This window comes from Zingiber officinale, chromosome 1A (assembly GCF_018446385.1).
Source record: "Zingiber officinale cultivar Zhangliang chromosome 1A, Zo_v1.1, whole genome shotgun sequence".
NCBI lineage: Eukaryota > Viridiplantae > Streptophyta > Magnoliopsida > Zingiberales > Zingiberaceae > Zingiber > Zingiber officinale.
This window is the reverse complement of record NC_055987.1, coordinates 173,324,687-173,387,757: the sequence shown is the minus strand read 5'-3', so window position 1 is coordinate 173,387,757 and position 63,071 is coordinate 173,324,687. Positions and strand designations below refer to the sequence as shown.

At 40.3% G+C, this 63,071-nt stretch overlaps 1 protein-coding gene and 3 long non-coding RNA genes across 4 annotated transcripts; 2 read left to right on the top strand and 2 right to left on the bottom strand.

Moving 5' to 3' along the window:
* Positions 1 to 6,831: 6,831 nt before the first annotated feature.
* On the top strand, positions 6,832 to 8,691 carry LOC122012493. Its single transcript, XR_006120235.1, has 3 exons — positions 6,832 to 7,256; positions 8,060 to 8,138; positions 8,585 to 8,691. It is a non-coding gene; the product is annotated as an uncharacterized LOC122012493 (long non-coding RNA).
* Positions 8,692 to 22,050: 13,359 nt separating this feature from the next.
* LOC122038437 (receptor kinase-like protein Xa21) lies at positions 22,051 to 25,573 on the bottom strand. Its single transcript, XM_042598187.1, has 2 exons — positions 22,596 to 25,573; positions 22,051 to 22,513 (listed from the first exon to the last, which is right to left on the bottom strand). The coding sequence occupies exons 1-2, from the start codon at positions 25,534 to 25,536 to the stop codon at positions 22,152 to 22,154; spliced, it is 3,303 nt and encodes a 1,100-aa protein (XP_042454121.1). The 5' UTR covers positions 25,537 to 25,573; the 3' UTR covers positions 22,051 to 22,151.
* Positions 25,574 to 55,016: 29,443 nt separating this feature from the next.
* On the top strand, positions 55,017 to 55,916 carry LOC122012490. The gene is made up of 3 exons (XR_006120232.1): positions 55,017 to 55,181; positions 55,330 to 55,466; positions 55,645 to 55,916. It is a non-coding gene; the product is annotated as an uncharacterized LOC122012490 (long non-coding RNA).
* Positions 55,917 to 59,416: 3,500 nt separating this feature from the next.
* LOC122012488 lies at positions 59,417 to 60,296 on the bottom strand. Its single transcript, XR_006120231.1, has 4 exons — positions 60,258 to 60,296; positions 59,832 to 59,936; positions 59,615 to 59,746; positions 59,417 to 59,492 (listed from the first exon to the last, which is right to left on the bottom strand). It is a non-coding gene; the product is annotated as an uncharacterized LOC122012488 (long non-coding RNA).
* Between the last annotated feature and the right edge of the window lie 2,775 nt (positions 60,297 to 63,071).

The following is a 63,071-nucleotide window of genomic DNA, read 5'->3' as shown; positions in this document are numbered from 1 at the left end:
TTAACCGAAACAAATAAGAAAATACAATTAATGCAAATTGTTAATTTCATTATTAAGCATATCAAAGATAATAAGTCAAAAGTACTCACTTCTGAAAATAGAAAGGTCCAATCTGACTCCGAGATACTCGTCTCGCGTCAAAGTCCTGTGTTAAATCGCACAATTTAGCTAATTTAATTATAAACAAATAGCTAAACTAATTTCTAATCCACTGACCAGTTAGAGTTAGCTTCATTAACCCCAACTACACTGTTATACAACTTCTAAACCTAAATCAATAATTATTGCTAACACAACTAGCAAATAATCTAACACAAAGATCAAAACCATAAACCTTACCTAAATTCACAGCTTGTGGTTTTTCTTGATTCCCGGTCGCAAAGTGTGTTGCTGTTGACAATTAAGTAGGCTGCTAAATGGGATAGCTGCCGGAACTCATAATCATCCACAAACCTAAACTCCTTGCTGGTTACTTCACTGACCACATATCAAGAATAATAAAAAAATCCAAAATCAACCCAATTCCAATCAAAGCTAGGGTACAGAGCCTAAAATTTGTGATGGATCGAACCTGTGGCCGGCGACAATGCTAGGGCACAGCGTCAGCGAAGCAAACTCGGCGGCGGCACAATCCAAATCTAGGGCACACAAGATGGAGGTCGGCGGCACTGCTGTGAGGAGAGCTCGGCTGACTGTGAACCCAAAATAGGGCACGGAAGGTGAGACTAGGGCTCGACGGCGGCCGACGCTAGGGCAGCGAGGGCTCGGATCGACTGTGCTCGCGCGTCGCCGGCGCTTGGACAGGGAGGAAGAAAATGAAGGAGATGAAGAAGAAGTGGGTGGGCGGCGAGGAAGAAACCGCCGGGCCGGCGGTTAGGGCAAGGATCCGGAGGAAGGCTTGGTGTTGGCGCGAGTTCGGCAGGGAGAAAGAAGTTTAGGCACGGAAAGAAAAAGAAAATAAATGAAAAGAAAAGGAATATGATATAAATATTTCCTCGCTTAAATGGGTCGTCTAAACAGGCTTTTCCCGGGCCCCGCTTTCTTCCCCGTTAACTCGTTCGTACGAGTTCCGAAAAATTTTCGAATTTTTTTTAAAAATTTCAGAAAATTCTCTTATTAATATTCGTATATTTTCGGTATTTTACATTCTCCCTCACTAATAAAAATTTGGTCTTCAAATTTCGTTATCTACCATCAGCAAATACTAACAACAGGTAAAGCGTATAAATGCTGAACAGTAAACTAAATCACATACCTCGAGTGAAAAGGTGGGGATATCGAGCTCGGATAGTATCCTCGAGCTTCCAAGTAGCCTCCTCGTCCGAATAATGCTACCATCCGACTTTAACCATCCGGATAGTCTTGTTCTGCAATTGACGCTCCTTTCGGTCGAGAATCTGTACCGGAACCTCCTCATAAGTAATGTCCGGATGAACTGGAACGGGAATATCAGCCAGCACATGTGTCGGGTCGGGTACGTATCTCCTCAGCATCGATACGTGGAATACATCGTGAACGCCTGACAGGGACGGTGGTAGTGCCAGTCGGTAAGCTACCGCTTCGATCCTCTCCAAGATCTCGAAAGGGCCAATGTACCGCGGAGCTAGCTTACCTCTGAGGTCAAATCTCTTCACCCCTTTCGTGGGTGAAACTCGCAGAAATACATGGTCGCCAACAGAGAACTCTAGTGGTCTGCGTCTCCGATCAGCATAACTCTTCTGGCGATCCTGCGCCTCTGACATCCTCCGTCTGATAGTACGGACCAACTCTATGCCGTCGACACGTCTGAGCAGAAAGGGCGTGAAGTTCACGTGGTCAGAGGCTTGCGAGACCAGCTTCCAGGAGCTGAAGCGGAGATTAGTATCAGCACCAGTTTTGGTTTTACCTTCTGGTGATGACGGATTCGTACTTTATACAGACGCATCTCTTCAGGGCTTGGGCGCTGTTTTGATACAGCACGGTATGGTAGTTTCCTATGCTTCTCGTCAGTTGAAGGAGCATGAGCAGAACTACCCAGTACATGATTTAGAGCTAACCGCTATTATCTTTGCTTTGAAGATTTGGCGACATCATCTTTATGGTATTACTTTTGAGATTCTTACTGATCATAAGTGTCTCAAATATATTTTCACACAGAAGGAACTCAATCTCCGATAGAGGAGATGGATGGAGTTCCTGAAGGACAATGATTGTACTATTAGCTACCATCCGGGTAAAGCTAATGTGGTTGCTAATGCACTTAGCAGGAAGTCCAGAGGGACTTTAGCTTGCCACCGAATTTTAGTCACGGAATTGATTCAGGGATTCTCCGAGTTGGGCCTTGAGGAGCAGGGACGGACAGAGCAGAGTATTCTTGTTACCATGGTTGTTTAGTCGTCGATCAGGATGAGGATTCGAGAGGCCCAGGCCGGAGATCAGCATTTACAGTTCATTAGCAGCCAGATAGCTTCCGAACAGCAGACCGAGTTTACACGAGATGACAAGGGTATCGTTTATTTTCGAGGCAGATTGTGTGTGCCTCAGTCTCTCCCAGTCATGGAGGAGTTACTTCAGGAGGCTCATCGTTCTAGATTTGCTATCCACCCAGGTGGGACCCGTATGTATCATGATCTGAGGCGTTCCTATTGGTGGAACGGTATGAAGAAAGACATCGCGGAGTTGTAGCTAGATGTCTTGTCTGTCAACAGGTGAAGGCTGAGCACCAGAGACCTGCTGGTTTACTGCAGAGGTTCCCTATTCCAGAGTGGAAGTGGGAGCATATTACTATGGATTTCGCAGTGGGATTGCCTAGGACTCAGCGAGGCCATGATGCGATTTGGGTAATCGTTGACTGATTAACCAAATCCACACATTTTATAGTGATTCGGAAGACAGATTCTTTGGATCGATTAGCAGAGCTATACTGTCGTGAGATTATTAGATTACATGGTGTTCCTTTGAGCATCATATCGGATAGAGACCCACGGTTCACGTCCCGATTCTGGCAGAGTCTGCAGCAGGCCTTGGGCACACAGCGTCGTTTCAGTACGACATTTCATCTGCAGATAGATGGGCAGTCAGAGCGGACTATTCAGACTTTGGAGGACTTACTGAGGTCTTGCGTTATGGATTTCAGAGGCAGTTGGGAGGACCACTTGTCATTAGTGGAGTTCGCCGACAACAACAGCTATCATTCGACTATCCAGATGGCACCGTTTGAGGCGTTATATGGTAGACCTTGTCGGACACCTATCCTTTGGGAGGAGGTTGGGGAGGCCCAGCTGTTAGGACCTCAGAGAGCTCAGCAGGAGGTAGAGTTGGTTCATACTATTAGACGGAGGATGTCTGAGGCTCAGGACCGTCAGAAGAGTTATGCTGATCAGAGACGGAGACCCCTGGAGTTCTCCATTGGTGATCATGTATTTCTGAGAGTTTCACCCACGAAAGGGGTGAAGAGATTTGGTCTTCGAGGTAAGTTAGCTCCACGATATATTGGGACATTCCAGATCTTGGAGAGGATTGGAGCAGTAGCTTATCGTCTGGCGCTACCACCATCTCTAGCTAGCATTCACAATGTATTCCATGTATCTATGCTGAGGAGATACGTATCTGATCCGACACATGTTCTGTCAGATATATCAATTCCTATTAAGCCTGATGTTACTTACGAGGAGGTTCCGGTACGGATTCTGGACCATAGGGAGCGTCAGCTGCGGAACAAGACTGTTCAACTGGTCAAAGTCGGATGACATTATCATTCTGACGAGGAGACTACTTGGGAGCTGGAGGATACGATCCGAGCTCGATACCCTCATATTTTTACTTGAGGTACGGATTCTGGACCATAGGGAGTGTCAGCTGCGGAACAAGACTGTTCAACTGGTCAAAGTCGGATGACATTATCATTCTGACGAGGAGGCTACTTGGGATCTGGAGGATACGATCCGAGCTCGATACCCTCATCTTTTTACTTGAGGTATGTGGGTTAGAGTTTCTTCAGCATTTATACTGTTTGGTTATATTCTAGTGTTTGCTGTTGGTTATAGCGAAATTTGGGGTCCAAATTTTAATTAGTATAGGAGGATGTGAGATCTCGGAAAATTTAATTAATAGGGTTATTTGGAAAATAGCCTTATAAAATTTTTCAGAATTTTTAGAAATTTTCTGGAAATTTTTCGATGCTTGTACGATGGGTTTTGAGGGGACGAATTAACGGGTTCGGATTAAGTCTGTTTGGGATACCCGTTTAAGTGAGAAAATGTTTCTAATTATAAATCTCTTTTTCCTTTTTCTTTTCTTATTTCCTCCCCCAACCCATCGCCGATCCCGTTCCTTTTTCCCTTCTTCCTCTCGTTCTCTCTTGCGGACGAACCGAAGCCGGCGAACCTTCGGCAATCGTGGTCGTCGCCTGAGGAGTACATTGCTGGAGATCGAACCAGGAGGCTTGGATCATCTGGATCTCTTCTCAACCCTTGCCCGAGCGGTCTTCCGTAGTTGCCGACTCCTCTTCCCCAACGCTGAGACCAAGGGAGATGGTCGCCGGCGTGAAGAGACAATTAGGGCTTCGAGGGTAAACTAGTTTCGATTCCTCTTCTCTAGATTTTCCCCGATATGTGCCCTAGCACGGTCTGCGACTCCCCGATCGACGCCACTGGATTGAGCCATGCCATCCGATCGCCGGTGTGGAAGATGCCCTAGGATTTCGAGGGTAAGCAACTGAAACCCTTCTTTCCTCTTGATTCGTTGTTGGATCCTTGTTGATTCACGGGTAAGTGCTTTGTTCTGGTGTTGTTGTGATCCGATTGAATCTAGTGAGGAGGAATTCCGGGGAGGTCTTGATGAGGTGTTCTTGAGCTATTGGGCAGAGGCTAGAAGGTGGGCTTGATCAGTCATCTGCTTGCTTGAATCCTTCTTGATCCGGTTGATTTCAGCAAGGTGGTTTCTGTGGATCCGAAGTTCTATTTCTGTGGAGTTTTTCTTTAGCTCCAGCAGTCGCTACCCTTCTTGGCAGCATCATTTCTTTGTGTGGATCAACAGATCAGAGCTAGGAATTAAGGTAAGATGAGTAGATTGTTGTTTGATTTCTTGGATTCCCATATTGATCTGATCAATGAATTCCTGTTTGATTCCTGTTGTGATCCGATTGATTCCAGTGAGGTTCTGCACTGTTGCTGTGGGGTTGTTTTAGTACCAGCAGCATCTCTTTGGCTGCGAATCAAGAGCAGAGGTTGGAGATTTATGTAAAGTGTAGGGTGATTGATTGATTAGTTGATACATGATGTGTAGATTTGAATTAGGGTTATGTTGATTGTGATTAGATTTAATTGCTTAGATTAAATTAATGGAATGATTAGGGTTAAGACAATTAACCCTAGTCAACTATTGGATTTAATCTAAGATTGGATTTCTAATCTAATTGGTGATTGGGGATTAGGTAACTAACCCTAATTGACCGTTAGATTAATTAGGTAGGTTGTGATTGTGTTGATTAGGGTTTTGCCCTAATTTAGTTTTAGGGATTTTATTTAGCTATTCATTTGATTTAGCTAAATAAAACTGTTTGTTGGACACAGGACTCTGATTCGAGACGGGCGTCTCGACTTTGGATTTGGATTGACTGTACCTTCTATTTGAGGCGGGTACCCTTTGACTTATCTTTTGATACTGTATTATGATATGTATAGTTTATATATAATTACTAGTGGTAGATGGTAGATTTATTTCTTCCCTGGTCTTAGCTTAGTTGATACCTATCACATGCTTCTTCTGTTAGTTGCTGTACTTTAGAATTGGATGATTTTTACCTTTTGCTATGTTTATGTATGTTATGGAGATGGATAGATACATTTAGTGTTATTTCCACTGGATCAGTTACTGTAGATACTTGTTATATGTTGTTGGATCTATGCTGCGTATATCATGGTTATATTTATATGTGTTTACCTTTTTGGCACGCACATAAATGGAGGAGGCTTTGTTCATGTATGTCATATTGTAGCCGCATGCACCATATCGCATGATTGCATGCTGGACGATTGACGACTCCATTATTGTTGAGCTCGTCGGCCGGCTACATGGGCCTGCACATAACGTGTCCACTCATGGGTAGTGGCACAGCACTAGGGTGTGTATGGTAGTTAGCTCTATAGTGCTCCGCTGGTCCGCTCATGGGTAGTGTGACTGCAGCGTGGTAGCAGACAGGGATCCCTCCCCGTCATCGCGTACCGGGAGATGAGAACATTGCGCTCCCTCACTATGTTTGAGGTAGGAGGATAGGTGTACTCCTACAGCATTCCGTCCACTCGGTCACTCTTCAGGGGCAGTGATGGCAGAGTGCACGGTGTCACAGCCCTACCCACTCGGTCTCACCATTGTGTGTGAGATGGCTGACTGGCTGACAGGGGTGACCATGTCATATTGCATCATATGCATGGATTGCATTCTTTATGATTGATGCATTTTGGTGATTTCATATGATTGACATACATACAGGATACATGCTTTTGCTCTGACTATTTTTATCTGTGTATGTTCACAGTTAGTTGTCCAAGCCTCGTAGGTGAGTACAGTTTATTTCAGTTATGCATTTTCTTATATTCTTGCTATAGACTGTACTTTATGCCTATTGCTGGTTATTACTGTTTATTTCAGCTATGCATACCTGTTATACTGTTAGGAGACTGTACCGTAGGTTGTACTGTTAGGAAATTGTACTGTAGGCTCTATGGTTTAGTGTATTGTACCATAGGATGTTACTGGTGATTATATGTTGCTGTACATATCTATTGGATTACCTGCTGAGTTCTTTGAACTCACCCCGTTGTTACTATTTTTCAGGTTGAGGCCGTCGGGAGATATTCCAGTCGCTAGTCCCATTATCGCGAGGATTTTTTGTTGGATTATATTTTGCTTTTGCATCTTATATACTTGTATTGTGGATTTATATTGTGGACATTGAACATTCGGATTTATTACTTTTGTTTAGGTTTTTGGGTTGTTCAATGGCGATGGAGGATGCAACAGAGAGTTGCGACAGTTGGCATGTGGTGGATTTGGCTCGCATACATACTCGGCAGAAATTGTAACACTGTGTATAACCAGTTCCTTAGCTACCACCATTTTTACTCTGATGCATGCGCCACCTTCACGTTGCGTTATTGACGTTCCACGAAGTCACCACCTACACCACAGGTGCCTGTGCTATTGCAGCCTATAGTCACATAAGTTTAGTATAAGGAAGATTCCTATGAGTGATTCTTCTATAGAACTTCCTAAAGGTAAAACTACACTAAAATTTTCAGTCTCCATTTTATCTCACTGCATTAGGAGGCATGCTAGATGGAAATTGTAAAACTTTTTTTTATTATCATTTTTTTTTAGCTTGTCAGATATTGGGGCAATGACTTTTTTTTGTTAAGTAAGAATTTCGTTAGACATAAAGTTGATTTTTGTTTTTGTTCTTGATCGTGCTAATGGATTACCTATATCTAAGGATTTTGAGCATGTTATCCATTTAGAATTGCTAAAGTCAAATTCTATAACTATGCACCAAACTATTCATCTTTTTATTGACATATTTTCAATTAGAAAAAATTTTACAAAATTATTGTTCGAAGGATATGGGTGCATTATGATACTGTAGGTCTGAAATAATTTTAGTATAGTTTTTTAAGGTTTGGAATAATTGTAGTATGATTATTAAATATATTTTTTAAGGGTATGGTGCAATATATAAGTTATAATTTAATAGTCATTCTCAAATTTTAATTTATTTCATATTTTTATTTTATATGACATCCACATTATTGCATAGAGGAGGTCAAGTGGATGAGGATACTTATGCAAGAGCAGTATGTAAGTCATAAATTATTTTATTTTATTTTATTTTATTTTACTTTTTGGAATGATATATTTTTTTATCAAATGTACTAAATACTATGATTATTTAAGTAGCTACTTTTGATTTAAAAAATTGATTATTTATGTTTTCTTTCTGCTTTTAGTTGTGACTATTTGATGTTCAAATTTCAATTCAAAAGTCTCTTTTGTATTTAATGTTTTTGCTTATGGGGGTTTTCAGGTTTTACTTGAAATGAAGGTAGCTTCTTTGAGCTGATGTTGTTGAAAAGATTGAGTAGTTCCTTGAGGTGATTAATAAGGTATTTGATAACATTCAGAATCATCTTTTAATCATTTACTCAGTACTATTTGCTTATATTTGTTATAGTTTAGTTTACTATAGTCACAAAATTATTTCTAAGTAGTGTTTAGAGTTCATCTGGTATTGTGTTTGCGGATTTTTTTTTTTAGTTTGTGTTTTAAATTAATCAATGTGCGATACAAAAACTAGCAAGCCTCTTGTATTGTCTTGTATTCTATTTTGTTATTCACACTAACCTAATGTTCATAGTTTTGTGATCTTTATTATTTTAGAGCCAAAATAGTCTTCATGAATAGATTTATTGATTCTTAGCATTGACACCTAACTATGAACTAATCAGTGGATTGACACTGATGTTAATTATGGATTTTGTATAATCTTAATTTATTTGTATTGAAAATTTGGGATTGTAAGACTTACTGGTTTTATATTTTGATTTGCTAGATTGTCTCAACAAACTTGGTTGGTTTGTTACTTTATACAAGAGAAACAATTCATCTCATGGAATTTGAAGACATGCTACTAGCAAGAGGATGGAGGAAGAAATTATTGAATGAATAAATTTGGAGCTCGTTATCACAAAAAGTAGGAGAGGGAGGAAAAGCATATCGAGGAAGGTAGACAAAGAGAAGAAAATCTCAAGAAGATGGTTCGTAAAATGATTCAAAAGGTAGAATACATAAATCAATTTTATCTAGGAGGATCTGGTCCCATGGGCATCATGATCGACAATGTAAAAATTAAATTACTTATGGTGAGATTTAAAAATCTATACAGTTACTTATTGTTTGAGTATTAATTAAATTTGTTTGCATGATGTAAAATTTTTATTTATCAATGTTAATTGTATGATGCTTTTAGATTTAAAAATTAGTTTTTTAATATTTTTAATTAATAATAAATTTAAAAAATAAAATTATATATGGATTTATATAATTAAATTTATAAATAGATTAAAATTAGATTTGACATGTTATTTGAGATGGATTTAAAACAAAATTTAGAGACGAAATTTATATTTTAAACTAATTTTATTGGTCAATTTAAAACAGATTTATAAACGATTTTCTAATCGGTTTCTAAATTAGAGACGGAATAATTTCGTCTCCTGAATTAGCAACGGGGCTTTCAATAACAGATTTTAGAGACGGAATATTCCGTCTCAAACTTTCTTTAGAAACAGAAAAATGTCTTTTAGAGACGAATTTTTTCGTCTTTGAAGCCTTGTTTTCTTGTAGTGTGATGACGTTGCGGGTTTTCACATTCTGTCTGATTGCGTAGAGACCGTTGATAAGGTCTTGGATGCGTGCATGTAGTTGACTCGTCGATTCACCATTCTGTATTTTTATATTATATAATTTACTTAAAGTTAGATATCTTTTGCTTACCTTAGTGTCGCTGGTGCCCTTGTGCAGTTCGATTAACTTTTTCCATAACTCCTTGACGTTGTTGAAGGGGCCTACCGAATTTAGCTCCTCTTTGGTTAAGCCACATTGGAGTGTACATGCCGTTTTTGCATCCGTCTCAATCTTCCTCATTAGACGTGAGTCTCAGTTTTTGCACGAAATTGATTTTTTAGTGACGTCGAGTGGAAGTGCGAAGCCGGTTTGGATGAGGATCCATATTTCGACTTTTGTTTTGAGGTGATACTCCTTTCGACTTTTCCAATAGCCAAATTCCTCGCCAGAGAATAGTGGTGGCCATACAGTGCTGTAGTCTTCTTGGCGGGTCATTTAGAAAAATCTTGCATATAATAAAAAATGAAAAAATGTCCCAAGACTTGACCTTTAATTAGTAGTGCTGGAAAAAAATAAAATAAGGATATTTCACTAATTTTGAGAAATTTTTTTTTTGATAAAGTTTGTTAAATGTGATATTTCACTAACTCTGATTAATGGTAAAAAAATAAAAGTGAATTAAAAAAATAGAGTGAATTCCCTGCTTGATTGGTGGTTTTATTAATTATTTGTCATAAAAATAGGTTGACAAGACTATTAATGAGTATAACCCTCCTCTTATAAATGTTCAATTTTGTATACGTCCACACTATCGTGGCATGTAAAATTCACGGTGTTTGAGGTGTTGGTGAATTTAAATGATATTGTCACGCCCCGAGAGTAAGGTTGTCCGATGAAAATCGGACAACACCTCCCCTGTAGCAGTGACAAATGGAACCGGTATACATCACCAACAGATAATACATATGCAAATAAAATCACAACCACGTAGATAATATGCAGCCTACAAGGCTGTAAAATCAAACACAGCGGAAAGCAAGAATAACAAGTATAAAGTAACGAAAACTCACCGCGGGCCGGCCCGGCTTGACTCCTCGACAAAACAACCAAATACAAAATAACAAGTCCACAACCCAATTATTACAATGCTAAATTCAAAGGTTTAACTCACAATAAAGGAAAACCAAAACCATAAAACCGTCCTCGGAAGCGACGTGGGACCGGCAGTTGGGATCCTCCTCCAAGTGTACTAGTATCGCTATCAGCTACCTGGTGAAATTACCAATGTGGGTGGTGAGTATAAAGACTCAGTGGGTAATAGAATAGACAGTGCATGAGTATCATAAAGAACAGGAATACACAAGGATACAGTCTCGGAAAGATAAATGACAGATACTACTGTGTAAAACATAGTATATATATATCCATACCTGATACCACATCCTAAGCTAGTATAAGGTCTGAGGAAATATAAACTGCTAGAGTACTACCCATAAACACCCAGATCACATGTAAGGTATATTGTAAAAGAAAATAGTGTCCAAGCATATATAACAAATATATGTGGTATCAGAACAGCATAAGTAGACATATAATAGCAGAAGCAGGTATAATAGAAATGACGTATGCACGGATGGTCACCCCGCCCACCTCTCTGCACCACGACCCCTGTATGGTCGAAAGGCCGGATCGATGACAACTATACAACACTCCAGCCGCCACTACTCTCAAGTGACCGAGCGGACAGTTTGCATAGTAGCTAAATAGCTACATATCAATAGGGTCCCTGCGGCTCACAACTCCAGCCGCCACTACCCATAAGTGACCGAGTGCAGCGCGACAGGACACGCAGCACGCTCCAGCCGCCACTACCCATGAGTGGCCGAGCGTGCGACTTTGGCTAATGACCGTCTCAACCACAAGGGAGCCAAGGTCATCGGCGATGCATGCATGATATGATGCGAATAATGCAACAGTCATCATATATACAAAAAAATCAGGTATGCTACATGAATCCGCATGCTCAATACTAAGCATAAATAAACAGTAGCCAAACAGGTAAACATGGCATATAGTATCTGCTAGTTATCAAGAATAACAACGGGAGACTGTATAGACACGGAAGTGAGCATCTCGAAGATTGAGTGGATAAAGTATCAAGCACAAGAAATAAAATGAGTGGAGTCAAGATAAACTCTACTTTATCTGGGCTACTCATGCACCAAGAACAATAACTAAAGAAACAAGTAAAAGTACCCGCCTCTAAATGTAGGCTGAATCCGACGTCAACCTCGTCACGACACTCGTCCCGATCAAAGTCCTGTGTCAACGTATCAATTTTAATTGAATACATATGGAACTAATTAACTACATTACTGTACAAAACAAACGACTTTAATCCAAGTTCCATTCATTACCCCAACAAAACCATTCCAATCTACTACTATCCAATCCAAAACCCTAACCGTATGCCTTCAGATCATAAAATTAGAATTTCCCCCAAATCATGCATTTGTTCCTACTACACCAATGCACCAATACGTATTTAAATTAAACCATGTATCTACAATCTAAAGTTTACCTTACAAAAATCTCCCCACTGATAACTTGCTGTCGGAAGGTGAAATCGCCGACACTAGTACATGGATGCTGCCCACATTGTAGATCCACAGATCTGAACTCTAACAGAGCTATACGCATCACAAACATCCCAAATTGATGCATAATCAGTATCGAATTCAATCTAAAACCAACATTAAGGTCTACAACCTAACATCTGTAATGGCAGGGATCTTACCCAAGGAATCCCGGATGAAGAACAGTAGTGGGAGATTGTGGCAGAACACCTCACGATATGCCACTGCTAGAAACGAAACTCAATCAATAAAATCTCGCATTCTAGCACCAAACCACGAATTTCCTTAACTAAAGAACCCAAATCAAGATAACCTATACCTCCACCTACCTTGCTGCCGAATACCTCCACGATCGACGGAGGGAACCCGATCAGATCCACTCGGCTCTAGCCCCGGAAAGACGAGATAGTTTCTTGCGATGCAGATCCGCGTCCCACTTCAAGCTCTGGTACGGCGATTCAAGCTCCGGCGTTCACCGAGGTCAGATCAGCTCACCCGACCGAGGCATTTCAAAGGAGGACGTCACAAACGAAACCTCCGACCAGGCATGGGGAGGACCGGCGACTCGTCTCGCACCCAGGCACCGGCAATCGGTTATGAGCGTACGTCGGTGCTGAGCCCGTCGGCGAGAATAGAGGAAAAGTGGGGAGAGATCGGCGGAGGCAGTAGGCACGAAGAAATAAGGGTAGGTGGCGATTTAGGGCTTAGGACTGTAGCTTATAAGGGAAGGGTTTGGGTTAGGTTAAGTTCTCACAACTCCTTAACTAACACTCTGTTAATGATGATTTACTTTACCACCTTAAGCTTAACCATTTATCCCCTTAAACATTATCATACGACCTCCAAATAAATCCAGAAAAATGTCCAAAAATTTCCAGTAATCATTATAGGTTATTTTATTTTGCCGTATCTCACAGATATTGTTTTGAGGAATCAATATTATTTTAAATTCAAAGTTTTGACCAAATATTTGATCAAAGATAGATCAACTTTTAATTTTATTTGTCATAAAGTTAGGTTGACAAGATAATAAAATTAATGGATAAAATCTTTGAATTTGTATATGTCCACACTATCGTGCCATACAAAATTCATAGGGATTTTAAGATGTTGGTCTTGACCAAATATTTTTGTGATTCTTAGGATTTCAAATGTTTGTCAATCCTCTAGTTGTTATACTATAGAATAGATTTAGTAGTCCCAATTAGGATTGGAAACAAAACTTGAACTCTAAGGTGGGTTGTCCTCTAAGAAATGGGAACAATAAAAGTGTATTTTATTCATTTGTTGTTGAAACATATTTAGTGGTGTTATTTACCGGTACCTGATGTGTAGATACAGGAGCCACTGATTATGTCTGTAATTCATTACAGGGGTTCTAGGAAACCTGACAACTATATGAAATGGAAAATACCGTCTACATGGACATCACTTCAAAAGTAGCAACTATTGCAGTGGGAGATGTTTATCCTTTGAAAGGAATAAAACATTGATTGTTTTGACGTACTAAGTTTTAGAAAAAATTTGATTTCAGTTTCTAAAACTATTTAAGGATTGATATATTGTCTCTTTTGATAACAAAGTTGTTATCAAGAAAAAGAGGAAAGTTATTTATTCTGGTACGTTGGTTGGCAATTTATAACTTCCACGATGCAATAAATTGGAAATTAATAACACATCTTCTAACTCTAATAAGAGAAAGCAACCTTTGGAAATGAATCAATCATATCTTTGACATCTAAGGCTAAGTTATATTAACTTAACTAGGATTCAAAGGATAATAGTTGATGAACTTTTGGGTTCATTGGTAGTGAAAACCTTTTCAACCTGCGAGCCTTACTTGGAAGGAAGAATAATCAAGAAGCTTTTAAGTCTAAGGGGTATAGAGCCAAATATGTGTTGGAATTGGTTCATTCTGATTTGTGTGAATCTATAACTATCTAGGAAAGAGGTAGTTTCAAGTATTTCGTCTATTTTATAGACAACTATTCAAAATACGGATACATTTACTTGACGCGCCGCAAGTCTAAGTGCTTTGATAAGTTCAAAGAGTATTAGGCTGATGTGGAGTAACGTCAAGGTAAAAGTATCAAGACACTACGCTGAGATCGTAGTGGCAAGTACCTCTTGGGAGAGTTTAAGAGTTATTTATCAGAAGTCGGGATTCAATCCCAACTAACTGTACCTGGTACACCCCAACAGAATGGTGTAGTAAGAAGGTATAGGACTCTTATGGAAATGATTAGATCGATGAGTCATTCAGAAAATTACCAAATTTATTTTAAGGATATAATATGGAAATGGAAGTGAACATAGTACCTCCTAAGTCAGAACTCTCTACTCACATAGAATTGCATAATAGGCGTAAGCCTAATTTGAAGCATATTCGGATTCAGGGTAGTCCAGTACATGTGCTGAAGGGAGACACTGATAAGATGGAAAGGAGTTCACTTGTTTGAGGGTTATCCTAGAGAAATGAAAGGAGGTTTATAGTCCTAAAAATCAGAAGGTCATGGTTAACATTAATGTTTGATTTTTCAGAAGAGGACTTGATCCCCGGACATATGACGAAGTGCTCCAAGATAAGGTTGCAGCATCTTGGCAAAGAGCAATGAATGCAGAATTAGAATATATGTATTCTAATAAAGTCTGGGAGCATGTAGAGCCACCAGATGGTGTAAAAGCCATTGAGTCTACAATAGGAAAAGAGGGATAGACGGGAAGGTGAAAACTTTCAAAGCAAGACTTGTTGAAAAAGGAAACTTTCTCACCGGTAGCCATGCTCAAGTCTATCCAGATTCTTTTATCTATTGGACTATGAGATTTGGCAAGTGGATGTCAAGACAACTTTATTTAATGGAAGTCTTGAAAAAAATATCCATATAAACCAACCAGAAGGGTTCATTGCAAAGGGAAAAGAGCATCTTGTGTGCAAGCTCCATCAGTCTATGGACTGAAGCAAAACTTCAAGGTCTTGGAACTTCCGGATTAATGAAGTAATTCAGTCGCATGGATTTATTAAGTGACTCGATGAGTTTTGTATACAAGAAGTGTGATGGAAACGTGGTGGTATTTCTTGTACTATACGTAGATGACATTTTTAGTAGTTGGAAACAATATCAAAGTGTTATCGGAAGTAAGGGTATGGTTGTCCAAACAATTCGATATGAAAGACTTGGGAGAATACACACATATTCTCGGGATCAAAGTGATCACAAGAAAAGAATGTTGTGCTTATCCCGAGCTTCATACAATTCTAGCTCATTTTAGCATGAAAAACTCCAAGAAAGGTTTTTTACATTTTCAGCATGGAGTAACTTTGTCTAAAGAGATGTCTCCAAAGACATCAAAGGAGATAAAAGGATATGAAGACAGCTCCTTATGCTTCGGCTGTCAGAAGACTAATGTATGCTATGTTGTGCACGAGACCGGATATCTGATTTTCTTAGGGCATAGTTAGCAGATATCGAAGTAACCCATGATCGGGACACTAGACTGCCGTAAAGCATATATTAAAGTACCTTAGAGGGATTAGAGATTATATGCTAGTTTACTAGGCAGATGATTTGATCCCTGTGAGTTACACGGATTTTGACTTCCAGTCAGATAGGGACAATAGTAAGACGACCTCGGGGTTTTGTGTTTACTTTAGGAGGTAAAGCCATATCTATGGAGGAGTGTTAAGCATAGGTGCTTTTCCAGACTCCACCATAGAAGCTGAGTATGTGGCAGCCTTTGAGGCAGCCACAGAAGTTATATGACTCAGAAATTTCATGATGGACTTAGACATGATTTCTGATTTGTCCAAAATTATTATAACTTTTGTAATAATAGTGGTGCAGTAGCAAACTTGAAGGAACCATAAGTCCATAAGGCAAGTAAAACACAATAGAGCACAAGTACCACCCAATACGAGACATCGTATAACGAGGAGAAGTTGTTGCCGCCTAGATTGCATCAGATGATAGTCTGAGAGATTCTTTCACTAAGACCCTTAAAGCAAGAGCTTTTGATGAGCATGTGGAGGGGATGAGAATCAGATGTATGGTAGCAGATATGACAGCTTCGTCTTTTAGTATAAGTGGGAGATTGTTAGAGTGTATACTAAAATCCTAGCTTTTGTAAATATTTTTTTTGAAATAAAAGAATCACATTGGTCAAATGACTACATTTATTTGTTAAGTGTAGTTGTTTAATTAATTTATATTGTAGATAACATGGTGTGTGTTGTCACACATAGAAGATCGTGTTATCAATTTTTTATAAATTATAAACAGTTACTCACGACTAAGATGAAAGGAACAAACCATTGGAATAGTCGTAGTGTAATTAGGTATTAGTTTATCTTGACTAATAAATTACACTAATACATTCTAAGTGTATTGAGTAGGACCATTTAAGGTAAGTTCTTTTTATACTGACTTAATAAAAGAACAAGACCTTAGTTATTATGGAAGGGTGTGCTCTTAATTCTAATATAATAACAAGCATATATATTTAGTATTTATTTCTTTGACTTATCAAAGGGTGAAATTTAGCTCGATAAATCAATAGACCCGATAAGTTGGGAAATGATATTACTTATAGTGTGTGTTGTTGATTATAGAAGGAAACTGTGTCCTAGTCATCTAGGTTGAGAATGTCCCCAAGAGGAGCTCATAAGGATTGTCATGTTAAACCCTACAGGTGGACTTAGTCTGACATGACAATGAGATTGAGTGACACTATTCTTGGACTAAGACATTAATTAAAATGAGTTGTTAGTAACTCAATTAATTAGTGGACATTCGATATCTTAAACACAGGGAGACTAACACACTCATGATGAGAAGGAGCCCATAATATAATTTGGGATTGATGTGGTAGTGCAATAATAACTCTCTAGTGGAATGAGTTATTGTAGATGAACTTGAGTTGTGTGTTCAGGGCGAACACGGGATACACAAGCTCGTCGGGAGGTCAAAACCAATTTCTCCTCTAGGTCCCTGCCGTAGCCTCATTAATGCCTCAAGTTCACTCATGAAAAGCCTTCTTGGTGTCCAAGAAGGGGCCGACCTATGGCTTGGTGACCAAGCCATAGGGGTCAGCCAATTCCTTCTCAAAGGGGCTGACCCTTTGCTTGGTGTCCAAGCAAAGAGGGGCCGACCATAATAATTCATAATAGGAGGGGTATTTTGAATTTTTAAAATCTTCTCTTTGTAGATATCTATAAGTTTTAAAAAAGAGATTTTAAAATTAAAACTTTCCTTATTTGAATTAGGTCACATGGTTTAAAAGAGAGTTTTAAAAGTTTTTAAACTTTCCTTATTTGACCATTCTCATGGTTTTTTAAAAGAGAGTTTTAAATTTAAAACTTTTCTTTTTTTGTAACCATGTTAAAAAAGGAAATTTTAGAAGAGAAGTTTTAAATTTTAAAACTTGGTTTTAATTTTTAAAACTTTCCTTTTTTAACATCTACTTTAGGAAATTAAAAGAGAGTTTGTAAAATTTTATCAGAGCTTTCCTTTTTTGCTTATAAAATTTTTACAAGAATTATTTTCTTCCTTTTAAAGGGTCGGCCAATCAATGATTGATTTAATCAATGATTGAATTAATCAAGAGAAAGGAAAAGGAAAAATAAAAGGGGAAAAGAAAAAACAAGAGAAAGATTTTAATTTTTGTAAAAAGTCTTTCCTTATTTTTCTTGGGCAAGTAATATAAAAGAAGGGGAGGGGAGACCTCATGGATTATCAATTCTTATTCTCTTATTGGAGCTCTCTGTTGTGGCCAGCCCTCTCTCCCTTCCCTTTCCCCTTGCTCTCTTTGGTTCCTTGGTGGTGGCGGTGGCCGGATTTTAGAGAAGGAGGAAGAAGGCTTTGGGTGATGTTCAACTTGGAGGATCGTCACCCACAAGATGTCCAAGGCGAGGCGAGGAATACGGCAGAAGATCTCGAGGTTATTAGCATACAAAGAAAAAGTATAACTAGTTATTGTTTTCCGCATCATGCTAGTTATTTTTCTTTGTACGAATTCCAAACACAAGAGGTATTAGATTCTAGTTTTTCGAATTTGTTAGTCGAGTTTATGTTTTTTTTTTATTTTTCGAATTTGTGATTCAATTATTCTTTTCGGTTAAATTTAATGTTATTTTAGGAAATTAAATACTGAATTTCTATAAAGGCTTTGTCGAAGCAGTGGTGGATGATCTTATACCCAAGAAGGCCTAGTGTCTCGCCATGTTTGACCTGGGAGCTGATTTTAGAAATAAATATTTAATTAACTTTATAACATAGGTGGATTTGGATCAATAGTGTAAAGTTCCGCTTGCGATCCAAACCTAAATAATCAAGAACAGATAAGTTAAATTTGGAATCAATAATGTTAAGTTCCGTTTGCGATTCCTAATTTAATTTCTAAAGAACACAATAAGTTGTTTAGGAAAGGTTCGACACTTGTACAAAATTTTTGTACAGTGGAACCGGTACGATCTTCCTAGGACCAACCAACAGTATACCCAAGTCTTTCATAGCAAAATAGTGAGCCAACTCAGACTTCAAGGAAGCAATTCCATCAGAATCATCATCAGTAATAATCATGTCATCAATATATAATGATAAAAGAATACGACCTGCACTCGTACATCTGACAAACAATACTGAATCATAATTACTATGATGAAAACCAAACAAAGTAATCACTATAGATAATTTCTCAAACCAAGCACGAGGTGCTTGTTTGAGGCCATAAAGCGCTTTACGAAGCCTGCAAACTTCACCAAGTTTGTGTGAAATACCAAGAGGAGGTGTCATATAAACTTCTTCATGAAGATCAACATTTAGAAATGCATTCTTGACATTCATCTGAGATATTCTCCATTGACAAACAGAAGCAACAACATTCAAAGTATGAACAATTGTTATTTTTGCAACAGGAGCAAATGTTTTTCATACTCCTGAGAATGACTTTTAGCAACAAGACGAGTTTTGTATCGTTCGATAGATCCATCAGATTTAGTTTTGATCTTATATACTCAACGAGAACCAATAATATGTTTTCCTGGTGGCAATGAAACCAAATCCCATGCATGACTCTGATGTAAAGCAGTTAGTTCCTCAGCCATAACACTCTACCAAAGTGGGTTACAAACAACTTCTCTATAGGATTCAGACTTAGAAAGACAATGAATAGATGCAACAAATGAAGCAACAGAATGAGAATAACAAGAGTAAGCAAAATATGGTAGTTTAGTAGACTTACGAACATGAGTGGATTGACGACGGTGGAGAGAAGGATCATCCTCAATCTTAGGATATAATTGGGTAGTGGTAGAAGGAGGAACATGTGGAACGGATATCTTGGGAACCAAAGTACCAGATTCAATTGATCTACCAGTAGGATTTGTGGATGAATCTTCCTCAGTATCAGTATTGAAAGAATCAATGCAAAGCAGATCTGACTTTGTCATATTATGCGAACTAGACGAAATAAAAAAGAATGAAATATGCTCAAGAAACACAACATGATGAGAGACATACAATTTTGATTAACGGTATCAAAGTAACAATATTATTTTTGACTAACACCATAATCCAGAAAGATACAAAGAGTAGACCGAGAGGCTAACTTATTATGCTCTGCATGTGGACGAAGGACAAAACAAGTACAACAAAAAATATGCAAAGAAGAATAGACAGGAGTATACCTATACAATTTTTCAAAAGGTGACAAACCTGAATAGTGTGAGGTTGGAATTCTATTAATGACATGAGCAACAGTAAGGATTGCTTCCCCCTAAAAGACACTAGGAACACTGACAGATAATAAAAATGAACGGGTTATTTCAACAAGATGTCTATGTTTCCGTTCAGCCACGCTATTTTGTTCAGGAGTATCTATACACGAGGTTTGATGAATAATACTATCAGAAGCAAGTAAATGTGAAAATTGATTCGAAGTGTATTCACCTCCTAAATCACAACAAAAACACTTTATGACACTAGAATGTTGAGTTTTCACAAGAACTCTAAAATTATTGAAAATTGTAAAATAATCAGATCTGTATTTCATAAGATAGACCTAAGAGTAATGAGTGTAATCATCAATAAATGAAACATAATACCTTGATCCCCCTTTTGTAGGAATAGGAGAGAGTCTCCACACATCAAAATGGATAAGATAAAATGAAGTAAAAGAAAAAGAAAGACTTTTAGAAAATGGTAAGGTAGAAAATTTGACATGTTTACAACCACTACAATCAGAAATATCATAACTTTTTAAAGGTCCTAATGCTCCTATAGAGGCTAAAAACTGTAAACGAGGTGCTAAAACATGACCTAAGCGAGAATGCCACAAATAAAAATAAGAAGATGAACGATTCAAATGAAATGACGATAAATCCACACTCGAAGCTACAACTTCTGATAATTTGAGTTGATCTAAAACATAGAGTCTTCCTTGCTTATGGCCTGCCCCAATCAACCTCTGAGATTGTGGGTCCTGAACATAACAATTGGATGAAGAAAAATAAACTAGGTATCCAGACTCACATAATTGATTAACAGAAACAAGATTTAAAGTAAGACTCGGAATATAATAAACATTAGTAAGAGATAAAGAAGATGTAACAATTGAATCAACACCTACTAATGACATAGGAGTACCATCAGCAGTCACAATAGATATAGATGAACTGGGCGAAAAAGAAACAAAAGATGCCAAACTGGATGACATATGTTGGGAGACACCAGAGTCCAAAATCCACAAGGATGAAGATATACCTAAAATACTAAACGACAACAAACCTATATGAGAGGAAGCTGATATGACAGAGGGCTGTGAACCAAGGAACTGTTGAAACTGCTCAAACATATATGAATCGATTTCCATGAAGCATCTGCACGACCAAGCATGATGACAGAATGAATGATTCTCAGAATAACCAAACTGTAAGGATACGCATTTGTATGATCCACAAAAACTGATGTCAGGACGACCTGTGGTCAAACAAAGAATCTGAGGTAAAAAAGGATGTCAAATGTAGAAATCAGTAGAAAAGGATGTCAATGCTGAAATTGGCAACATAGGACTTCAGCACCGAAATCGGTAGAAAAGAGTGTTACGTCGAAATTGACCGCACAGGACGTCGGTGCCTAAATCGGCAGAAAATAGCGTCGGCGCTGAAATCGACAGAAAATAATGTCGGTGTCGAAATCGGTAGGGCAGGACGTCGGCGCCGAAATCAATAGCAGCAGGATAGAAAATAGATGTTAATGGCGCCGAAATCAATAACAGTAGTAGGAGACGACAGTGGCAACAGGAAGCAATAATAAGGGGTGGTAGAAAAAATTAGGTTAGAGAAGGAGAACCACTCTGATACCATATATGAATTAAGAAAAGGCAAAAACTAACCATATTATTGGATCTTAAAATTGATACAGAGTATAAGGTTATATAATTAAGTTAAGAACCCCTAAACTCTATAAAAAAAAGAAAAAAGTCTAAATTGTCCTAAAAATTATAAACAAATAAATATATAATCTAACATATTAGACACCTATCGAAACATTTTACACACGCTAAGAATTGATCCTAAAATTTATTAAAGCAATTATCTATGTAGATACGAACTGTACTAAGTCAAGGGGCAAAAGATAAATTCACATCTATTTACTATACCTTCGAGAGAAAAAAATGAAGTGAAATTTAAGCCAGGGATGAAAGGAGTTAGGCCTCTAAATCATACTATTATTCTTATTTCCTAGTCATCGTCCACTAATTAAGTAGGATGCATGTCAGGACCATCGTAATTATATTTTAGTTGTTAAATTAGGGATGAAAATTAATTCTTTTGATAGTTAATTAGTGGTAGAATTATATTTTTATTGCTAATTTAATGAAATAAATATTTTGTATGTCAATTAAGACTGAATATTTCTTAGGTCGCTAATTGAAGATCAAAATTAATTCGGTCACTACGACGGAATATTTAACGTGCCAACTCATCAACCCACGCCTTAATATTTTCATAATTTTATGACGGTAGATGCAGAGGGAGGACTTAAATAATCTCGTGTCTTCATGTTCTCCGATGGATGCATAATTTACTGGGAAAATAGTAAAGATTGATCAATCCAAGTTTGCACTTTCATTTGCAAACTTTTATTGGCTTGTGTTATCGCAGCCCAAGTATGCACTTTCGATTGCGGCCAGCTTGGTAGTGACTGTCTTCATGTCCATCCTTGCATCAGGTGCTTCCCTTGAGCATGATAGGCCAATCTCAACCATGGAGGCTAGACACACTTCAATTTTGTCCTTCTGCCTGTCATCTCCCATAGTCAACAATATTACAGGATCAACAATTTCATCTACATTTTGAAAGAACTCCTCCACAAAACTTCGAAGCGATCGACCATCATAGAACATGTTATCCGTAGGCCTCTTCCCAGTCACCATTTCTAGCAGAAGTATGCCATAACTGTACACGTCTCCATGTGTGGAGACCTTTCCTCCCATGCCATACTCTGCCATGAAAAATCAAGCATATACTTATAATCTCATAAGCAAAAGAGAAATTAAAAGAAACTACTTAATAAATAGTTGTACCTGGAGGTATGTATCCGATGGATCCTTTTACTGCGATGGAGTAGCTCGGGTCTCCCGTCGTCGTAGCTGAGGACGCTCCATGGATGAACTTTGTCAAGCCAAAGTCGCCCAATTTAGAGTGCATGTCGTAGTCAAGTAGAATGTTGCTTGGCTTCACATCACAGTGGACAATTGGAGTCTGGCCATGATGATGGTGGAGATACTCTAGTGCAGAGGCAATATCAATGGCTATTTTCAATCTTTGCTCGAGGCATAAATACTTTGAGGGATGTTTTGGATGCAGCCAATCTTCAAGACTGCAGTTAGGAACGAATTCTAACACCAGAGCTTTGAAATCATTGCCTCTGTGGTCGATGCTAGAGCAGCAAGTGAGGATCTTAACTAGATTTCGGTGTCTTATACTTTTAAGAGCCTCGCATTCTGCCATGTAACTCTTTAGAGCCCCTCTCTCTGCAAGGTTCAGTACCTTAACAGCGATGAGGTTCTGATAGCCATCGAGATTTCCTTTGTACACTGAACTGAAATTGCCGGTGCCAATGAGGTTGACAGAAGAAAATCCATCGGTTGCTTTATGTAGCTCTAAATAGGAAACCATTCTAAATTTATCCCTTGAGGAAGAAAGCCTCGGTAATCTCTGGCTCGAAACCTTCTTTCTCAAGATAATGATGGTGGCGAGGAGAATGAAACAGAGAGAAGAACTGAGAATTGTGAGCACAACGATTCGTGGAGTATTGAAAAATTTTCCATCTTTAGAAGAATGCACGAGGCATGATGGAAGTTGTAACGCTGGAGCACCTCCACAAAGTCTAGAATTGCCATTCATGAAAATTTCGCTCGTGTTTGCAAATACGCCTTTTATTGGGACAGGGCCTTCAAAATCGTTGAAAGAGATATTGAGATATTGGAGACTTTCCAACTCTGCAAAGAACTCTGGAATTTGGCCTGAAAATTTGTTGCGTGAAATATCAAGCCTTTGGAGGGAGCTCAAGTTTCTCAATTGCCTAGGTATGGCGCCTTGGAAGGAGTTTCCTTGCATGTAAAGGCTATTCAAGGTCTCACAGCCACCAAGTGTAACAGGAAGTTCGCCAGAAAGCTTGTTCTCAGAAATATCAAGTAGGACAAGAAGATTCAACTGGTTTACATCTCTTGGAATTGGTCCGGTAAAATAATTGTGAGACAAATCAAGAACCTTCGTTAGAGAAGAAATTTTGGCCAATTCATTAGGAATGGTGCCATTTAGCCGATTAAAGGAAACGTTTAGTTCGTTCAGTTGATTGCGAGCTGAAAAGCTTGACGGAATGTTCCCGTGAAGATCATTGTCCCCCAGTTGGAGGACTTCTAGCCAAGTGAGGTTCCCTAGGGATTCAGGAATGTGTCCGGAAAGCCTGTTTCTGAACAAATATAATTGAGTCAAGTTGGGAATCCCTGCAATTGTGCTAGGAATGGAACTGGTTATAAAGTTTTCGCTGAGATCAAGAAACTGCAGGCCTTGAAGCTTTCCAATCTCCGGTGGAATGGCTCCTGATATTTGGAGCCTATCCATGGCCAACCAGTCGAGCCGCGAAGAGAGGTTTCCGACGGAAGTAGGAAAATTCCCAGCAAGATAATTATGGGACAGAAACAACTGATTGAGATTTGTGCAGTTGGCCAAAGAACTGAAGAAATCCCAATCCTTGGCCTCCTTCGCCTCAAAGTGATTAATCGCCAGGCCTAGCACGACAAGATTGTTAAGCTGGCCTAGATTTGAAGGAATAACTCCTGACAAACTGTTGTCAGAAAGATCCAGGTATTGGAGCTGAGAGGCATGAGAGAATGACTGGGGAATGGACCCTTGCAGATTATTACAAGACAGATAGAGGTATTGAAGCTCGGGAAGGGCCTGAAAAATATTAGGAGGAATAGTTCCCACAAGACGGTTCACGGCCAGGTCCAGAATAGTTAGGGATGACAGATTATACAGAGACAAAGGGATGACACCTGATAAATAGTTGGCGGAAAAATCAAGATATCTTAATCTTGTGAGCTGGCCTAGGCTATCTGGTAGGTTCCCCTTCAAATTATTGTCTCCCACGGAAACACTAGTAAGATTCATGCAGTTTCCGAGGGAAGGAGGTATGTGTCCTACTAAATGGTTCCTAGAGAGGTAGAGAAGAGTGAGAGAGGTGAGGTTACCAAAAGATTGTGGAATTTGCCCTGTGAGACTGTTATTGGACAGCAAGATACGAGTGACAAGAGAGGATGAGCTGTTGCTCCCAAATGCAGGAATGGCGCCGGAGAGATTGTTGTTGCTGAGGAAGAGCCACGAGAGTTCCGGAAGCGTTTGGTATTCGTCTGGGATTTCTCCGGTGAGGAGGTTGTTGTAGAAGTCGATGACGCGGAGCCTCGAGCATCGGGCCATGCTCGACGGGAGGCTCCCTTGGAGCTTGTTGCTGTGAATGCTGATGGTGTGGAGTCTGGAGCATTGCGATAGAGTGTCGGGAATTGTACCCTCGAGAGCGTTGGAGCTGAGGTTGAGATATCGCAGGTGAGGCAAGTCGCCGAGCTCACGCGGAATGCTTCCATTGAGTTGATTGTTCGGCAAGTGAAGGACCCTGAGGAAAGTGAGGTCGGCGATAGCCGTAGATATCATGCCGGTTAGGCCAAGGGACTCTAGTCTCACGGCTGTAACGACTCTCCGTCGGCCTTCAGACTGACAACCGATGCCGTGCCAATTGCACACATTCAAGGTGTTATTAACGTTCCATGACGATAAGGTGTAGTGGGGATCAAATAACAGAGACTTGAAGGCTAGTAGAGTCGTGGCATCGCCGGCGGCGGGCATTGAGTTGGACGTGGATGAGGGTGAAACAAGGTAGAATTGGTAGGTTGACGCGGCTATGTAGGCTAGCAGGATTCTTTGAAGAAGAGAGAGTGGAGTTACGCTCACAGGAGAGTACTCCATATAATTGCTACAAACAATTAAACTGTGTGAGCAATTGTGGTGTGGGAATAGGGCTGGGCTGCTCGACTAATTTATACATTCAGTTGCGTGTCCGAGTTCTTTTTCCTCGAGTTGTCAAATTTTTTAATAATCCTATTGACAGTACTCAATTTTTTTACTTTTCCCTTCAGTTTCAGTAACATAGGTAAATATGTGATTGAAACTTGCTTTTAGAAAAAGTACAATCACGTTTCGCTCATCGCCGAGAAATGTTCATGACTTTGCATTATTCTCATGCCTAATAATACTGACTGATGGATTTTGGCAAAGTACCGTGCGTTGGACGGCAATGTATTGGAAAATTAGGTCGTTTACTAGTCAATTTCTTGTAACACTACCGTATGTTGAATGGTGGTATGTTCTTGTCACAGTATGGTATTCTGAATGGTAGTATATTGAAAAATTATTTCATTTAGTCAGGTTATTTTCCTGTCTTTTGTATATATATAAAATCTGATATTCAGTAATTACGTGAGTGAGTTATCTTTTATAATATTATATATAATCCAATATAATAATTCGACTAAAAAAAATAACATCAGTTAATATGAAAAAGACAATTGAGGAGATGATAAAAAAAGGAATTTTTAAAAAGGAAATTTTTTATTAAAACTTGAAGGTTAATATTTCAACATCTAAATATGATCCTTATACAGAACACATGCAATCTAAAACTCAAATAAAAAAAATTATAATAATTACAATTAATATATCTTAATTCCAATATTTTAAAAAAGAAAATAGATTTTTATCCGAAAAAGAAAATAATTAACTTAACGATCTTAACTCAAATGAAGATGTGGATCAAAACAAATCATCTTAAAAAAATACCATAAATATGAAAATTACCTTAAATATTCAAAAAATAAAAATGATAAAAAAAAAATAGCAAAAAGGTCCTAAAAGGGTTTAAACGTCAGAATTTGGGGCTAAAAATTGATACTTACAGTTTCATAGGTAAAAATTCTAGGTTTTCAAATTCTACACGTATGATGACAGACAGAACCTGATTCCGAGTCCCGAGTTAAAAATTATGCCCGTTTGAAGTTTGAAGACTTATATTGGACTTCAACACGGTTGTACCTGCATCAGTCTCCCCGTCTTGAAAAGAACTCGCCCTCGAGTTTAGATTTACTTCATTAGCAACCGTCGAATAAGAAGTTAAGTGCTTCACATTGAAGACATCAGAAGTCTTTAGATGGCTAGGAAAATGCAACCTGTAGGCATTGTCATTAATTTTCTGCAGTATCTCGCATGGTCTAATTTTTCGATTCTTCAGCTTATTATATTCTCCAACAGGGAAACGATCACGAGTCAATACAACCCAAACAAAATCTCCAATCTCAAAAAGTACCTGTCGACGATGATGATCGACCCGAGCCTTATACTTAGTCATGCTTTCCATAATTGTCAGTTTCACTTGCTCATGAATACCTCGAATGTCACGCCCCGGAGGAGTCCCTGCCAAAAGAAATTTTGGTAGCATCTCCCCTGTATGGGTGACAATCTTAAACTTCTACAAAGCCCTCAGGGCCACATATACATCGACAAACATGACCAGAATAACAAAAATAAATAAATAAGCAATCACCACGCAGTTTAATAGTAAAACTCAACTAATGTGACGATAAGAAAAATCGAGTCAAAAATTCTAATCAACTACACCCATAAAGCTCAAAACTGATATCCTACTCCACTACACTTATAAAACTCAAATCATATTCCTACTCAACTACACCCATAAAACACAAAACTCAACGACGCACATAAAAATCAACTCACCTCTTCTGCCATCCAGGCAGGTATGTAGCAAAAACACATCCAAATAAAGATAACACAATATCCAAGTGTCAAAACTAGAACAAGTCTAAAAAGTACAATTAGAAAATAAAAGATAAAACACATCCTCGCGATCTGCAGGGGACTAGCGACTAGAACTCCTTCGGACAACCTCAACTTGAAAATAGTAAATATCCACGGGGTGAGTCAACTCCTCAGCGGGTAACTACTGATATGCATAATAAAGAAAATAACAACTAGCACTAATCATGCGTACAGTCTTCTGATATAATAATGATAAATGTAACTGAAATAAATAGGAGAAAACTGTACTAACCAGGACCTGGGTATGGATAATCAACCGAGAAGTATAGGAATCCTGCATGCATGACAAACATATGCATCCATCCAATATGCAACATCCAATATGCAGCAAACACAAGCAATAAATGCATCAATGCGTATGATGCCAATGACATGTCCTGGTCACCCCTACTGCCAGTCAGCCATCTCACACACGATGGTAAGACCGAGTGGGTAGGGTTGTGACAACCGTGCACTCTGCCGTCAGTGCTCCTGATGAGTGACCGAGTGGACGGGATGCTGTCGGAATACACCTATCCTCCTACCCCAAATTATAAGTGGGGGAGCGCAATGCTCTCATCTCCCTGAGACAATCCAGAGGAGGGATCCCTGACGTGCTACCACGCTGCGTCACGCTACCCATGAGTGGATCGGCGGAGCACTGACAGAGTAAACTGCCACACACCCTGCCTGATATACCACTAACCCATGAGTGGTGGTGTGTGTAGATCTATATAACTAGCGATGTGCTCAACAATAATGGAGTCGACTATCGCACAGCATGCAATCATGCGAGATGATGCATGACACTAAGCATGGCAATATCCTGAACCTATCCATATATATAAAATGTGTACCATAGGACAAAGAATCAAATCAAAGGTACACAGATCAGATAAGGTATAAAAAAAAACCTAGGTCCTGAACATAACGAAGCATGGTTATGTCACTACCCCTATAAGCATGTATAATCAGGTAGGTACTAACATGAAGTGCATAACAAATAACAAAACAAGTATGTAATAGGTATCGGGTAGTAACCAACCTATGCAGATAAGAAACATAATCATTACTTATGCATATCAAATGACATATCTAAAACGATAAGTCAAAGTACCCGCCTCCAATAGAAAAGATCGTATCCGGTCTAAATCTGACGTCGAGATACTTGTCTCGCGTCAAAGTCCTGTGTCACCAACATAAATATATTTTATTTAGCTATAATTCTTATAATAGCTAAATAAAATCTCTAACCCTAAATTAGGATAAAACCCTAATCAACACATAACATAAACCTAATTCCAATTACACATGTACAAACAATTACACAATCCAACTCACACCTATCCAACCTAATTAAATATCTTACCTCAACACCAAAGTCTCTTTTGTTGGTCCACAACAGGTAGTTGCTGTCGGAATAGGGGCAGTCGTTGAAAACTAGATACACCACCAGGAATTAATTGATCTGATCAAGTTTGAAATCCAATAAATCAACAAGGATACGTTGCTCACCTCACTGCTGTTTTGTTCGGATCCGACAGTAAGAGGAAATCTAGGACACGACGCAAGAAAAATCAAAAGAGGGAGAGACTAGGACTGGAGGTGGCTCGGTCCTCTCTGGTGATCAGCAATCGACGCTGAGGCGTGAGGTCGGTAGTGATCGAGGAAGAGGGCACGGACCAACGGTGTTGATTTCAGGCTGGTGACAAGCAACCGTGGGTCCGCAGTGGTCGGCGGCGATGCTAGGGCACAACGGCGTGAAGAAAGGGAAACTCTCGGCGCTGCTCGACCGGAATAGAGGAAGAGATGGGGGATCGGCAGAGGAAATCGGGCAAAGGAGGCATCGGGGAGAAACGACTAGGGCTCGGGGAGGAAGGAGGATGATCGGGTTGGAGAGCTTCGGTGATGAAGTGGAAGAGAAGAGAAGAAAAGAAATCGGGCACGGCTTTAATCGCGAGGAAGGGAAAGAAACCGTCGCCGATTAGGGCTTCGGTTCGGCGGGGAAGAAAAGAGAGAAGAACGGCGAAAACAAAGAAAGAATAAAAAAATAAATAAATAAATTCAACTTTTCCTTGCTTAAATTAGGTACCTTAAACATGCCTTCCCGAAGCCCAATTTTTATCCTGTAATCCAAGCCATACAGTCTCCGAAAAATTTCCAGAAAATTTCTAAAAATTCTGAAAAATTCTGTTATGGTACTTCGCCCATTTTCGGTATTTTACATTCTCCCCCACTAATAAAAAATTGATCCCTAAATTTCGTTATCTACCATAAACAAATACTAACAACAGATAGAAAGTATAAATGCTGAATGGTAAATTAATCCACATACCTCATGTGAAAAGGTGGGGGTATCGAGCTCAGATCGTATCCTCAAGCTCCCAGGTAGCCTCCTCGTCTAAATGATGCTGCCATCCGACTTTAACCAGTCAGATAGCCTTGTTCCACAGCTGACACTCTTTACGGTCCACAATCCATACCGGAACTTCCTCATAAGTGACGTCAGGCTGAATGAGAACTGAGATATCTGTTAGCACATGTGTCGGGTCGGGTATGCATCTCCTCAGCATAGATACATGGAATACGTCGTGGAGGCCTGCCAAGGACGGTGGTGGTGCTAACCGATAAGCTACCGCTCCAATCCTCTCCAGGATTTGGAAAGGGCCAATGTATCGCGGAGCTAACTTACCTCTGAGGCCAAATCTCTTTACCCTTTTCGTGGGTGAAACTCGCAAAAATACATGGTCGCCTGTAGAGAACTCCAGGGGTCTGCGTCTCCGATCTGCATAACTCTTCTGGCGGTCTTGCGCCTCTGACATCCTCCGTCTGATAGTACGGACCAACTCTGCCTCATGCTGAGCTCTATGAGGTCCCAACAGATGGGCCTCCCCAACCTCATCCTAGAGGGTGAGTGTCCGACAAGACCTACCATACAACGCTTCAAACGGTGCAATCTGGATAGTCGAATGAAAGTTATTGTTGTAGGCGAACTCTACCAATGGAAAATGGTCCTCCCAACTGCCTTCGAAATCCAATACACATGACCTCAGCAAGTCCTCTAGAGTCTAAATGGTCCGCCCTGACTGTCCATCTGTCTGCAGATGAAAAGCTGTACTGAAACGGAGCTAAGTGCCCAAGGCCTGCTGTAGACTCTGCCAGAATCGAGACGTGAACCGCGGGTCTCTATCCGAAATAATAGTCAAAGGGACACCATGTAATCTGATGATCTCCCGGCAATACAGATCTGTCAATCGATCCAGGGAATTAGTTTTCTGGATCGCTAAGAAGTGTACAGATTTGGTTAATCGATCAATGATTACCCAAATTGCATCATGACCTCGTCGTATCCTAGGCAAACCCACCACAAAGTCCATGGTAATGTGTTCCCATTTCCACTCAGGAATAGGGATCCGCTGAAGTAATCCGGCAGGTCTCTAGTGCTCAGCCTTCACCTGCTGACAGACAAGACATCTAGCTACGAATTTCGCGATATCTTTCTTCATACCGTTCCACCAGTAGGAATGTCTCAAATCTCGATACATGTGGGTTCCTACTAGGTGGATCGCAAATCGAGAGCGATGAGCCTCCTGAAGTAGTTCTTGTATGACCGGGTGAGACTGAGATACGCATAATCTGCCTCGGAAGTATATAATACCCTCCTCATCTTGTGTGAACTCGATCTGTTGCCCGGAAGCTATCTGGCTGCCAATGAATTGAAAATGCTGATCACCGGCCTGGGCCTCTCGGATCCTCGTCCTAATCGACGACTGAGCAACCATGGTACAAGAATACCCTGCTCTGTCTGTCTCTGCTCCTCAAGGCCTAACTCGGAGAAATCCTAAATCAAGTCTGTGACTGAAGCCCGGTGGCAACCCAAAGTCCCTCTGGACTTCTTGCTAAGTGCATCGTCAACCACATTAGCTTCCCCCGGGTGGTAGCTAATGGTACAATCGTAATCCTTCAGGAACTCCATCCATCTCCTCTGTTAGAGATTGAGTTCCTTATGAGTGAAAATATATTTGAGACTCTTATGATCCATAAGAATCTCAAAGGTAATGCCGTAAAGATGATGTCGCCTAATCTTCAAAGCAAAGATGATGGCGGCTAGCTCCAAATCATGTATTGGGTAGTTCTTCTCATGCTCCTCAACTGACGAGAAACATAGGAGACTACCCTATCGTGCTGCATCAGGACAACACCCAAACCCTGTAGAGATGCGTCGGTGTAGAACACGAATCCGTCCTCTCTGGAGGGTAAAACCAAAATCGGAGCTGACACTAATTTTCGCTTCAGCTCCTGGAAGCTGGTCTCACAGACTTCTACCCATGTGAACATCAAATATAGATATTTTCGTCGAAACATCTCTAGAAGTATGTGAAGGGGGTGTACGTGATTCTCCTCGGATCAGAAATAGATTATAAAATTGTCAACAAAGACAATGAAAACCGATCCAACAACCTAGGAATACCGAAATCATCGAGTCCATGAAAACATCTAGGGCTTTGTAAGCTTAAATGGTAAAACCTAGAACTCATAATGCCCGTACAATAGGCATACTCAACTATAAGATTCCCGATAACAAGTCTGAAATCTGATCACTAGCTACAAATCACCAAAGAAATAGATCATCGAATGTGAGAGCAACACTCCATCACAAGAAATACTACATATGTGGGAGCAACGCTCTACCACCATCAATGCAACCTATTGTTAGGATCTTAGATGGCTAGAGGGGGGGTGAATAGCCTCTTAAAAACTTTAACAAGGATTTCTACCACGAAACTTGTTAGCACAGCGGAATTAGGAAACTAAAACAAGGAGGAAACAAGCACACTAACTCAAGGATTTACGAGGTTCGGGGATAACTTGCCCCTACTCCTCGGCGTGTCCGTAAGGTGGATGACCCCTCGATCTTCGGTAGATCGCACCCCGGAAAAAATTTCGGCTAAAGATCCTCCTTCTCGGTGGAGTAACCTCTCCACAGAGTCTCAAGAAATATATATGTTATAGCACAAGACTTACAGAGCTCGGTGGCAAAGAAGAATGAACTAATGCTTACAACCACGCGAGGATCAGTGAAAACAGAGAACTCACAGACAGCAGTTTCTCACCCGAGAGCTCAAGAACTTCGCACACTTCAACGATCAACAGAACTTTCTGCTTTTTTTCTTGCTTGTTATTATTTCCTCTCGCTTTTTACTGCTTCTTAAGTCCCTGTCCTCTGTTGTCACGGATCGTGGTCAATCTGCACAGAATCATCGCTGCAGCCAATCCCTCTTCCTCCTTACTAGATCTCTGAACTCACACCAATGAAATCACAGTCTTCACTTGTGTCTTCTGAGCTCGAACCAATCACCAGGAGTCAAGCGGATCGCAGCCAGATCACACCAGTAGTCGTTGATGCCTCAAATGCACCATGCGCCGCGAATCACAGCAGAAAGGCCATTTATCGTATTCTTCTTATGTACTTAATTTGAAATTAGGCTTGGAATGATACCTGTGATCCTGCAAACTCAAAAGCTAACAGCACAGAGGTTATATCACATGAATCAGGCAGATCAAATGGAGGAATCGCAGAAACAGCGAACAATGTGGATCGTGTGTGGATCGGTCACCAGACCGATCCATGGACCGATCAGGACATATCCTGATCGGTCCACAGCTTGTCTGATCGGTCGTGGAGACCGATCAGGCTGCAGGTGGATCGGTCTCCACGACCGATCCCCTGCCTTCTTCTCTTCGCAATGCCATCTCCTGATCGGTCTGAAGACCGATCAGATTACACTCAGTGTGCTACTGAGTGTTTCCTGATCGGTCTACAGACCGATCAGATTGCACTTAGTGTGCTACTGAGTGTTTCCTGATCGGTCTACAGACCGATCAGATTACACTCAGTGTGCTACTGAGTGATCCGTGGAAACTTAGTTTCACTGGATCGGTCTGCCGACCGATCCACTGTCTTATGTGTCACTGGATCGGTCTGCCGACCGATCCAATGTACCATGGAATCATTCTGACCTAATCCGGAGAACAAACTACAGAGCCCTCTCCGACTTCGTCCGGTCCAGAGAACGAGCTACCGAGCCCTCTCTGACCTAGTCCGGAGAACGAGCTACCGAGCCCTCTCCGACTCCAGAGAACGAGCTACCGAGCCCTCTCTGACCTAGTCCAGAGAACGAGCTACCGAGCCCTCTCCGACTTCGTCAGGTCCAGAGAACGAGCTACCTAGCCCTCTCTGACCTAGTCCGGAGAACGAGCTCTCTCCGACTTCGCGTGCCAAGTTTCCAATTTGGACTTTTCCCTTCCACTTGATCAACCTTGATCATTAATCAAACCGAGTTTAATTAACATCTGATACAAACTTAAATCCGTGTCAATATCAAAACAACAGCCAGGTCAGACTGTATCAACAATCTCCCCCTTTTTGTTGTTTGACAACACGATTTAAGTTTAGATCAGAAATGTTCTTATTTTCATAATTTTAGGGGAATCAAGATCCTCCCCCTAAGATGGATATACCACTAAGTCAATAACGGGAATCAAGATCCTTCCCGTTATCTTTTCCCTTAAAATCAAGCCTTCATACATCTCTAAACTTAGGTATCCTCTCCCCCTTTGTCAAACACCGAAAAAGTGCAAATGAGGTGACAAAACTCAAAAGGCTTCCCCTTAACCCATACTGTCTTTTTCTTAATGCACCTAGAGTTCCCTCTAAGTGTATTATATGACAGTAAGAAAGAGATAAGATACAATCAAATCATGGCATAGGAACAACATATTAATATGAACTGAAGTATAAGGAAAAGCAAGAAATAGACAAATGAATAGCAAAAATATACGAGCATGAGTATCCAGGTCAGACAAAGATATCCAACAAATAGCAACCAAAATACAGACAGGCAAAGTGACACACAGAATGTATCAATCAATATCCTCAACAGGAGGAACCTCATCATCATCTGCAGGAGGCATGTAACCCTGAGGCGGCATGCTGGAGCTCGAAGGTGGATGGCCCGAGAAATGCTGCGGAGGTGGGTAGTTGGCCATCCAGCCCAGAAGCAGCTGCTGCGTCACCAACTCCTGACTGCGTAGATCATCATAGCGCTGGTCGATCCAAACGCGCAGTCCATGGAGCTCAGTAGCCAGTAGCTCATCGTGCTGATCGAAGCGGCTCTCTAGCTCAGCGATCTGCCAGCGTAGATCAAGATCGGCCTCATCAGCAGGAGGAGGAGGAGCAGCAACCTGTCGAGGAAGTGCCCGTGGTAACTCTCCCAGACCTCTCCCATCCTTCCACCGAACAGCCCCATTCTGTCCCAAGATACCGGACTTGGAAAATGCCCGTTTCCCAAGTCAGTAATCCTCTCTGACCATCTTCACTATCCTACCCTTAGACACATCTATCTGAAGGGTCTCGAGCCAATCTGTAATTATATGCCCATAAGGCATATAAATGGTGGAGCTGCTAGGCTGAGAATATGATATGATAGAAGAATAGATGTTGGACATAATGTCAAAGTCGAGATGTCGACGCAAACCATAAAGCATTAGGCAGTGGTATGGTCGGATCTCTGCTAGAGGTTTGGACGTGATTGGAAGGAGACAGTTTGTGACTATCTTAAAAAAGAATATAGTCAGGGGCAGATAGTCGTAGGGCGGCAAAGGTGGGAAAATCAACATCCAACTCATCCAGTCCACCTGGTCTAGGATGACCGAAGAAGTACTCATAGATGGAATCAGGTGATACATCAAGTGGAGGAGGTAATGATTCTGGTAAATCAGGAAAAATGGGAAAAGGATCTCCTGAACAAACTCGGCAACCTAGATACCTAAAGAATTCTACTACAGAGAAATCAACAGTTTTCTTAGCAACTCTGGTTCTATAAACACCATCATTGGTTTGATGAAGATTGTTGTAGAATTCAGATACTAGGTCATAGTTGATGTCCCTTTCTAAGTAGACTAACGAGTCAAGATTGTAATATGCCAGTGTTTCGGATATAGAGGGACAAAACTCATCCATGTACTTTCGATCCACAGATCGACATGGGAGTAGTTTGAATGTCCTCTGTTGAAACGCTTGTTCAAACTGTCGGTTCGGGAATCTTGAAGAAGAGGAAGGTTGAGGTCGGGAGGGTACCTGGGACTTGGACTTCTCAGCAGATGACTTAGACGTACCCTCACCGACTGATTTCTTCCTAAATAGGTGAAAAATGGGACATGGTCGGGGTCAAATGGGAGTCCACGGGAGCCACAGAGTCGAGAATCGAGACAACACACAGAGATACACTGTGAAAAGAAGCTAAAATGCCAAAAATGAACAGATTTCGGGGAGAAAGGAAGTTACCTAGGCGCCATTTGAAGCTTTCGGAGAAGATGAAGAGAAGAGTCGGGACTGAGGAGTGGTTCGGCTAGGGTTTTCGGCGTGAAATGAGAGGAGGAAGGATTGGAGGAAGTTAAAGGGAGGGTGATCAGATCATAAGATCGGACGGCTGTCCGATCAGGAGAAATCCTGACCGATCAGGGAACGTCCTAATCGGTCAGGGAGGGTCCTGATCGGTCGTGGAGACCGATCAGGGAACCTCCTGATCGGTCCGGGGACCGATCAGGGGTCGATCAGAGGTCAGAGCCTCCTGATCGGTCGTGGGGACCGATCAGGGAACCTCCTGATCGGTCCCCGGACCGATCAGAGGTCGATCAGTAAGAGGTGGAACTTCCCTGATCGGTCGTAGAGACTGATCAGATATCATCCTGATCGGTCCCTGGACCGATCAGTGTCTGATAGTCAGTGATTTCAGCCTCTGAAATTCGTATCGAAAGCTCTGAAACTTGGTTCAACAACTTCCAAGTTCAGAACCTAGGATCTGAAGAGCCCACAGATTATATTCAGTGATACCAATGAATATTTCCTAATGATGAGCTCACTTCATAACAAATGTGTTGAATCTCAAGGTTTCAAAACCAGAGAAGTTTGTTTTGTTTGTTTGCTGAAACTATGATCTAAAGTGAACCAAGGTAATAAATCTGACTCAGGCTATCGGTTCAAAATATATCCTTGCTATGAGTAGTTACAAGTTTGTCAAAATATGTCAAGGTTTCTTCACCAACTTGTTCTATTTTCAATCAAAATCAGGAAGATATCAATCAAGGGTATCAATCAACACATCAACAAAGTTAGATGATTTCTAGACACAGGTCCAACCAAGATTCCTTGGTTGGAATATATGAGTAAGATCTAGGAGCCAAATACACATGAATTATGTAATGGCCTTCCCCAAACTCAATTTATGTCTCTTCAACCTAATTATTCAAGGGATGCATTATACATTTTGAATAATTTGGTTGATCCTAGCATCTCACTCCATTTCTAGCAAACAACAATATTTTGTTAAATCTTATAGTTTGTGTGAGATGTTCCCAAGTTGCCCAAATTAATTTCCTAATTTTTCTTGTCATTTTAATGGTCCTTATTGATCATGATGTGGTCAAAATGACTTATTGAGCCAAACACATTCCCAATTCCCTCCTTAAATGACTAAATTCATTTTCCGGAAGGAGTTTGGTGAAAATATCGGCTAGGTTTGACTTTGACTCAACATATGTGAGTGCAATGTCTCCCCTAACTACGTGATCTCTAATGAAGTGATGACGCACTTCAATGTGTTTGGTCCTTGAATGATGGACTGGATTTTTCGTTAGGTTTATTGTGCTAATGTTGTCACACAACACTTGCACTCCTTTATATGAAATTCCATAATCTTCTAGAGTGTGAATCATCCACAACAATTGTGATACACTCTCTCCCATGGCAATGTATTCAGCCTCGGTCGTGGAGAGGGCAACACAATGTTGCTTCACGACCAACTAATCAACGATGAACCTAAAAATTGGCAACCCCCCTTTTCCGATCCAATTTGCATCCAAGGATAATCGGAATCGGTATAGCTTATCAAATCAAAAGACTCAAACAGGTACCACAGTCCTACTCTAATTGTGCCCTTGAGATATCTTAGAATTCTCTTAACTGCAGTTAAATGAGATTCCTTGGCATAAACTTGATATCTAGCGCACATGCCCACAGCAAAAAGTATGTCCGGTCGACTAGCTGTGAGATATAGAAGACTACCGATCATGTTTCTATATTGCGTTAGATCAACTGGTTTCCCACTCTCATCATTGTCAAGACGAGTGTTTGTCACCATTGGAGTGGATACTTCCTTAGAGTCACTCATCTTGAATTTTTTGAGCATCTCTTGAGTGTATTTCGTCTGATGGACATAAATTCCATCTCGAGTTTGTTTGATTTCAAGTCCAAGGAAGAATGTCAATTCTCCTACTAGACTCATCTCAAACTCACTTTCCATGTGAGAAATAAATTCATTCAAATAGCCCTTGTTATTTGAGCCACAAATTATGTCATCGACATACACTTGGGCTACAAAAATATTTTCACTATCTCTACGCAGAAATAGTGTTGGGTCTATTTGGCCTCTTACAAAACCCTTTTCTAGTAAATATGTTGACAACCTTTCGTACCAAGCTCGTGGTGCTTGTTTAAGCCCATAAAGTGCTTTCTTGAGCTTGTACACGTGGTTTGGAGCTTCGGTATTCACAAACCCCGGTGGTTGTTCAACATAGACTTCTTCTTTAATAAAGCCATTTAAGAAAGCAGATTTAACATCCATTTGATAGAGCTTGAAACCTCTATGTGCAGCAAAAGCTAGCATCAAACGAATGGACTCTAATCGGGCCACGGGAGCATAAGTCTCATCATAATCGAGACCTTCGACTTGACTATAGCCCTTGGCTACAAGTCTTGCCTTGTTTCTCACAACTTCTCCCTTTTGATTTAACTTATTTTTGAAGACCCATTTAGTTCCAATAATGGTGGTCTTCTTAGGTCTAGGAACTAAGTCTCACACTTGGCTCCTTTCAAATTGACCTAACTCATCTTGCATAGCTATGATCCAATCATGATCGCGCAATGCCTCATCAACTAATTTTGGTTCAATCTCTGAAATCAATACGACTTCATTAGACTCATTTCTAAAAAATGACCTAGTCCTAACCCCTTGTTGGATGTCTCCCACAATTTGGTCTTGGGGATGACTAGTGGCTATCCTAGATTGTCTTGGTGTTGGTGGTGCCTCATGAATGGTCTCACTAGGCACAGGCAAGGACTCAATATCAGGCAAAGGATCAGATTGAGTTCTTGGTTGCCTTTGCTCATCATCATCAGAGTCAACTTCGACTCTTTCTATGTTTCGATCATTCAAACTTAGCCTTCTAAGTTCAAATTGAATTTCTCCTACATCCCTTGATTGATCATTTAAGTTAGGGATTTCTTCAAAAGCTACATCAGAGGACTCTTCAATCAATTTAGTCCTATTGTTGTAGACTCGATAGGCTTTACTGGTGAGCGAGTACCCGACCAGTATCCCTTCATCAGCTTTGGCCGAAAATTTTCCAAGATGGTCCTTGGTGTTCAAAATAAACACCTTACAACCAAACACCCTAAGATGTTTAATTGTAGGGGGTTTTCCAAACCAAAGTTCATGGGGAGTCTTTCCTAAAAACCTATGTATCAGGATTCGGTTTTGCACATAGCAAGCTGTATTTACAGCTTCAGCCCATAAGTAACTCGGTAGTGAGTACTCATTGAGCATACTTCGTGCAGCCTCTTGTAAGACTCGGTTCTTTCTCTCCACAACCCCATTTTGCTATGGGGTCCTTGGAGTAGAGAACTCATGCCTATATCCCTTTTCTTGACAGAATTCTAAAAACCTATGATTTTGAAATTCCCCACCATGATCACTTCTAATGGTTTTAATTGTTGTTGATTCTTTATTTTCAGTTCTTCTACAAAAGGAAATAAAAATATCTATGGTTTGATCCTTAGTTTTCAAAAAGAAGGTCCATGTATACCTAGTAAAGTCATCAATAATCACAAAACAGTATCTACTTCCATTTAATGAAATAATACTACTGCAATCAAACAAATCTATATGTAATAAGTCTAAGGCAGTAGTTGTACTTACAGCGCTTTTACCTTTATGAGGCGCTTTAGTTTGCTTACCCTTCTGACATGCATCACACAATTTGGTCTTTTGGTACTTGATGCTTGGTAAGCCTCGCACTAACCCTTTGTTGACCAGCTTCCGGATATTCTTCATGTTCACATGAGCCAACCTCCTATGCCAAAGCCACGATTCTTCTTCTTTTGACATGAAACACTTATCAAGAGCATTAGTAGCACTTTTAAAAGAAACTTGATAAATGTTATCTACCCTTGTGCCTACTAGTACCGTGTCAAGTGTGTCAATGTTTTTGACTAGACATTGACTCGAATGAAACTCAATTGTGTAACCTGTATCACACAATGACTGACACTTAGGAGATTAAAAGTCATCCCCTTGACTAGAAGGACATTCTTGATTTGGAGATATTCGGATATGTGAATGTCTCCAACCCCTATAACCTTAAGGCTACCATTATTACCAAATGACACATTACCTTTATTTTTGTTTTGAATGGTAGAAAATAGTGACTTGTCCCCGGTCATGTGCTTGGAGCATCCACTATCAACAAACCAAGTTGATAGACGCTCCCCCTTTACCAATGGCTACAAGACACGAAAGATAGATGTTTTAGGTACCCAAATCTTGGGACCTAATGCATCTACAATGAAAGACTTAGGCACCCATGCCTTTGTTACCTTCTTCCTAGTCTCATGAACCCTAGAAACATGCGATCTATGAAATTGAGTTCTTGACACTAAAGAAATAAAGCTAGACTCCTTAGGTTGGTATCCTAATCCAGCCTTGTTGTAGACCGCCCTTTGGGCATTTAGAATCATGTCTAGGGTCTTAGAGCTAGTTGAGAATTTTTCAAGCATTTTCTTGAGTTTCTCAACCTCACCCTTCAAGGCCTTGTTCTCATCCTCAAGGACCTCTAGATGTAGGTCATCAACCTCATCTTCCCTAAGGGCCCTCAAGTTTTCTACTTCTTCTTTTAATGATTTATTTTCTGTTTTTGATTTTTTAAGCAAGGTAGACAAATGTGTAATAGTCTTATAACATTTTTCTAAGTGAGAAAAGGTTACCTCTTCATCATCCGAAGATGATGAAGCCGCGGCTGAAGTGCTTGAGTCATCACTCTCGGACTCGGACTCCTCCCTTGCCATGAGTGCCAATTGCCGAGTACTCTTCTCCTTCTTCTCTTCCTCCTCCGATGAGCTTGAGGAAGATTCATCCCAAGTGGCCTTGAGAGCTTTCTTCTTCTTGGCTCTTTCCTCCTTCTTTTTGGCCCGTTCCTCCTTCTTGAGTTTTGGACACTCACTCCGGTAGTGGCCTTTCTTGCTTTTCCTTTGTATCTTCGGCTTCTTCTCATAATTCTCCTCACGAAGTTGGCCATCTCGCTTGATGATGATCCACCTTCATCATCGGACTCGGAGGAGGATGTAGATGAAGAAATCTCTTTCTCCTTCTTCTTTTCCCTCTTTCTTCTTCCATCCTTGTTCTTTGGTCCTGCAACTAAGGCAATACCTTTCTCTCTTTGACCTTTGTTAGCAAGTTCATGAAGTTCCATTTCACAAAAGAATTCGTCTAATTTAACAATGGAAAGATTCTTGGAAACCTTGTAGGCATCTACCATAGATGACCACAAGGCATTCCTTGGAAAGGATTTAAGAGCGTACCTTACTAGATCGCGATTCTCCACGCGTTCATCCACGGAATGTAGACCATTGATGATTTCCTTGAACCTCCCATGTAGTTCACTTACCGTTTCGTTTTCCTTCATGGTGAGATTTTGTAGTTGATTCAAGAATAGGTCCCTCTTGGCTATCCGAGAATCACGAGTTCCTTCTTGGAGCTCGATAAGCTTGTTCCATAAATCTTTTGCACTCGAGAATGGACCTACCTTGATGAGTTGGTCCTTGGCAATCCCACATTGTAAGGTGACTACCGCCTTGGCATCGGCTTGCCCTTTACGAGTTTGTTCGGTAGACCACCTTGATGAATCGAGTTCCTTACCTTCTTCGTCCTTCGGTGGTGTGAATCCTTCCTTGACCGAGAACCACATGGAGATATCAGTCTTGAGGTAATACTCCATGCGGCTCTTCCAGTACTGGAAATCTGCTCCATCGAAGAAGGGTGGTCTGTTTGTGCTGAATCCTTCCTTCATGGCCATCTTCTTGCTCCTTTGGATGTTAGTCCAGATGAAGAGCACCAGACTCTGATACCACTTGTTAGGATCTTAGATGGCTAGAGGGGGGGTGAATAGCCTCTTAAAAACTTTAACAAGGATTTCTACCACGAAACTTGTTAGCACAGAGGAATTAGGAAACTAAAACAAGGAGGAAACAAGCACACTAACTCAAGGATTTACGAGGTTCGGGGATAACTTGCCCCTACTCCTCGGCGTATCTGTAAGGTGGACGATCCCTCGATCTTCGGTAGATCGCACCCCGGAAAAAATTCTGGCTAAAGATCCTCCTTCACGGTGGAGTAAGCTCTCCACAGAGTCTCAAGAAATATATATGTTATAGCACAAGACTTACAGAGCTCGATGGCAAAGAAGAATGAACTAATGCTTACAACCACGCGAGGATCAGTGAAAACAGAGAACTCACAAAAAGCAGTTTCTCACCCGAGAGCTCAAGAACTTCGCACACTTCAACGATCAACAGAACTTTCTGCTTTTTTTCTTGCTTGTTATTATTTCCTCTCGCTTTTTACTGCTTCTTAAGTCCCTGTCCTCTGCTGTCACGGATTGTGGTCAATCTGCACAGAATCATCGCTGCAGCCAATCCCTCTTCCTCCTTACTGGATCTCTGAACTCACACCAATGAAATCACAGTCTTCACTGGTGTCTTCTGAGCTCGAACCAATCACCAGGAGTCAAGCGGATCACAGCCAGATTACACCAGTAGTCGTTGATGCCTCAAATGCACCATGCGCCGCGAATCACAGCAGAAAGGCCATTTGTCGTATTCTTCTTATGTACTTAATTTGAAATTAGGCTTGAAATGATACCTGTGATCCTGCAAACTCAAAAGCTAACAGCACAGAGGTTATATCACATGAATCAGGCAGATCAAATGGAGGAATCGCAGAAACAGCGAACAATGTGGATCGTGTGTGGATCGGTCACCAGACCGATCCATGGACCGATCAGGACATATCCTGATCGGTCGTGGAGACCGATCAGGCTGCAGGTGGATCGGTCTCCACGACCGATCCCCTGCCTTCTTCTCTTCGCAATGCCATCTCCTGATCGGTCTGAAGACCGATCAGATTGCACTCAGTGTGCTACTGAGTGTTTCCTGATCGATCTACAGACCGATCAGATTGCACTTAGTGTGCTACTGAGTGTTTCCTGATCGGTCTACAGACCGATCAGATTACACTCAGTGTGCTACTGAGTGATCCGTGGAAACTTAGTTTCACTGGATCGGTCTGCCGACCGATCCACTGTCTTATGTGTCACTGGATCGGTCTGCCGACCGATCCAATGTACCATGGAATCATTCTGACCTAATCCGGAGAACAAACTATAGAGCCCTCTCCGACTTCGTCCGGTCCAGAGAACGAGCTACCGAGCCCTCTCTGACCTAGTCCGGAGAACGAGCTACCGAGCCCTCTCCGACTTCGTCAGGTCCAGAGAACGAGCTACCGAGCCCTCTCTGACCTAGTCCGGAGAACGAGCTACCGAGCCCTCTCCGACTTCGTCAGGTCCAGAGAACGAGCTACCTAGCCCTCTCTGACCTAGTCCGGAGAACGAGCTACCGAGCCCTCTCCGACTTCGTCAGGTCCAGAGAACGAGCTACCTAGCCCTCTCTGACCTAGTCCGGAGAACGAGCTCTCTCCGACTTCGCGTGCCAAGTTTCCAATTTGGACTTTTCCCTTCCACTTGATCAACCTTGATCATTAATCAAACCGAGTTTAATTAACATCTGATACAAACTTAAATCCGTGTCAACATCGAAACAACAGCCAGGTCAGACTGTATCAACACCTATATGGGAGCAGCGCTCCTCTACAAGCAATCTACAATATGTGGGAGTAGCGCTCCGCCACAATAATCTAAAACATGTGGGAGCAACACTCCACCACAAACAATCCATAATATGTGGGAACAATCCATAATATGTGGGAGCAATGCTCCACCACAATAATCCATAACATGTGGGAGCAAAGCTCCACCACAACAATCCATAACATGTGGGAGTAACACTCCACCACAAACAAGCCATAATATATGAGAGCAATGCTCCACCACAATAATCCATAACATGTGGGAGCAAAGCTCCACCACAACAATCCATAACATGTGGGAGTAAAGCTCCACTACAACAATCCATAACATGTGGGAGTAATGCTCCACCACAAACAATCCATAATATATAGGAGCAATGCTTCACCACAAGCAATCCATAATATGTGGGAGCAATGCTCCACCACAACAATCCATAAATACCGCTAGAGCATTGGTAAGCCCAAATGACATTACCAAAAACTCATAATGGCCGGAATATGACCACCCTCGTCTGGCAATCAACAATGGCATGATATGTTGACAAACAGTCCATGCCAAGAATAATATCAAAGTCAACCATTTCCAATACTAAAAGATCTATCGTGAGTATCATGTTGCCAAAATCTAACGGGCAACCTCTGACCTCCTGAGTGACGTCCAAGGTATCACCGGACGGTAGAGAGACAGTCAATCGCTGCGATCTAAGAGTAGGTAGTCTACCTATGTCATTCATAAAGGCACGGGAAATAAATGCATGCGAGCTACCAGTATCTATCAGCATATCAGTGGATAATGCATAAAGTAAAATCATACCACGGAAAACGGATCCATTGGCCCGTTGTACATCCTCTCTGGTAACCGTATGAATATGTCCAGTCTCTGGCGGTGGTGGAGGTGGTAGTGCTGCCAAAGACTGCGGCGCCTGAGTCTGAGCCTGCCACTATGACGATGTCGGGTACTGAGCCAGAGACGGATAGGTAGGCTGCGACCGATACTGGACCAACGGCTGGGACTGTGAATGGTACTGGACCAGTGGCTGATAATGCCCCTGAGTCAGATACTGTGGTCCCGGAATAAATCTCTGTGGTACTATGAGGGCACCGGAGTGCTCCTGTCCATGCATACCATATGCAGCTGCTGCCGAGGGAGATGTCCTTTGCTGGGTAAACGCTCCGGAAGTCATATGCTGAGTCTTCAGCGAACAATCCCGGCTCAGGTGCCCGGGCAGTTTACAATAATAGCACACCGACTGTCCCAGGGAGCAGGCTGTGGTGACGTAGTCTCTGGACCCACATCTGTGCGGTGAGTGTCGCTAGCAGGTTGTTTCCGGTTCTGCTGAGAAGACCGGGAACGTCCTGATGAAGATCGCCCTAACTTCTGAAGCTAACCAGAAACCCCCAAAAGTACCCTGACCTGGTTGAATGCGACCACTCTGCTGCTGTACGGTCGCCTGTGGTGACTGGGTCTGCCCTGATGTCTGACCCACCTGCTTCCTTTTTCTGTCCGGAAACACTCTCTGCTGAGCTGACTCAATCATGAGGGCTCTATCGAACGTCTCTAAATAGGATGAACTCTCGAAACCGGCAAGCTTTTACTTGCAGATGTCCATCCTGTCCTTGAATAAACTACTGCATACGGGAACTGTCCTCAGCAACCAGTTTTGGACAAAATCTGGCCAACCGATTAAACTCGGCATTGTACTCTGCCACCGATCGGTTGTTCTGCTGCAAACTCAGAAAATCCTGATGGTGAGTCATCTGATAGGCCCGTGGAAAGTAACAGCTCTCAAAAGCCTCTCTGAATCTGACCCAGGTGATATTCTGCTCACCTATGATGGAACGTTGCGTAACCCACCAGGTGTCGGCCTCCTCCCGTAAATGGAAAGCAGCCAGCTCTGTTTCTCCCACTCGGAGCAAGCCTTGTAAAAGAAGGTCTGCTCCATGATCTCTATCTAGGACTGGGCCACGTTCGGATCAAGCTCTCCTCGGAAGAGTGTGAATCGACTCTTCATCGACTTTGCTAACGCTGGGATCCGGGCTCGTGCCGTGACAATATCAGTGAGGTGTGTCGGGACGGCTGCAGGAACTAGCGGAATCACTGGAGTTGGTGCTACAGGTGGTACCGCTGGATAGACCGGGGGAGGTACTCCCGGTGATGCTGCATAAGCTGGAGCATGTACCACTGGGGGCACTGCTAGGTCGATATGAGTGGCCGCGGCTTGAGGTACGGTAGGTAGTGGTACTGGAAATGAAGCAACTAGTACCACTGGTGCAAGTGCTGTTGGTGCCGGGTACACGATAGGTCCCAGTGGCGGTGATGCTTAGTACGCCGTAGGCTCGACGGGAGCAGACGCTGGGTATGACGGTGGTACCCTTGGTGGTACCGTAAATACGGTAGGGTGGGTACAGCGGGTGCAGCCGAGGTAAGTACCTCTAAAGGAGCCATCGGAGTCTGAGAACCCGGCGCACCCGCAGTATCTTGAGTCTGTCCCTGACCGACAGGCTCAACTCCAGTAGGGATCTCTGGTGAGTCCATTGCCAGAGATTCCAAAGTTCTCTTACGTGGCCGTCCAGCACCACGTCTCGCAGCTACTCATGTAGATCTCCTCATATCTGTTAAGTTATAAAACAAATACTACTACATGTATAACAATTATAAAATTACCTTTATACCTATTTGTCATCTGGAGATGCTTCGTCGATGTCCAGTCCTCCTTTATGACCTCGGAATTCTGTACGAGAAAATCAACGGAAATCCATACAAATATAAAAGATAAATACCCAAGTTTACTAGCAAACTTAGGCTAATCCTAAAATCCAGAACATCAAAAGCAGGTATCATAACCCGCTCTGATACTAATAAATTGGTATCAGATAAATCTCAAAAATCTATGACACAAAAAACAAACAAGTATCGCCAACTTGGCTCTGATACCAAATAACTTGTTATGCCCCAGAGGAGTCTTTGCCAGAAGAAATTTCGACAGCATCTTCCCTTACGAGTGACAATCTGAAACTTCTACAAAGTCCTCAGGGCCACATATACATCGGCCAACACGGTCGGAACAACAACAACAAATAAATAAGCAATCACCACGCACTTTAATAGTAAAACTCAACTAATGTAGCGATAAGGAAAACTGAGTCAAAAATCCTAATCAACTACATCCATAAAGTTCAAAACCGATACCCTACTCCACTACACTCATAAAATTCAAATCATATTTCTACTCAACTACACCTATAAAATACAAAACTCAACGACGCACATAAAAATCAACTCACCTCTTCTACTATCCAGGCAGACATGTAGCAAAAACACATCCAAATAAAGATAACACAATATCCAAGTGTCAAAAACTAGAACAAGTCTAAAAAGTACAATAAGAAAACAAAAGATAAAACACATCCTCGCGATCTGCAGGGGACTAGCGACTAGAACTCCTCCGGACAGCTTCAACCTGAAAATAGTAAATATCCACGGGATGAGTCAACTCCTCAGCGGATAACTACTGATATGCATAATAAAGAAAATAACAACCAGCACTAATCATGCATACAACCTCCTGATATAATAATGATAAATGTAACTGAAATAAACAGGAGAATACTGTACTAACCAGGACCTGGGTATGGATAATCAACCGAGAAGTATAGGAATCCTGTATGCATAACAAACATATGCATCCATCCAATATGCAGAATCCAATATGCAGCAAACACAAGCAATAAATGCATCAATGCGTATGATGTCAATGACATGTTCTGGTCACCCCTACTGTCAGTTAGCCATTTCACACATGATGGTGAGACCGAGTGGGTAGGGCTGTGACAACCGTGCACTCTGCCGTCAGTGCTCCTGATGAGTGACCGAGTGGACGAGATACTATCGGAGTACACCTATCCTCCTACCCCAAATCATAAGTGGGGGAGCACAATGCTCTTATCTCCCTAAGACAATCCAGAGGAGGGATCCCTGACGTGTTATCACGCTACATCACGCTACCCATGAGTGCACTAGTGGAGCACTGACAGAGCAAATTGCCACACACCCTGTCTGATATACTATTAACCCATGAGTGGTGGTGTGTGCAGATCTATGTAACTGGCGATGTGCTCAATAATAATGGAGTCGACTATCGCACAACATGCAATCATGCGAGATGATGCATGACACTAAGCATGACAATATCCTGAACCTATCCATATATATATAATATGTACCATAGGACAAAGAATCAAATCAAAGGTACACAGATCAGATAAGGTATAAAAAAAACCTAGGTCCTGAACATAACGAAGCATGGTTATGTCACTACCCCTATAAGTATGTATAATCAGGTAGGTACTAACATGAGTGCATAACAAATAACAAAACAAGTATGTAACAGGTATCGGGTAGTGACCAACCTATGCAGATAAGAAACATAATCATTACTATTTGTTAAAAACATTACTATGCATATAAAATGACATATCTAAAATGATAAGTCAAAGTACCCGCCTCCAATATAAAGAATCGTATCCGGTCCAAATCTGACGCCGAGATACTCGTCTTGCGTCAAAGTCCTGTGTCACCAACATAAATATATTTTATTTAGATACAATTCTTATAATAGATAAATAAAATCTCTAACCCTAAATTAGGGTAAAACCCTAATCAACACATAACATAAACCTAATTCCAATTACACATGTACAAACAATTACACAATCCAACTCATACCCAATCCAACCTAATTAAATATCTTACCTCAACACCAAAGTCTCTTCTGTTGGTCCACAATCGGTAGTTGCTGTCGGAATAGGGGTAGCTGCTGAAAACCAGATACACCACCAGGAATTAATTGATCTGATCAAGATTGAAATCCAAGAAATCAACAAGGATACACTGCTCATGTCACTGCTGTTTTGTTCGGATCCGGCAGCAAGAGGAAATCTATGGCACGTCGTAAGAAAATCAGAAGAGGGAGAGACTAGGATTGGGGGTGGCTCGGTCCTCTCTGGTGATCAGCAACCGACGTTGAGGCGTGAGGTCGGTAGTGATCGGGGAAGAGGGCACGGACCGACGGTGTTGATTTTAGGCTGGTGACAAGCAACCGTGGGTCCGCAGTGGTCGACAGCGATGCTATGGCACAACGGCGTGAAGAAAGGGAAACTTTTGGCACTGCCCGACCGGAATAGAGGAAGAGATGGGGGATCGGCAGAGGAAATCGGGCAAAGGAGGCGTCCGGGAGAAACAGCTAGGGCTCGGGGAGGAAGAAGGAGGATGATCGGGTTGGAGAGCTTCGGCGATGAAGTGGAAGAGAAGAAAGAAAAGAAATCCGGCATGACTTTAATCGTGAGGAAGGGAAAGAAATCGTCGCCGGTTAGGGTTTCGGTTCGACAGGGAAGAAAAGAGAGAAGAACAGCGAAAACAAAGAAAGAAGAAAAAAAATAATAAATTTAACTTTTCCTCGCTTAAATTAGGTACCTTAAACAAGCCTTCCCGGAGTCTAGTTTTTATCCCCGTAACCCAAGCCATACGGTCTTTGAAAAATTTCCAGAAAATATCTAAAAATTTCAGAAAATTCTGTTATGGTGCTTCGCCCATTTTCGATATTTTACATCGAAGATGCTCTGTCATCTCTTCTTCTTTAGGACAAATTCGCCCTACACGTGGAACAGGAGCTACATGAAACTGTTGGGACCTTGACGTCCGCTAGAGGGGGTTGAATAACGTTTGACTCAAAACGTTGCTTCCTACAATGATTAGTACGCACAGTGGAATACAAAAACAAATACTAACAATAGAAAGCAAAACTAACGCGGTGATTTAACGTGGTTCAAAGATAAAACTTCTACTCCACTGCTGTCCGTAAGGTGGACGATCCCGATCCGTCGGTGGATGATTCCCCAGAGAACTTCTGGCTAGCTTATGTAGCTCCTTGTGGGTGGAGAAACCTTGCCACAACCTCGTACAAGGACACTAGATCACTTGGGTACTTGGAGCTCTAATTAGGGTTAACTACCACTAATTTTGTCAACATCAACCAAGCTCCCAAGCCTTGGTTATATAGGCCATGGGTTGGAAAACCCCGCTTACCAGTCGACTGGTGAAAGTGTCAGTCGACTACCCTCTGTGGAAATTCGATCGTTAGAGTCCAACGGTTAGATACCAGTCGATTGTAAAAGTATCAATCGACTGCTCCACACTGGTCGAGAGAATAGAGAGCTTCTATTCATTCTCAGTCGACTGCCCAATTAATTGATGAAAACACTAGTCGATTGCTATAGTACTGCTACAGTACGCTACAATACGCTACAGCACTGCTACAGTAACACTAAGGTGTTGCTACAGTAACGCTACGGTAAATTCCTAATCCTAGGATTTAACCCCCAAGTTTATTCTCTCAGCACTAGTCCTCGTCCGACCAACCTAGACCTAGTCTTCTAGCCTCCTCCATCAGCCTTGAGTCCCTCGGATGCCTCCCCATCCTTCACATCTTGTCTTCTGGAGCTTTCATCGACTTTGTCATTGTTGTCAGGTCTTCCTTTGCCAAGAGGTTGTACCTCCGGGACTTCATCCATTGCCAAGTCACACTTGGACTTACATTGCCAAGACTACATGCTTGGACTTACACCGTCAAGACTCATCCTTGGACTTTCCTCTTTTGCCAAGATCACACTTGGACTTTTCTTGTTGTACCTGTATCCTGCACACTCACAATGAATATCAAATACAACAATAAACTTAACTTAAACCTTTGCCCAAACATCAAAACCTAGGGTACCCAGATTGCTCCAACAGAAACATCTTAGTCTTTGTTTTTGACGTCCTGAATCATAAGGGTACTTACAACCATAGCATACTCTTGATTTAACTGAGGTACTTAGATAGTTCTTTAAAAAATTAACTACTAGCTACAATAGGTACTGGTCATATAGTTTCAGAATTTATTCTATAAAAGAAAACATCTAATTAATACAGAAACTAAACTGGAAGGTCTTTGGGTTATACTAGCGTTGTCCTGAGCTGTCCCACTTGTTAATGTCTCCTGTCTCATTCATCTCATTACCTGAAATAGTTAAAATTTATGAGTCGAGAGACTCAACACATTCAAATCATACTATGCATTAATTAGTTCTTATATTCATGCATCCTATCGAGAAACCTATACTAACTAATTTATCCTCTAGACAATTGTTTTGCATAAACATAAGGAGAGCATAATCATGAACATACTCTTGCCAAACATATATGTTAGCATACTTTTCGCCCCACATAAATAATTGCATAAATAAAGCATAACATGAACATAACAAAAATATAATCTTAAGCATTATTATGCAAAGATCTAAAACCTAACAAGAGCATAACATAAGCAATAACAAAATTAGGAAGCAAGGGGCATAAATCTACTTTACAGAAAGGAAAACATATGCATAACTTAATAAGGGACGAATATAACGCAGGTGTGATAACCATCATTAGAGCCCGTTCATTTGGTCCATGATCATGTAATTAGTTGTGCAACAAGCATATGACTTATGGTACAAATCACACTAGTCGAAACCAATGCGTTGCATCATCATTCATTTTGGATAGGCCCTCCCCAGAGCTCATTCTGAGGTATCAATCCCGTACTCTCACCACACATGCATGTATTCCTCTAGTTACCCATATAACTCTTTCATATCATACAACACAAGTATATATGCATGGTTCTTAAACTATATTCGTAAAGAGAACTACTTATAACTTCACATGGTATCAGTTACACATTGGAATCACATTACATATGCATATTATCATCAATTTCATAACATACATGTCCCTAAAATAACATACTACTCTAATATACTAAGTTGTCAAAACATAATTGAGTGCATATATTAAACCCCAAAAGTCCGAAACACATAAAATTAACATGTGATTCATTAAGTTAACATGATAAGGAGCAAAAGGAAACATGGGCATAACTAGAACCAAACATCCAAAATTCGTAACATTACCATGTGCCTCATTAGTTAGCATGATCAGAAGCAAGAATAAACATAGGTATAATATAACCAAATTCTAAAATTTACATATATCTTAAGCACAAGATGGTTAGTTTCATGGCAACTTAATTCCTAAGATCCGAACCTACACATGATACAAAACAATCATAAACTTGGGTTCAATTTTATGGTATCAAAATTTCTAAGAGTCAAACCTAACTTAACCTTCAAAGATATCATCAATAAGGAGGATTTCATGGCATGGAAAACTAATAAAACCGAAACTAACAACTCACAAGGTTCCCAAAACATGAAGATTTCCATGGCCTCCTAAAATCCTCAAAACCAGTCTAAAGGGAACTAAACATGCATGAATTTAGGGGGGAAAAAACGTAATATGAGAACATGACTTCAACTACTAACTGTTCAACTATCCATACACTCACTAAACAGTAATCATATTAAATAAACAACTATAAAACTAATACAAACCAATACTAACACTCAATCACTAATCCATACTTCAACAGCTTATTTAATACGATACATCAAACACACACAACTACAATTAACAAGTAGCCTATACCCATGTCACCGAACATTAAACAACATATCTACACAAACTCTGCAACTACTGCTCTTAACCATACCTACTAAACACATCACTAAAAACAAAACTAATCGCACAATTAACTCTTACTACACTACTTCAACTCACTACAACCACATCAGATAACTTAACCTCATCAGCACTACCTCTACACACTCACACATATAAAACAATCTCATTCAACATAACAAACATGCACAGTTAACTCTTGAATTACTACACTTTAATCATAACGCACTATACATCGACAACTCAAAACAACGCGTCCATACTAATAGAATATGATACAACATACATAACTAATATATAATACCAATTCACATCATCATACACCTAGTACAAACAACATTCTATGCGCAAACATTACTAACGATAAAATCTACAGCAGCTTAGAACTAGCTTCATTTGTATTGGTTAAAACTAAGTTTTGACACTATATATAGCTTCTACTAGCTCAAACCTCCATAAGAAAGGTGATTTCAGAGAAATCTAAGTATCATAGGGTCATCAATGGATTTTGACTAAAATTTACTAATGGACCTAAACATCTCTAATTGCGACCATTTCAAGTCTTGTGAGTTTCTAGTATGCCAAGACTATCCATTAATGATTTAAAGCTCCCTATAGGTGATCGAACGTGACGAAACATCTCAGCCTTATTGTGGGTCGGATATGTTAATATATCAGGCTCAACGTTGGGCTGATAGGTTGGGACCTGTGCCTCTTTGTTCAGCCGACCACTTCCAAGTTTTTACTCTCTAAATCTAAAACTTGACACTATCTCTCCCTTCTATAAGCTATAAACTTGGTACGATTTGTGAAATAGTATAGAAATTTCAGTAGTCTAGGTCCAACAGTGTGTTTTAAGCCTACAGCGTAATATCTAATAACATTTTAATATAGCTTTAATCTCTAACTAGGTTGTGATTTTAAAATAAATTGGTGGTGTTTACTGTTATTGTAAATTTAATGATGTTCATTTAAAAAAATTCATAAGCTTGACATGTTCTGTGCCAAATGGCACGGAGTAGAGCTTCATTTGTATTCGTTAAAACTAAGTTTTGACACCATATATAGCTTCTACTAGCTCGAACCTTCATAGGGAAGGTGATTTTAGAGAAATCTAAGTACCATAGACTGATGACCCTAGACATCTCTGATTGCGGCCATTTCATAATAGCATATTCTTTTAACCACCTCAGTAATGGCGTCGAGTATAAATAACAAAAGAGGTACATCAATAGGTACATAAAAGATTCCTCGGATAATTATTGCATATGACTCAGGTTGTACACTTTTCATCACCTAACAAACTCCGAAGCAAGAAGTCACCTCACGATCACGGAGGTTGTTAGAGGTGGTATATAAAGGGGGGTCATCTCCGTTGGCATTGTACACAATTGACATCACTTAAAACTTATGTTTGCGTGTATCCTCTACTGTTCTTCATTCACCCATCGGAAAGTGTACTGATTTGAGGGTCGGAGAGCCTTACTAGGGACCCCTTTCCTGGTCTTTGGTCAATAACACTTTGTTGGATCGTTGAATTGTGAGCAGGATCGTTGAGAAGCATCACTGCGAATTAAAAGGTCTTTTCTCCGTCAACAGACCATCTACTGGAGTCAACGTGCCATCTCCTTAGCCTTCAGACAAGATCAATATTATTCAATTTTATTACTTTTCACTTTAGTAATTTAGGTAAATGCTGTGATTACTATTGTTTTTAAGTGCGATTATATGTACCATCAGAGTACATCAGAAAATAATCACATAAGTCTATCCAAATAATCAACATTTTTAAATTTATTGTTCCACTAGACAAAAATCTCTGCATTGTTCCACAACTAAACTTTCTTAAATATCTCATTAACTATTTAAAAGATCTAACCTTTATACGGTATCCCAGGACATAAATTTGATCATATTAAATAGTAATAGAATGTTGGAAAATTATGTCGTTTACTCAAGTCAATTCTTTTCCTATCTTATATATAACTATATATAATTCAAATGCAATAGTTGGACCATGTGGCAATGATCCATAGTCAAAAAGAAACAGAGAAAAAACAAATAAAGTAGAACGATGTATCAATCACAGAGAAAATTATATCGTTTACTCAAGTCAATTTCTTGTCTTATATAACTATATATAATATAAATGCAATTAGTCGGTACCATACATATATATTAAAAAAAAAAAGTAGAACAATATATCAATTATATGCCGTTTAATAGAGTCAATTTCCTCTTTTATGTATCTATAGAAAATAATGAAAAAAAGAAGTAAAATAATGCATCAATCATAGAGAAAATTTTGTTGTTTACTCGAGTCAATTCCCTATCTTAATTATATATATTTATATATAATCCAAATGCAATAGTTGAACCACAATACCAAGTCAAGAAAAGAGAAGAAAACAATGTATCAATCACAGAGATGATATATTTGTGACTACCACCTATTATCATTTGTCTCTATTTCGCTAGAAAAATGATAGAATTTACTTACTCAATTATTCCAACAGGGAACAAAAGGAGAGGTTTACCTAGTCAATTCCAAAATGGTAGGCTTTACTCTTTTCGTTTTTTTTTTTTTTTTGTCTAATTCACTCTTTTCCAACAAAACATTGACTTAAACTTGACTTTAACCTAACTTTAACTCTATGGGTCATCATGTCCAGTTGGCATATGATTTTGAATGGATAATAAATAAATAAATAAAATCAATACTCATCGGCTTCATGGACAATAATAATAGTCATCATGTCCAATAAACTAATTTTGCTTCCATAATTTATCAATGTAACGATCCAATTAATAATCATTGACCACAATCTAATATAAAACTAATTACATCTGATGTGAAAAATATAAAGAAGATGTTCATTACATAACTTAGAATTGAGAAGTGGTCACCATTATATATGTATCCTTTTACCTATAAATATACCACAAGCCATACAACTCCATTCGCACTTCCTATAAGCAGAAGCAGAGCATGGCGCAGCGGCTTGCATATTTGTTTCTCTTAGTGCTTGTCTTCTACACCGTCATCGTCGTCTCGCCGGCGGCTTTGGCTACCAGAGTGATGAGCAATCATGCGTTTGTTCAAAGTAAGTTAATCTGATTCGTCTTAACAATATATAATTAATCCCATTGTTGGTGAGAAGGAAGTGAATATACAGGTTTTTCGGGTATATTCCTAATAATTTTCTCTCGTAATTATATTTCTAGTAAATGATCGATGGTGCATGCGTGCAGAAAAATTCATCAGCAAGAACGACAATTATGGTGATCCTCAATATCCTCCTACTTATGCAACGTATCCCAGACGGAATCCGCCATGCACTTATCCTCCCTGTAAACGTTGAAAAGGATAACATCTCGACTAGAATTAGGTATATGTAAACTTCAGAGGCTATATATATGCACACATTAATATAATCCAATAATCCCAGTGACATATACATATAATATATATACCATTTTATGTTGTAACTCCACATTTTTCTTTCTTTTTTCTTTGCTTTTGTTACTGAGAAATATATATACTAATATTTGCTTAATTTGTATCAGGTTCGTAACCGTGGCTGTGCTACTGAACCAGTTAATTATAAGGCTGCGGCAAGTGTCCTACGATATATGTTGGCTAGCTATCTAAGTATTATTATCTTAAATAAAGTTGTCATGTATGGAGTACTTATACTGTTGTATTAGCACTCGTTCAGTATGTTAAATAAAGCCTGTTGCTTTTCAGGAATACAAAATATATATATATATATAAAAGTTAGTGCATATGTTAACGGAGCTCCAATTTAAAGAAAAACCATGTTTGCTTGCTTGTAGAATGCATATATAGTTACAATTTTTATCATATGAAAAACCATGACATAGCTGTACGTGGAAAAATATTATTGTTTAATTACTTAAGTTGAACCACAATACATGGTAAAAAAAATTAGAGACGTATTTGATGATTTCCTCCTATCATTTGTCTCTATTTCGCTAGTAAAATTATAGGATATACTTAGTTAATTCCAAGAGGGAGAGGTTTACTTAGTCAATTCCAAAAAGGTGGGGATTTACTTATTAGCTTTTTTCTATTTTTATTTTCATTTTACAAAACTGAGTTCGTGATATAGAAAAAGTGAATATGGCCAATCACCATGCTGACTTCATAAATACACGCATTAGAGTATTTTTGGTACTCTTTGACTTGGTCGTTAAAAAAAACATCCAGCAACACTTGAACTTTAACATGACTTTAACTTCATGGGGCACGATGCAGCGGAAAGAGATAGGATATTTAATTCATAATATAATGAGGGTTTGATTTTGTATTTTTTGGATTTACCTGATCGGTTTGTGGGATGGAATCATTCATCTCCCTGTAATATCCTTGACTTTCCAGATGCATTCACTCTACCATTGTGGAAGAGAGTTCCCTGATTTGATGTCTAAACACTTTACACCTAAATTAACTTAATTTATATAACATCGATTATATAAGTGTTCTTGCACCTAATTATCACAGTAGTAGACAATGATTACAATAGAATCCGGAAGACATCTTTACCGCTGATTTAGCTACCTTTATCAACGATCTCATTATTAATAATCATTGACCACAATCTAATATAAAACTAATTACATCTGGTGTAAAGAAGATGCTCCCTCACCATCTGCCGAGCCGATGTGCTGCCAGAGAACGATAGCCTTGCAGCCAATATGTTGGCTTCCACCATCAGCCTGTTAAAAATCATGGGCAAACTCCATGAAGAAGATCTAGCTGACTTGGCTTAATGTTCCGTCATTTCCTTAACTCTGATCAATTGTAATTAGTTTTTGATGTAATGAAGAATACTCTATGATACAGATATAACTTAAGAGCCCATATGTAATTAAGAGGGGGAGGAGGGACATTTTTGTCATTTCATTGTGTAGGGCTTTAAGGAGGAGGAGGCACCGTTGAAAAAAAGGGGCCTTCGTGTTCGTGTTGTGCTTCACCGCCACCAAGGAAGAAGGGCTCGTGGCTACCCATGCCACCTCCGGCGTCTTCCCTTGCGGTCGCCTCCCCTCACATTTGTCAACTCCTCTCTTCTCCATGTCGACGACTCCGAGGCCGCTCCTGCTCTTCTCTCTCGTGAGACGTCGCCACTCCTAACGTTGCTGCCATCGCTGGCCACCCACGAGTCGCTCTAGTGCCAAGGGCATTGCAGTCATATTCCACGACCCTTGTCTTCGCGCCACAGCCAATTGTTACCTCTTTTTATCCCTCTCAACCTTTCCTGACCACAGCACCCACGAGAGCTCCCGCTCCACAGCCCCTGGCGAGCAGCTTCTGACCGCCAACACCACTCCCAGTGAGCCACTTCGCTGCCTTCGTCATCCATCGACGACTGACGACACCGACCGGACCGCCCCTCTCCTCTCTTCCTCTTTAATCTGGAAGCCACCGCTGCATCCAGCGGCTACCATCACAGCCGACTACCAGAACACACCTCGTCACTGTCTCCCGTCACGTGAACAGCAGCTCCCTTTTCCCTCACGCGCACCACCGACTCCCCTTCGTCGACTTCCTCGCTCCACAGTGGATAACCGCCTCTCAGCCGCTGAGCCCTCCCTCTTTCTTCCTCTCCACACACCGCAGTCTCCCTCTCCAGCTGCCGTCGCGACAGCGAGCTACCGTGTTAGCCATTCCATCTGCAGTCGCCCATTGCTGGCACAGTGCTGCCGTAGTAGCCGTCTCCGCCAAGTGCCGCTCCCGGCGGTGGTCGCTGCCCCGTGCCAATTATCACCGCAAGCCCTATTGACTCTGATCTGATCATACTCCACTTCTGTTGTGTTCTGGCCTTCACACCCATCTGGTCTGTGTGTCGTGTTCTAGCCTTCGTATCACTATTATGTTGCGGCCTTCGAGCTGCGGTTGAATCCCGATCTATGTGTCGTCGTCATTGTGTTCTGGCTTGCAAGCTACGATTGTATTTCAGACTGTGTGCTTTATGTCTAGCCTTCGTGTTGTTATTATATCCCGGCCTATGCGCCGATGTCATATCTCGATTTGCGTGTCGAGGTCGCATCCAATTTCGTACCGCCACGTCTGGCTCAGAATCGTCAGATACAGCTCTCCAGTCTGTTTAGAGTCATCTACCCTTCTAGGTCAGGGCAACGCGAGCTGCATCCCGACCAGCTCATCGATCCCATGGAGGGCGCCTCTTGGGCCATAGTACGTTTTGTTGGTACGGTTAGCACTAACGGTTTAACCCGGATTTTGATGAATGATAAATAAGTTAAGTTAGGTTATGTTGTGATCTAACCACTTGACACTACAACAAAAACATTAAAAGACAACGGTTAAAAACCGTTGTCGTAGGCCTTTTAAAACCGTTGTAATTGGCAGTGTTGTTAAAAGTGGGGGGGCTACGACAACGGTTTTAAACCGTTGTCTTTGAATGAAAAGACAACGGTTTTGCAACGGTTTTAAACCGTTGTCCTTGAATGAAAAGACAACGGTTTAAAACCGTTGTTTTTTAGAGCATTTTTTTGCCAATTACAACCATTTTTGGGGCTACGACAACGGTTTTAAACCGTTGTCTTTGAGGGTGATAGACAATAATAATGATTTTAAGCCGTTGTCTTTTAAATTATTATCTTTTAATACCAATATATCATATTTCAATTTTAATATATAATAAAGAATCATAATCAAGAAAGAATATTCCCCACATCAATATTATTCAAAATGTTAGTTATACAAGAATTATAATTACAAAAGAGGAAAGATATCTCATGTTCAAATAAAATGTATCCCAATACAAATAAACTCTATTTACAACTAATGAACAATATGAAGTTGGTGCCGAAGAAGAACTAACTTATGAAGGAATCAGTACCAACATCCGAGTAACTGGAACCTTAATTATCTAATCAGGGAGGGGAATATCTGCACGATCCTCTCTGACGGGTGCAACTTCAGATCTACTCATTCCATCAACTTGAAATGAACCACCACTCTCTATGTTAACATGTGAAGAATTGAATGGGTCGACGAATGTTACTTCAGTCTCCTTGAAGGTTAAGTAGATCACAGCAAGAATGTACACTGCCATGAGAGGGAAAACAATGATGCTGATGAGAACGTTAGCAACTGTTGGTAGGTTGCTATCAATGAGCCAACTGACAAAACTGGTGCTTAAGAAGTAGATGTTGATTGCTACCAGAAGCAAACCAAGAATCCATGACACCACAATGATCTATACAGCAAATATATATAGTCATTTACTCTATTAATTATCACTTGCAAATATAAATTATCTGAGTAAACTTACATATATTAAGCTTTTATGAGGTCCCATTTTTGTTTGACTGCTGCTGAATTTGAGAAGAGGTAAGAGTGCAAATGACAACTCAAATGATAGTACCATCTGCATTACATAAATGAGAATTTTGATACTTGAGAAATGTTGTGTCAAAAATCCTGTTCTCGCACTTATATTGCTTATGAATACTAAGATTATGAAATTTGGAAAAGGAATATCAATAGTACCGATGAGATTATGATGAGCCGTCCGGCTCCTGAGGAACCATTGATGATGGACACGATGAGACTTGGAGTGATTGCGATTGATTGAGTCATGAGATTCCTCAGCCATTTTTTCATCTTCATGTTTAGAAAATCCTGCAAGGGAATTGGGAATTGGGTAAGGACAGATTACGAATATCATACATTAGTTCAATCTTTGTGTTTCCTATCAAATTACCACCTGCATGATGTATTGCCCAGCGTATGTACCAGTTATTACAGAGCTCTGTCCAGAGGCTAACAATGCAATGGCATAAACAGTTGAACTAGACTTTCCAAGGACATCCTGAAAAAAAATGGAGCACTGTTGAAATTGACACACCTCTTCTAAAAATGGTGGAAAAGTTAGTCCTTCACAAGATAGTAAAAAGGAATGAACAACGAAAGATCAGTAATAAAGATCATCATCTCTGACATATAATAAAAAAATTATTCTTTTTAACAATCGCATATATAGTTTCAACCTAAAAACTCAGTACGTACAAAAATATGTATTTTTGTTTATATTGACAAAAATACTGCATCATTATTCTATTGATTGACAACAATTCAAGGGGAAATCTAACATGTAAGTATAGTTATATAAAGAAGCTATTATAAAACTTACTTGAGTCAAATTGCTAACTTGGATATTGAACCTTTGAATGACTACAATAATGCCCCTTTTTAGCACTATAGTTTCTTCAATAAAGCTACTTGTTATATATCTATTTAAATACACACTTTAAAATTTAAACAATGTTAAATAAGGTCCAATACATTATAAACAAAAAATTATAACAAGTATGAGGTCAAAAAGCATTGAACAATAGACATAAATCTTAAATGAGTTTCATATGCTAAATAAACTCCATCAAGAAGCTACTACTTGATTAAAGGATAAAATTCTAGTCTTAGTGAAAGTGCAGGCTCAACTTGCAACTTTAATCAACTTATTCAAGCAATAGTGAATACAACTTGATCAAGGGCTTCATTTAATTCCCACTAGTGGGTGATTCTTAATCAACAATTATTATCTCAAAGGAGGGATCAAGGGATTCTCGGATAAATCTGTTGTAGCATTGCATAAACTAAGCTCTGATAGGTCTTGTTTCACCATCAAGTTTCTGGAAGCAAAATAAAACCATTAGTGTGTTTAAGTAAATAAAGATTTCTAATCTACTTATTTGTCAAGCGCCCAAGAGGTATGAGTTTCATCAAGACTAATAATCTGTGAATAAAGTCAATAGGAGATGAAGAACTAAGATTAAGGGCACTTTCAAAGAGGAACAATTATAACGTTAATCAGAGGGAAAAATATAGAATTAAGTATTCAAATTATACAGTAGCCCAGCACAAGTGACGCAATAGACTTCTCCCGAGACAACTAAGATATTAACAGACTTATTTTGCACTCATTTCTATCTTAAGAATGTTCCATTAAGAGGGGAAAAGCTAAACTAGATGCAAACTAACCTTTCCATTTGGCATTGCAAGTATTTATTCGATCCGCTCGATCTCCACAACTAGAAAAATGAGAAGGCAATCAGAAATAATCATAAGAAATCTAATACATAAAGGAGTATAAAGGAATTTGACAATGTTTACTCGCATTGGAAGAATAAATTATATCATTGGATTATAGCACCAGAAAAACATGCTAATTACATCAATTTTCAATCTCTAAAGTCAACACAAGGCTGTGCTTACCAACCTAGAACCACATAGTATACAACCACAAATACTGGGATGACTCTACACAACAATTTAACAATCCTCGACAGATGGTCAAAGATCTTGCTAGTCTTCTATGTATGCATTAGGGGGCAAGTTGCACACATCTATATTGAGACCTTGTTCTAAGACAGCACAAAAGTGCCCATGAACGTAGGTTAGGCAACTATGTTTAGGGTTTTGAGACATGGTCAAGTTTTGCAATAGGTCATGGTTTCCATCATTGAAACCTGCACCTTGTGTCCTAATATTTAGTGCCTCATGCAATCTTTTTTATTAGGGAAGATAGGTTAGACAATATTACACGTTGAGCTACTAACACAAAGTTGATAAAAGAAACAGTCTAAATTTTCTAGCCAGAGATATCCAAGATATATCATCATACGCTTGATTCATGATCACATACCCAACCACATGAAGTATGATTTCCATCTTTCAGACATGTAGTTTTTGTTGTTATTGATTAAAAACTAACTTTGCTTCTATAAAAAAAAGTTGGTTTTTAGTCATGATCATGAAGCTGACTTATCAATGTGAGGCAAGATGAAACCAGATTCAACTCACTTTTCTGTGTTAATCAAATGAATGCAAGTGAAGATAGGCGGAAGCTTATATCGCTACCATGTTGTAACACCTTATAAAAAGTAGATCTTCCATTTTCAATTTAGTTAGAATGCTATACCAATGGATTTAAAAGTGAACTATTGTCCAACAAGTTAAAGAATAGCGCATATAATGATGGTTTTCAAAATCAGTGCTTCATTTAGAGAAAAATCTCAGTGCATAATAAACTTCAGAGCTAAAAAACATGAACCAATTTAAGAGTTGGCAATATAGAACTAAAGAAAATCTATGTAGTATGGTATCGAATATGGAATGCTTGAAAAGCCCCTGTATGCACCTTTAAATGAGCATGAGGGGATTGATGCTCCTCGCCCATTGTTCCACGTGGAAGAGTGCAGCAATCCCCTTAGTGCTTACATTTCAATCTCAAGTGAGTAGCCATTTTGAATGGAATTGCTCCAACTCAGTTAGCCAAACTCTAAGTCATTGATGAGCATAAGGGAAACTATAGAAGTTAAGGTACACCACACCCATAATCTCACATGGAATAGTGGGATTGTGTTGACTATATTGAGGAAGTGCTCTCTCCCAAATTAACAAACATTTTTGGATGGCCAGGTTTTTCCTTGCTTCAACAGCAATGCATGTTGATATTTTTCACAAGTCGCTTCACTAGAAAAGGGTTAATAACCATTCTCTAGCAACTAGATCATAGTACAACTCGGAGGAACCAGTAATAGAAAACAATATTACTCGCTGACCCATTGCAGCTTCCATAGCGCTTGCGCACATCACTCCGCCCAACTCCACGAACCTGCTCATCAGAGACGACTCGGCCATCTGAAACCATGAAGTAACTAAACCACATCAATAAACAAAGATTTTTTAAAAAAAAAGAATGGAGCCATTGCACAAAGAAGAAAACAGAAAAGGCCAAAATAGAATTTTAGCAATAAAAACCGAGAGAAAAAACTCAAATGCTTGGAGGCGAAACCCGGACTTGACAAGCAAGGAAGCTATCTCTAAGCCGAGCTCGTTGAGCCCCATGAATCCGACGACAGTGGAAGACGCCATGATTGATCGATGAAGAGGAAGACGATGGCGGAATGAAAACACGAAGAGACAGTAGTGGAAATTAAGTAAC

What these genes read in the sequence shown, in the direction of transcription:
- LOC122038437 (XM_042598187.1), bottom strand. Translation starts at nt 25,536, where the DNA reads ATGGAGTACTCTCCTGTGAGCGTAACTCCACTCTCTCTTCTTCAAAGA. An exon ending in CATCGGATACATACCTCCAG is followed by an intron (nt 22,514 to 22,595) that starts GTACAACTATTT and finishes TTTTCATGGCAG; the next exon opens with AGTATGGCATGGGAGGAAAG.